Source organism: Prionailurus viverrinus, chromosome X (genome assembly GCF_022837055.1).
Source record: "Prionailurus viverrinus isolate Anna chromosome X, UM_Priviv_1.0, whole genome shotgun sequence".
Lineage (NCBI taxonomy): Eukaryota > Metazoa > Chordata > Mammalia > Carnivora > Felidae > Prionailurus > Prionailurus viverrinus.
Genome location: NC_062579.1, coordinates 46,784,205 through 46,856,293, shown reverse-complemented (window position 1 = coordinate 46,856,293; position 72,089 = coordinate 46,784,205). Strand labels below are relative to the sequence as shown.

The 72,089-nt window shown below is 39.1% G+C and overlaps 1 protein-coding gene across 1 annotated transcript; it reads left to right on the top strand.

Moving 5' to 3' along the window:
* The first annotated feature begins 18,248 nt into the window (after positions 1–18,248).
* Positions 18,249–60,891, top strand: ZC4H2 (zinc finger C4H2-type containing). Its single transcript, XM_047844920.1, has 6 exons — positions 18,249–18,266; positions 30,909–30,985; positions 52,673–52,844; positions 54,422–54,594; positions 55,456–55,618; positions 59,340–60,891. Exons 2-6 carry the CDS (start codon positions 30,933–30,935, stop codon positions 59,451–59,453), a joined length of 675 nt encoding a protein of 224 aa, XP_047700876.1. The 5' UTR covers positions 18,249–18,266; positions 30,909–30,932; the 3' UTR covers positions 59,454–60,891.
* The last annotated feature ends 11,198 nt before the right edge of the window (positions 60,892–72,089 follow it).

Below are 72,089 nucleotides of genomic sequence, written 5' to 3'. Positions count from 1 at the left end.
CAAAGCAGCTATATATATATATATATATATATATATTTTTTTTTTTTTTTTTTTTTTCAAATAAGCCTTCTGCTCCTTTTTCCTGCTCTTCTTCTTCAGGCTCTCCTATGATACAGATATTGTTACTTTTCATGGAAACACTTAGTTATCTAATTCTACCCTTGTGATATAATTGCTTTCCCACTTCTTTTCAGCTTCATTATTTTCCATAATTTTATTTTCTATTTCACGTATTCTCTCCTTTGCCTTTTCAGTCCTCATTGTGACTATCCAATTGGTTTCTCATCTCAGTTCTAGCATTTTTTTATTGCATACTGACTAGTTTTTAGGTCTTTGGTCTCTGCAGCAAAGGTTTTTCTGGTGTCTTTTTTCAAGCTCTGCTAGTAGTCTTATGACTATTTTTCTAAATTCCTTTTCAGATATATTGCATATATCTGTTTTGAGCAAGTCCCTGGCTGTGATTTCTTCTTCATCTTTCTTCTGGGGAGAATTCCTCAGTCCTGTCATTTTGGCTAAGTTTCTGTCTTTTGCATGTTTTAAAAGCTCTTGTTATGTTTCTTGCACCTGAGAGTACTGCTATATTAAAAAGAGATCATACACTCTCCAGAACCTGGCACTTTAGGAAGTGTTCCTGGTGTATTCTGCTGTTGTGTTTTGGTTGCTCTTTCCCACTGGTCAGTCCTGTATAGAGCTTCTCTGTTCTTGCAGTGGAGAGTGTTTGGATCTTTAAGTAGGTGTGCTTTGATTTGTGTGTTAAAATAAGGCTGGAAAAATGGGAGAAAACACTTATCCCATAAATAGAGAAAAGGAAAGAGAACAACAACAAAAAAAGAATATAGAGAATCAAAAAATATAAGGCTGATTCCAAAGATAAAGAAAGGAACAAATGAGGAAAAGAAAAATGAAGACAAAGAAAGAAATATAGAAACCTGATCCAAATAAAAAGACAAAAGGAAATGAAATAAACAAACAAGAAACTATGAACCTGATTCCAAAAGAAAAAAGAAAAAGAAAAAAAGTAAGCCTGGTCTTATTTACATGAGAACTGAAGGTGTCATTTTGACAAACTTGATATTCGGTACACTTGGTGCATGGGGGGTGTTGGCTGTGGTGTTGTCTCATAGTCAGTCTTGTCCCAGTAAATAAGAAGTTGCCAGGCACCTGGGGCGGGGTTAGGTGTAAGCTTGTCCCACCTCCACGGGGGGCCTCTGTGATGCTCTCTGAAGCTCCAAAGTCCCATCATGGTGGTATTGGGCGGAAGTGGTGCCACCCCCAATCTCTCATCCCTGGACAGTGGATCTCACACCCCCTATTGTTCAGGGAGCCCTTACAGAATAGCAAGGGCCATCAGCTCTCCCTGTATCATAACTCTCCTGCATTTTTTCATGGCTTATTGCTGGGATTCAAGACTGGAAGTCTTAAAGGACCCCATGAACCCTTCCCAATCCTCAGGTGTAGAGACTTTCCATGCTGTGTCTGAAGTCCTTTGTCCCTGAAAAATAGTCACACACCTGTGCAGTGCACAGAATCTATGGTGTAGCACTTCTAAAAGAAGCAAAGGTTATATTCCCTCTGGGTGTGTCTCTGTCTCCTGTTAATGAAAGGCCTTTTGCTGGAGACTGCAGGGTATGTTGTTCTTAGGGAGTACTCTTCCAAAAGTACTCTAGGAAGGGGAATGTTCTCTTCCAAAATGCCCCAGAGATCTCTAGTCAGGACAGGACTAAGCACTCCAGAGCCAGCTCCAACGTCCCTAGGAGTGCCAGCCACAGCCCCACTCTGGAAAAAGTCACGCACTTCCAAAATCTCAGAGTTTGAATTTCAAATGCTGTTTGTAAAACAAACAAACAAACAAACAAACAAACAAACAAACAATACTGCTACACTCAGTATTCCTCACTCCCCAGTGCATGGTCCAGAGAGATTTTCCTCTTGTGCAAACCTGATGCCACACTCTCTCAACCCCTCTCTCTTTCTCTTCCTTTTTTTGTCTCTCCAAAGAAAGGTTTCCCTCCCCTCCATGGCACCGCCATTTTTCTCTCCCCAATTCACTTTCACGCACCTACACCTGCCATGCTGTCTCCCTCCAACCATGGAGATACTTCTGCCAGTCTGCAAATCGATTTTCTGGGTGTTCCAAGTGATTTGACCTCAATACAGCTGTGTTAGAGGGAGTAAGAAAGCCCATGGTCCTCCTACTTCTCCACCATCTTAGTCTTCTGCTTTCCTTTTTCAAGATGCTTTGGATATTTGGGGTCTTTTGTGATTCAATACAAATTTTGGAATTGTTTTTCTCTAGCTTTGTGAAAAATGATGGTGGAATTTTGATAGAGATTGCATTAAATATGTAGATTGCTTTGGGTAGTATTGACATTTTAATAACATCTTCCAATCCATGAGCATGAAATCTACCCCCCCCCTTTTTTTTTGGTGTTGTCTTCAATTTCTGTCACAAGTGTTCTATTGTTTTCAGAGTACACATCTTTTACCTCTTTTGGTTAGGTTTCTTTCTGGGTATATGACTTTTGGTGAAATTATAAATGGGATTGAGTCCTTGATTTCTCTTTCTGCTGCTTAATTATTAGTATATAGAAATACAATAGATATCTATGCATTGATTTTGTATACTGTGACTTTCATGAGTTTGTGTATCTGTTCTAGCAGTTTTGGGTGGAGTCTTTCAGGTTTTCTGGATAGAATATCATGTCATCTGATAATAGTGAAAATTTGACTTTTTCCTTGTTGAATTGATCCATTTTATTTCATTTTGTTGTCTGATTGCTGAGGCTAGTATTTCCAGTACTATATAAAATAATAATGTTGAGTGTGGACATCCCTGCTTTGTTTCTGACCATAGAAGAAAATCTCTGAGTTTTTCCCCATTGAAGATAATATTAGGTTTGGTATGTTCCCTTTTTCTATACTTTGTTGAGGGCTTTTATCCAGAATGGATGAGGTACTTTGTCAAATGCTTTTTCTGCATCTGTTGTGAGGATCATATGGTGTTTTACCTTTCTTTCCTTAATTTATTTTATCATGTTGATTCATTTGTGAATATTGAACCACCCTTGTACCTGAAGCATAAATTCCACTTGATCATAGTGAATGATTTTGTGTGTATGTGTGTGTGTGTGTGTGAATTATTCTTTCAATGCACTGTTGGATTGGATTTGCTAGTATGTTCAGAAATTTTGCATTTGTGTTGATCAGGAATATGATATTGGTTATAGCATTTTTTTTTATTTTGGGTTGAGTACTTTTTATGTCTTTTATCTCTGTGGTAACAGACTCCCTGGTGTCTTCAATGCTTTTCTCAAGCCCAGCTAGTATGCTTATGATAATTGGTTTAAATTATGGATTAGGCCTATTATATCTGTTTCTATTAGATCCCTGGCTATTACCTTTTCTTGTTCTTTCTTTTGGAATGAATCCCTCCAATTTGGCATTTTTTTCTGTCATAGGAAACCCTGTTATGTTTCCTTGTCCTGAGAGTAATAGCTTTATGAAGAAGGGTCATATATTGTCCAGGGCCTGATGCTTCAGGAAGTGTTTCTGGTGTGTGCTTTGTAAAATCTGCTGCTGTGTTTTAGCTGCCATGTCCCTCGGGTCAGTCCTCTGCAGAGTTTCTCCTTGCCTGCAGTGAGGAATGTTTTGTCCTTGGCCAGAGTGTGGTGAGTTTTAACTAGGTGTGATCTGGCCTGCTTGTTACAAGAGGCCTGATGCTATTTCCACAAGAGCTAAAGCCTTGCAGCACTCTGGTCAGTAGATATGGTACTTGTTGGGGGTTTATGCTAGTCTTCTGAGGGAGGGGCGACTTCTCTGGTTCTCACCCACTTGCCCTAGTGAATTAGCACCATGCATAGAACTGAGTGAAGGACTTGGTATAATCAGTTTTGGCTGACATTATTGGCAATGTGCTGCTTACTAAAGTTAGTTTATGTTGAGAGGCAGGGAGGGAAGTGGCCCCAGCCCTCTCCCTCATCTTGCGTGAGGGTATTCCCCACCTGCAGCTGTCTAGGAATCCCTCACACATGAACAAACAAACTCCCCTTGTCTGTCCCACACATCCCACCAATCTGTGCCTTCACCCTGTGTCCAGGACATCTGCTCACCAGGGAGTGCAGCACACCTGTATTTTATCCCAGGCAGGCCAGCTGAGTTTTAAAACCAAAACTTTAGTGACATGGTATGGTGCTCTGGGAAGTGGGTCTCACTATGCTGGGGTGGGTGCCAGTTTGTTCAACAAGGGAAGTCGCACCAACTCCTAGGAGACTGTAGTTTTGAGTAAGGTGCAGCAAAAGGTCAGTGTCCGGGTTAGTCACCCTCAACAGATGCCTCAACAGATGGAGCAGGGGAGCATAATAGTGCCTGTAGGCTCTTTTGTCCCTGGAGAGACAATGCCACCTCTCCCAGATGCACTCCAAGTAGGGAGAACTGTCTCTCTCAATGTATCCTAGGGGATCCGTAGATTGCACCACCACTTCAGGGCTATCTGCCCTCCTACTCCACAAGAACACTGCAGTGCCCACTGGGACCCATACCTCCATGACCCTAAAACTCCAGGGTCTAAAACTCCAGTCTTTGAGCTCCCCTTGTTGTAAAAACCATGATAATCAGCCCCTTTAGTTTTCCCAATCAATGGCTTTGGGGAAGTGTTTTCCTTATGTTATCCCTTAACTGTCTGTCTGTCTGTCTGTCTCTCTCCAAGATCAGGGCTCCTGAACCTCTGTAGCACCCACGATCCTTTTATCCACCAAATCACATCTACATACCTGCTGCCTTCTACGATGTGGCCTCTTCTCTCCTTCTTAGTTGTGCAATTAGTTCTATCAGTCTTCAGATTGATTTCTTGGGTGTTCAGAATGAGTTGATATTTATCTAGCTGTGTTTGTGGGAAAAGACAATCCTAGGGTCCTTCTACTACTCTGCCATCTTAGTTCCCCCATCGTTTTATTTAAATTCCAGTTAGATAACATACAGTGTAATATTGATATCAGAAATAGAATTTAGTGATTCAACATTGACATACAACACCTGGTGCCAATGAGAACAACTGCACTCCTTAATCCTCATCACCTATTTAACCCATTCCCTGCACCCACTTCCTCTCTGGTAACCCATCAGTTTGTTCTCTATGGTTGACATTCTGTTTCTCAGTTTGCCTCTCTCTCTCTCTCTTTTCCCCCTTGCTCCTTTGTTTTCTTTCTTAATTTCACATGTGAGTGAAATAATATTATATTTGTCTTTTTCTGACTTATTTTGCTTTCCATAAGACTCTTTAGCTCCATCCACATCGTTGTAAATGGCAAGATTTCATTCTTTTTATGGGTGAGCAATATTCCATTGTAAACCACATTTTCTTTATCCATTCATAGGTTGATGGACATTGGGTTCTTTCTATAATTTGGCTATTGTAGATAACACTATAATTTTGTGTTCTTCGGGTAAATACCTAGTAGTGCAATTGTTGGATTGTAGGACAGTTCTATTTTTCTCTTTTTGAAGCACCTCCATACTGTTTTCCAGAGTGATTGCATCAGTTTGCGTTCCCACCAACAGTCCAAGATTGTTCCCCATTCTCTACATCCTCGTCAAGACATGTTGTTTCTTGTGTTGTTGATATCAGCCATTCTGACAGGTGTGAGGTGAGATCTAATTGTAGTTTTTATTTTTATTTCACTGATGATCAGTGATTTTGAGCATCTTCTCCTCTGTATGTTGGCCATCTGTATGTCTTCTTTGGAAAAATGTCTATGTATATATTCTGCCCATTTGTTAACTGGATTATTTTATTTTTTGGGTGTTGAGTTTTAGAAATTGTTTATATATTTTGGATACTAACCCTTGATGAGATATGTCATTTGCAAGTATCTTCTACCATTTCATAGGTAGGCTTTTTGTTGATTGTTCCTTTGCTGTGCAGAAGATTTTTAATTTTGATGAAGTCCCAATAGTTTATTTTTGCTTTTATTTCCCTTGCCTCAGGGGCAGATCTAGAAATAAGTTGTTTTGGCTGATGTCAAAGAGGTTACTGCCTGTGCTCTCCTGTATAATTTTTACGGTTCCAGGTTTCATATTAAATATTTAATCCATTTTGAATGTTTCTTGGGTATAGGGTAAGAAAGTGATGGGGTTTCATTCTTTTGTATGTTGCTGTCCAGTTTTCCAAATAGCAATTGTTGAAGAGACTGATTTTTCCCCCCATTGGATATGCTTTTCTGCATTTTGAATATTAATTGACCATATAGTTATGGGATCATTTCTGCATTTTCTATTCTGTTCTATTGATCTGTCTATCGCTGTGTCAGTACTAAACTGTTTTGATTACTACAGCTTTGTAATGTAATTTAAGTCCAGAATGTTGATGCTTCCAGCTTTCCTTTTCATTTTCCAGGTTGCTTTTCTTATTGGGATCTTCTATATTCCATACAAGTTTTAGGTTTGTTTATTCTAGCTCTGTGGAAAATGCTGTTGTTATTTTGATAGAAATTGCATTAAATGTGTAGATTGCTTTGGATAGTATAAACATTTTCACAATGTTTGTTCTTCCAATCGATGAGTATGGAATGTCTTTCTATTTCTTTGTATCATCTTCAATATCTTTTGTAAGTGTTTTATGGTTTTCAGAGTACAGGTCTTTCACCTCTTATTCCTAGGTATATTATGTGGTTTTTTTTTGTGCAATTGTAAATGGATTTGATTTCTTGAATTCTCTTTCTGATGTTTCATTATTGGTGTAGAGAAATGCAACAGATTTATGTATATTGTTATTTTCTCCTACAACACTACTGGATTTGTTTATCATTCCTAGCAATTTTTTGGTGGAGTCTTTTGGGTTTTCCATATATTGTACCATGTCATCTGCAAATAGTGAAAGTTATACTTTTTCCTTGATGATTTGGATGACTTATTTCTGATTGCTGTGGCTACTACATTGAGTACTATGTTAAATAAGTGGTGAGTGTGGACAGCCCTGTCTTGTTCCTGACCACAGAGGAAAAGCTCTGTTTTTCCCCATTGAGGACGATATTAGCTCTTGGTTTTTAGTCAATAGCCTTTATTATCTTGAGGTATGTTCCCTCTAATTCTACTTTGTTGAGAGTTTTCATCATGAATGGATATTGTACTTTGTCAAATGCTTTTACTGTATCTCTTGAGAGAATCATATGGTTCTTATCTTTTTTTATTTTTTTTTTTAAATTTTTTTTTCAACGTTTATTTATTTTTGGGACAGAGAGAGACAGAGCATGAACGGGGGAAGGGCAGAGAGAGAGGGAGACACAGAATCGGAAACAGGCTCCAGGCTCTGAGCCATCAGCCCAGAGCCCGACGCGGGGCTCGAACTCACGGACCGCGAGATCGTGACCTGGCTGAAGTCGGACGCTTAACCGACTGCGCCACCCAGGCGCCCCATCTTTTTTTATTTTTAATGTCGTGTGTCATGTTGATTGATTTGCAAATATTGAATCACCTTTGCAGCCTAGGAATAAATATTACTAGATCGTAGTGAATGATTCTTTTAATATATTGTTGGATTCATTTTGCTATTGTTTTATTGAGAATTTTTGCATCTATGGCTATCAATAATATTTGTAGTTCTCTTTTTCAGTGGAGTCTTTATCTGATTTTGGTATCATGTTAATGCTGGTCTGATAAAATAAGTTTGGAAGTTTTCCTTCCATTTCTATTTCTATTGGAATAGTTTTAGAAGTATAGATATTAACTCTTCTTTAAGTGTTTGGTAGAAGTCACCAGGTGAAACCACCTGGTCCTGGACTTTTGTTTATTGGGAGTTCTTGGCTGATTCAATTTCTTTGTTGGTTATTGGTCCATTCAAGTTTTCTATTTCTCCATGTTTCAGTTTTGGTAGTTTATATGTTTCTAGGAATTTATTTCTTCCATGTTTTACAATTAGTTGCCATATAATTTTTCATAATATTCCCTTAAAATTGTATATCTGTGTTGTTCATTGTTACTTCTCTTTCTTATTTGTGCCTTTAGTTATTTGGGCCCTTTCACTTGTCTTTTTGATAAGTCTGGCTAGGGGTTTATCAATTTTATTAATTTTTTCAAAGAACCAGCGCCTGGTTTCATTGATATGTTCTACTGATTTTTTGGTTTTTATATCATATATTTTTTAAACAATTTTTAATGTTCATTTATTTGAGAGGGAGAGAAACAGAGACAGAGACATAAACATAGACATAGAGAGAGAGAATGTGTGGGGAAGGGGCAGAGGGAGAGAGAGAGAAACCCAAGTAAACTCTTCACTGTCAGCATGGAGCCTGATGCCAAGCTCAAAGTCATGAACTTCAAGATCATGATCTCAGCTGAAATCAAGAGTTGGACACTTAACTGACTGCACCACCCAGGCATCCCTATATATCATTTATGTCTATTCCAATATTTATTACTTACTTCCTTCTGCTGGCTTTAGGCTTTATTTGACTTTCTTTTTCTATATTGTTTTTTGTAAGTTGAGGGTGCTTATTTGAGATTTTTCTTGCTTCTTTTATTTAATTTAATTTTTTTTAATTTTTTTAAAATTTACATCCAAATTAGTTAGCATATAGTAAAACAATGATTTCGGGAGTAGATTCCTTAATGTCCCTTACCAATTTAGCCCATCTCCCCTGCCACAACCCCTCCAGCAGCCCTCAGATTGTTCTCCATATTTATGAGTCTCTTCTGTTTTGTCCCCCTCCCTGTTTTTATATTATTTTTGTTTCCCTTCCCTTATGTTCATCGGTTTTGTCTCGTAAAGTCCTCATATGAGTGAAGTCATATGATTTTTGTCTTTCTCTGATTGACTAATTTCACTTAGCATAATACCCTCCAGTTTCATCCACGTAGTTGCAAAAGGCAAGATTTCACTCTTTTTGATTGCCAAGTAATACTCCATTGTATATATATACCACATATTCTTTATCCATTCATCCATCAAGGGACATTTGGGCTCTTTCCATACTTTGGCTATTGTGGATAGTGCTGCTATAACATGGGGGTGCATGTTCCCTTCGAAACAGCACACCTGTATCCCGTGGATAAATGCCTACTAGTGCAATTGCTGGGTTGTAGGGTAATTCTATTTTTAGTTTTTTGAGGAACCTCCATACTGTTTTACAGAGTGGCTGCACCAGCTTGCATAGCCACCAACAATGCAAAAGAGATCTTCTTTCTCCGCATCCTCACCAACATCTGTTGTTGCCTGAGTTGTTAATGTTAGCCATTCTGACAGGTGTGAGGTGGTATCTCATTGTGGTTTTGATTTGTATTTCCCTGATGATGAGTGATGTTGAGCATTTTTTCACGTGTCGGTGGGTCATCTGGATGTCTTCCTTGGAGAAATGTCTATTTATGTCTTTTGCCCATTTCTTCACTGGATTATTTTTTTTTGGGGGGGGTGTTGAGTTTGATAAGGTCTTTATAGATTTTGGATACTAACCCTTTATCTGATATGTCATTTGCAAATTTCTTCTCCCATTCTTTCAGTTGCGTTTTAGTTTTGCTGATTGTTTCCTTTGCTGTGCAGAAGCTTTTTATTTTGATGAGGTCCCAGTAGTTCATTTTTGTTTTTGTTTCCCTTGCCTCCGGAGACGTGTTGAGTAAGAAATTGCTGCGGGCAAGATCAAAGAGGTTTTTGCTTGCTTTTTCCTCAAGGATTTTGATGGCTTGCTATCTTACATTGAGTTCTTTCATCCATTTTGAGTTTATTTTTGTGTGTGGTGTAAGAAAGTGGTCCAGGTTCATTTTCTGCATGTCGCTGTCCAATTTTCCCAGCACCACTTGCTGAAGAGACTGTCTTTATTCCATTGGATATTCTTTCCTGCTTTATCAAAGATTAGTTGGCCATACGTTTGTGGGTCCATTTCTGGGTTCTCTATTCTTTTCCATTGATCTGAGTGTCTGTTCTTGTGCCAGTACCATACTGTCTTGATGATTACAGCTTTGTAGTATAGCTTGAAATCTAGGATTGTTGAGATTTTTCTTGCTTCTGGATGTATGCCTGTATTGCTCTGTACTTCTCTCTTAAGGTTAATTTTGCTACATCCCAAAAGTTTTGGACCACTGTGTTTTCTTTTTCATTTATTTCCATATACATATTTTAAGTTTCTTCTTTGATTTCTTGGTTGACCCATACATTGTTTAATAGCATGGTGTGTAACCTCCCTGTATTTGTGGGATTTCCAAATTTTTCCTTGTGGTTGATTTCCAGTTTCATAGCATTGTGGTCATAAAAGGTTGATGATATGATTTTAATCTTTTTGTACTTGATGAGGCCTGATTTGTGACACAGTATGTGATCTATTCTGGAGAATGTCCCATGAGCACTTGAAAAAAATGTGCATTCTACTGCTTTAGGGTGAAACATTCTGAATATATCTATTAAGTCCATCTGGTCCAGTTTGTCATTCAAAGCTATTTCCTTGTTTTTTTTTTCTTTAGATGGTCTGTCCATTGATGTAAATTGGGTGTTAAATCCCCTAGTATTATTGTATTATTATCAATAAATTCCTCCATGTTTGTTATTAATTGTTTTATATATTTGTGTTTTTCATGTTAGGGGTATAAATATTTACAAATGTTATATCTTCCTGTTGGATTGTCCCCTTTATTATGATATAGTGCTCTTCTTCATCTCTTGTTACAGTCTTTGTTTTAATGTCTAGTTTGTCTGATATAATTATTGCTACTCTAGCTTTCTTTTGACATCCAATTGTGTGATAAATGTTTCTCAACCCACCTAAAATCTGCAGGTGTCTTTAGGTCTAAAGTGAGTCTCTTACAGTCACCATATAGAGGAGTCTTGAGTTTTTATCCATTCTGACACTCTATGTCTTTTGTTTGGAGTGTTTAGTCCATTTACATTCAAAGTAATTATTGATAGATATGTACTAAGTGACATTTTATTACTTCTTTTATCCTTGTATCCAGAGATTTTTCTCTCAGCCTTTCTTGTCTTTGTCACTTTTGGTATCTGTTTTGCACCCAAAGAGCCCCCCTTAATATTTCTTGAAAGGCTGGTTTAGTGGTCATGAACTCATTTTTGTTGGTTTGTTTTTTTTTTCCCCTGGGAAATTCTTTATCTCTCCTATTCTGAATGATAGCCTTGCTATATAGGGTATTCTTTTTTTAATTTTTTAATGTTTATTTTTGAGAGAGAGACATAGCATGAGTGGGGGAGGGGCAGAGAGAGAGAATACAGAATCCAAAGCAGGCTCCAGGCTCTGAGCTGTCAGCACAGAGACCGACATGGGGCTCAAGCCCACAGAACATGAGGTCATGACTTGAGTCGAAGTTGGATGCCTAAACAACTGAGCCACCCAGGCGCCCCTAGATAGGGTATTCTTGACTGAAGATTTTTTCCCATTCAGCACGTTGAATATTCCTTCCAGTTCCTTCTGCTTTGCCAAGTTTCTGTTAGAACTCCCTAGCTAGTCTTATAGGTCTTTCCTTGTAAGTTAATTGCTTGTTTTGTCTTGCTGCTTTTAAGACTTTTTTTTCTTTATCACTATATTTTGCACTAAATTTAATTACAATATGTCATGGTGTTGGCTTGCTTTTGTTGAGTTTGATGGGATTCCTCTGTGCCTCCTTGATGTTGATGTCTATTGCCTTCCCCAGATTAGGGATGTTTTCAACTATTATTTCTTCAAATAAATTTTCTGCCTTTTTTTCTCTCTTCTTCTGTGACTCCTAATTCATTCCTCTGCTTTTTCCTTCCTGCTGTTCATTGCATTAATCTTATTTCCAATCTCGTTTATTGTATTCTTCATCTCTGATTGATTCATTTTTAACTCTTCTATTTCTGTAGTAAGGTCCTCAGTGATTTCTTCCCCTTCTTTATTCTAGCCCAGTGAGTATCTTTATAACTGTTGCTTTAAATTCTCCATCAGACATGTTATATCTGTTTCACTTAAATCTCTGGCTGTAGCCTTATCTTGTTCTTTTATTTTGGATAAATTTCTCCATCTTGGCATTTTGTCTGCCCTTGCTTTCTTGGGTTAGAAAATCTAATTATGCTCCTGAAAATAATCTTTATGAAGAAGAGACCATGTAGTTCCCAGGGCCTGGTGCTTCATGGAGTGTCTCTGGCGTGTGCTACGTGCACTCTACTGTTGTGGTTTGGCTGCTCTATCCTTTGGGCCAGTCATCTGCAGAGGTTCTCCTTGACTTCTGTGTGCACTGTTTGGTCCCTGGCCTGAATATGGCAAGTTTTTACTAGGTGTGCTCTCGTCTGCTTGTGAAATGAGACCTGTCATCACCTCCACCAAAACTAAGGTCTTACAGACATCTCTGGCTTTTTATAATTTCTATCTCTATATTCTCATAGTATTCATATATCACATTCCTTATCAATGCCTTTTGGTTCTTTATCCATTGTTCTGTTGAGTTATTTTGGCATATTTAAGGCAGTTGTCTTTTTAAAATTTTTAAATCTTTTTTTAATATGAAATTTATTGTCAAATTGGTTTCCATACAACACCCAGTGCTCATCCCAACAGGTGACCTCCTCAATGCCCATCACGCACCCTCTCCTCCCTCCCACCCCCTTCAACCTTCAGTTTATTCTCAGTTTTTAAGAGTCTCTTATGGTTTGCCTACATCCTTCTAACTTTTTTTTCCTTCCCCTCCCCCATGGTCTTCTGTTAAGTTTCTCAGGATCTACATAAGAGTGAAAACATATGGTACCTGTCTTTCTTTGTATGACTTGTTTCACTTAGCATAACACTCTCCAGTTCCATCCATGTTGCTATAAAAGGCCATATTTCATTCTTTCTCATTTAAGGCAGTTGTCTTAATGTCTTTTTTTGGTTAATTCAGTGTCTGGGCATGCTCTGAGATGGTTTATGTGAATTTATTTTTTTATGAAGAGGCACTTCTTCATGTGTTTTTTTTTGTATGCCTTGTGATTGTTGTTGTAAACAACATTTGAATATTATAATGCGATCACTCTGGAAATATGGTTATCATTCTTCCCCCAGATTTAATGTTACATTTTTTTAAAGCTGTAATAGTCTGTCTAGTGACTTTGATTAACTTGCAGAAACTGTATTTCTTATTGTGTGTGGTTCTTGAAGTTTTTGTTTCTTTTTTTTTTTTAATTTTTAACGTTTATTTATTTTTTGAGACAGAGAGAGACAGATCATGAATGGGGGAGGGTCAGAGAGAGGGAGACACAGAATCTGAAACAGGCTCCAGGCTCTGAGCTGTCAGCACACAGCCCGACGCGGGGCTTGAACTCACAGACAGTGAGATCATGACCTGAGCTGAAATCGGCCACTTAACCGACTGAGCCACCCAGGCGCCCTGAAGTTTTTGTTTCTTAGCTGGTGCCCCCCTTGTGTGAACATGTTTCTATAAATGTCAGGGCCTAAGGAAACAAACAAAACCCCACCTCTCCCTGTCTTTGCATATTGGTTGTGTGATGGGCCTTTCTTTGACACTTAGCTTGAACCTTACCTTTAAGCATCAAGCCTAAGAATCAGTCCAAAGTGAAAGCTTAAGGTCTTCATGGCCTTTTGTGAGGATGCATCTTGCCCTGTGTACATACAAGGCTTCCTAAATTCCTTCATATACACAGGTACTTTTGAATGCCCTAATTTCCCAAGGAAACTTTCCTCCAGCTTTTTCTCCCAGGCCTCAGGAGGAATACTGCATATGTAAACAGTAGTCCTTTGCCCCAGTAGTGTGTGGTTTGTCTGCTTTGCCTTACAATGTTTTCAAGCAACACCCACTAGTTTAATGGCCTGAGTATACTACAAGTTAGGAAAAACAGACATGAATGCCTTGCATCAGTCCTTAAGTTATCCCACAGATAGGTTAGAATAGACCTATGTAATAATTTGTAAGTGAGGTCTATTGTGCTTCTTATGGAAGCTGGTACCAAAGTCTCACTCTACAAATGCAATTGCCTTTTTCAAGACTGTCGCCAACCTGAGTAGACGGTGGGACAATGACAAATAAAAACACCACAAACTTTTGTACAATAATTTTCCACAAGAATTTATTGATTAAAATTGTCTTGATTGCTGTAAATATTTGCTTTCCACAATTCTAACAAAGTTGGTTCTAACAATATTTTTGCCCATTTTTCATTGTTTTGTTATTAGGATGGGAATGGAGCTGCCTGCTCCACCATTTTCCTGTTGTCACCTAGAATCTGTCTTTTACAGAAAAGGGAGTCCTGAGAAACTAATTTGCTTTTTTTCTCCAGTGAATCCTCTGGAAAGCATGATTAATTTTGTAATTTCATTCTGACCTTGGCTGCTAAGAAACTCAGAGATAGATTGTGGCTACCACTAGCAATTATGCAAGACTTTCTTTCTTGTCTTTACCTCTACCTTTATCTTATTTTATGTATTTATTTCCCATTTGTTCCTGTTTTCTTTTTCACTATATTTTTTTCTAATGTGTGTATCTCTGTAAACTGAATGAAATTCTTTTGATGGAAGGAGGTGAGATATAAAGAAAAGAATATGATTAAATTCCAATATTTTCACTTACTACCTGGCCACCTTATAACTGGGAAAGAATTCTTTGTAAATATGTGTTGAAATCTTGTTGCTTTAACACTATATCATTGATTCAGTGGGGGGAAAAAGCCAAGAATATCACAAAAAGCATATCACAACTAATAATTTATAATGGTGAAATGAGTTCCTGAACCTGCTTTTCAACTATGAAGTCTATAAACTGAAAAAGATGAGGTTTCTGCAACAACTCAGCAATACAAAATAGTACAAAGTTTCTAGACATTGACTAATATAAAGAAAAATTTGTTTTGGATCCCTAAGAACACTCTGATTTAATTAACACAGACATAATAAATCAAAATTTTCTTTATTTTATTCATATAGAGAATTGCATAGTGTTAAATACATGAGCTCTTCAGCCAGTTTCCCTAGGTTTTACCCTAGGCATGTCACTTATTAACTAAGTGACCTTGAGGTAGTTATATTACCTCTCTCTGACTCTGTTTCTGCAGCTTTAACACAAGAATAATGGCAATGCCTAATTCATAAAGTGCTTTTAAGAATAAATTAATTTATCCATGTAATGGCTTAACATAGTACCTAAAATATAGTTAAGTACTCAGTAAATGTTATTATTCAATGATGAAACATCATGAAAAATGTGACGTTGTGTTTCTATAACTGGCAAATGAAAAACTTGACTTAATTTTAAAATTAAAACAAAATTTAAACAATTCTTATATAAATGCTTTTTAATGGGAAATAATTATCTTAGAATCATGAAAATAAATATGAATAAGATCCTGGCTTTGCCATTTAGTAAGTGGCTTTTGGTAAATTTATTTCACCTATTTGCACCTGAGATTCCTCATCTATAAAATGGGTGTTGAAATAATAACTGCTTTGAGGATGAAATGAAAGTACCCAGCACAATGCTTGACACATAAGCAATCAAGTGGCTCTTATTATTCTGGATAAAGAATGGGCATATTTAAAATAGAGTTGAGGGACACCTGGATGGCTCAGTCAATTGAATGTCTGACTCGATTTTGTCTCAGGTCATGATCTCAGGGTCATGGGATTGAGCACTGCATCAGGGTCCTTGGTGAACATGGAGCCTGCTTAAGATTCTCTCTCTCTCACTCTGTCCCTCTCGCCCGCTCACACTCTCTCAAAAAAATATAAATATAAATATAAATAAATAAAATAAAATAGAGAAGAGAGGAGGCTTTAGGAGAGTGGTGAAGAAAAGAACCCATAACAATAACAAGGGCTGAGATTAAGAACTAAATAAATCAATCAGGCAGTACATGAATGGAGGAGGACGACACTAAGATAAGGAGCTTAAAGGGATGGGGTGACTAAGTTGATGCCAACTCCCATGGTGACAGAGTTGCCAAATAAAATGCAAGATGATCAGCTAAATTTGAATCTCAGTTAAACCACAAAAGTTAGTATGGCTGAGATATTGCATGAGACATACTAAAGAAATATTGTTTATCTGAAATTTAAATCTGACTGGGTATCCTGTACTTTATTTTCTAAATCTAGTAATCCTATCTGGAGGGTGGGATACAATGGCCCCATTTGCAGAGGTTAGCTAAGGACTGCACAGTTACATGCTCTAGAACCAACACCCAATTCTTGAAGTGGCAGCACTAAGTTAAGCCTTGTGGTGGGTGGATTAGACAGCCATGTATCCAGACTCTTGCAAAATACTCAGGAATCATCAGGGAGATAGAATCTGGGGTTCTAGAATAGTATATAGAACATAATCAGTGACTAGGAAGTGTGGGGGCCAGATCTGTCCCAAGTAAAGGTACTGGCAAGCAATAAAAGCAAGATGGAGAATGATAAACCATTGTAGTATTTTGTATCTGTGGGAAGAAAAGAGGGAGTGAAACTTGGCAATATCAACCACAGTAACCATCAACACCAAAATGGGAAAGTAGCAGAAACCTAGCTCTGCAGACTTGAGCACAAGTGGGGCAGAGCAAGCAAGTTTGAGAGTTAGGGAATGAAATCACTGACATGACCAGGCCTGGTCTCTGAGACCACTGAATCCTGAGTATGCCTGGAAGGAGGAAGGCTTGGGGAGTTCAGCTATTGTGAAGGGACACCCAACCTCAAACTTGAGAATGCAAGTAAATTCTAAACCCCACAAATCAGTGTGCAGAGTTATTATATGTCTTGCCAAGTGTTCAGACATGGGCAGATCTGAGCCTGAATAGTGGCATTAGTGGATTCAGCTACATTTTTAACACACATGTGGATGGTAATCGCAGCCTATCAAAAGGATGAGGTCAGGGAGTATGAGGGATGAGGAGACACATTTGGCCTGAAAGTCACATTCATGTTAGGTCTTAATTTGAGGCCTTGACATTACAGATGAGTTTAAATACTGTCACTGATATAAGACATTATTTAATATTTTCAGAGATATAGCCCATATAGCATAAATTTCACTCGTTTTAAAATGTACAGTTACTTTTTTAAATGTACAATTTGGTGGCTTTTATTACATTCAGAATGTTGTGGCACCCATTTCCACTGGCTAATTCTGAAATATTTTCATAACCACCAAAATAAAACCAATACCCATTAAGAAGTCACTCTATATAACTCACTGCCCCCCCCCCACACACACACACACTAACCCATCCCCTGGCAACAACAAAGCTACTTTCTATGGATTTCCCTATTCTGAATATTACATATAAATGGAATCATACAATATGTGGCCCTTCTATATGGTCTAATATTTTTAAGGTTCATCCATGTTTTAGCAGGTGATCAGCATTTCATTCTTTTATGGATAATATTTCATTGTAAGGATAAATTATATTTTGATTATCCATTTGTCAGTTGATGGACTTTGGGTGCTTATTTCTACCATTTTGTGTTTTATTAATAATGCTGCTATGACTATTCATGTACAAGTTTTTGTGTGGACATAGGTTTTCGTTTCTCTTGGGTATATACCTCATTGTGGAATTAATGGGTCACATGGTAACTTGTTGAGGACCTATCAACTTTTACTTTGTAATATTCCCAAGAACCTTCAAAATTGGAAATAATCTGAGATTCCTCACCACTGAGAAATCCTATCCTTAACCAGTATTGACTACTGGGATGATCTTCAAGGTCCAATGGAAAGGACTATCCCAATATAGTGCCACCCCCAAATGATGCCTTATGCAATAACTATTAAATGTGCCCTTCCCTTCTCCCCACCCTTTCTTATTTCTATTCAGTTTATGAAGATAGGGAGGTGAAAAATGTATCTTTATACGTCTTTCAGATACACTGTATTTTCCAGGTTACAAATCTTTTTTGACAGGAAAGCATTACTATTCCCATTTGGTACATGAGGAAACTGAGGCTCCAAGCGGTAATGTGACTTGTCAAATGTCCTGAAGTCAATGAGTTGCTGATCTTGCATTAGATGCTAAGGCTTTAGACACCTGGTCTAGGCTCCTTTTCACTGAAGTCTGTGCCCTATAACACCTCTGGAAAAAGTGGAAGATCACTGGTATGTTTGGGCTCATAAACTAAATCCAGATTGCCTCAACAATGTTGAAAGTTGATCTTTATGCCAAAGGGAAAAGAAATAAACATGGACAGAAGGTTACAAGGAATGCTGTTTTTTTTTTCCTGTGAAGGTAGCATGATTGGGAATGACTTATCTGAAGGGAGATATCCACTCCTCATCTGTAGAGTGTGAATCCTTTGAAGGCCTGGTCTATGCTAGGCCCTGAGATACAGAAGAGAAGGAGAAAGTCTGGCACTAAGGTAAGATGAGTGAGGTATTTGCCTTGGGAAGAATTTTAAGGGGATCCCCCCCAAAAAAACAGTAATCAAGATAAACAAAAGTTTTATTGATTTTTGTTTTCAGAAAATTGTAGATTCATATGCTGTTGCCAAAATAATACAGATAGATCCTGTGCACCCTTTACTGTGTTTCCCCAATGGTAATTCTTGCAAAAAATATAGTAAAATATCCCAAAGAGAATATTGACAATGATACAGTCAAGATACAGAACATTTTCACCACTGCAAGCCTCCCTCACATTGCTCTTTTATAGCTACACCTACTTCCCTCTTACCACCATCCTCTTTCTAAACCTTGACAGCCATTAATTTGTTCTCTACTTACACAGTTTTATAATTTCAAGAATGTTACATAATCATATAGTAACTTTTGGAGATTGGCTTTCATTAAGCATAATTATGTTTTCATTGCTGAGTAGTACTCCATGATATGAATGTGCCACAGCTTGTTCAAACATTCATGTATTGAAAACATCTGGTTTATTTCCAGTTCTTGGCTATTAAAAATAAAATGGCTATAAATATATGGATTTGGTATAAACATAAGTTTTATTTTTTGTAAGATTAATGCCTAAGAGTGCATTTACTGGGTTGTACGATAGTTACATGTTTCCTTTTTTAAAAAGAAACTTACAAACTGTTTGCCAGAGTGGCCATACCATTTTACATGCTTACCAACATGATCCAGTTTCTCTGAATCCTTGCCAGCATTTGGTGTTATCACAATTTTTTTTTTATGTTAGACTTTATGATCAGTAGGTAGCAATATCTTATTGTGGTCTTAATTTGTACTTCCCAAGTGGCTAATGATGTTGAATATCTTTTTGTGTACTTAATTGCCATCTGTATATCCTCTTCTATAACATGTTCCTTCATATCTTTTGCCCATTTTCTAATCAGATTGGGTGGTTTTTTTTCTGTTAAATTTTGAGGGTTCTTTATATATTCTAGATGCTAGTTCTTTGTTGACTATGTGGCTTTCAAATATTTTCTTACAGTTTATAGCTTGTTTTTTAATCTTCATTCAACAGAAGTTTTAAATCCTGATAAAGTCCAATTTATCAGTTTCTCCTTTTATGGATTATGCTTTTGTTGTAAATCTAAGAATTATTTGCCTGGCCCTAGATTCCAAGGATTTTCTCCTGTTTTCCTTTCGTAAAATTTTCTAGTTTTACATTTTACATTTAAGTCCATCATCAATTTTGAGTTAATTTTTGCATAAGATGTGAGGCTTAGGTCAAGATTATTTTTTTTTTCCAACAGATATCCACTTAGTCCAGCATCATTTATGGAAAAGACCATTCTTCTTCCACTGAAATGCTTTTGTACTTTTGCCAAAAATAAGTTTGGTATATTTGTTTGGGTCTATTTCTAGGCTTTCTATTCTATTCTATTCTATTCTATTCTATTCTATTCTATTGATTTCTATGTTTATCCCTCCACCAATCAGTGTTAATTACTGTAGCTATCTAATAAATATTGAAAGAGGTTAAAGTGATTTATTTCACTTTAGTATTCTCTTTCAAAATTACTTTTAGCTATTCCTGTTCCTTTGCTTTCCCATTCCAATTTTAGAATTATCTTGTCTCTACCCAATTTTTTTTTCTGTAGTTTGGTATCAACTACATTAAACTTATGAATCAATTTGGAAAGAATCAGTATTTTGTCCCAGTGTTCATCATTAGGCTCTTGTCTTGTTCTTTATGCTTAATTTGCTGTCCAGGTCACCAATCCCTCTACAACAGAGACTTGCTTTTATCTCACAGAAATGTCTGTATCTACCTTCCTCCATTGCTTCCATATCAGAGCTAACTGGAATCTGGTGGCTGGAGCTCTTGTCTCTATGGACACACCATCCTGGAGGTAGCTGTCTTCTGGGATCTTCCAAATATGCACTCTGTTGGAGACTTCTTGCTCTGCATCTCCTGCCTTTTGGGATACTCCTGTTAATTCATGTCACATTCCAACGAGCTCTCTGGTCTGTGGCTTGTCAGTTAATGTTACAAGTCCAGTTTTTTATGTAGGGCCTGAGTCTTCCCCAAACACCCATCTAACACCTTTGTGAATATGTGGTACCAGGTGAATGGGGAGAATTCTTGGTCCTGGTTTCTGGGCCCTTTCAGCCTTACCTGACCCTCCACTCCTAACAGGGCCACACTAGGCAGGGCTTGTAGCTTGGGACTGGAGGATTTATAGTCTAAAAAGGCCCTTTGGCAAAGCTGTTTTTGGCAAGTTAAAGATAAGCATGTTTATCTTAATAGCACTTTTTACTTGTTGCATTTCTTTGGTCTTCAGCCAGGTCCTGCTTACTCTGATCCTCAGTTTCCCTATGTTTAAAATAAGGACAAATAGGACTAAATGACTGTTTTTCAAAATCCAGTAATTTTTAAGCAACAGAGCACTATGTTGAAAAATCTCTTTCATGAAACCCCCAAAATGAAAACAATACTAGCTGAGCTCTAGTTTAACCAGGAGTGAAGTGGTTCCCCTTTACTCTAAATTTTAGGGCTCTCTCAAACCCAATTTGAAAACCATTGATCTAGCTGATTTCTGAGAGGCTTTTGGAGAACTAATATTCACTAGCCTTTGTGTATTTTTCTTTAATATGAAATTTATTGTCAAATTGGATTATTTGTTTTTTTGGGTGTGGAGTATGGTGAGTTCTTTGTAGATTTTGGATACTAGCCCTTTATCTGATATGCCATTTGCAAATATCTTTTCCCATTCTGTCAGTTGCCTTTTAGTTTTGTTGATTTTTTCCTTTGAAGTTCAGAAGCTTTTTGTCTTCGTGAGATCCCAATAGTTCATTTTTGCTTTTAATTCCCTTGCCTTTGGAGATGTGTCAAGTAAGAAATTACTGCAGCTGAGGTCAGAGAGATTTTTTCCTTTTTCCTCTAGGGTTTTGATGGCTTCCTGTCTCACATTCAGGTCCTACATCTATTTTGAGTTTATTTTGGGGTATAGTGTAAGAAAGCGGTCTAGTTTCATTTGTCTGCATGTTGCTGTCCAGTTTTCTGAGCACCATTGGTTAAAGAGAGTGTCTTTGTTCCACTGGATACTCTTTCCTCCTTTGTCGAAGATTAGTTGGCCATACATTTGTGGGTCCAATTCTGGAGTCTCTATTCTATTCCATTGGTCTATGTGTCTGTTTTTGTGCCAATACCATGCTGTCTTGATGATTAAAGAAGCCTTTGTGTGTTAAATAAACCAAGGGAATACAAGGATCAAGAGGGGTAGAAATGTTGAGTCATTCTTTATTCAAGATGTGCTGGTTTAGGGGCGCCTGGGTGGCGCAGTCGGTTAAGCGTCCGACTTCAGCCAGGTCACGATCTCGCGGTCCGTGAGTTCGAGCCCCGCATCAGGCTCTGGGCTGATGGCTCAGAGCCTGGAGCCTGTTTCCGATTCTGTGTCTCCCTCTCTCTCTGCCCCTCCCCCGTTCATGCTCTGTCTCTCTCTGTCTCAAAAATAAATGTTGGAAAAAAAAAAAGATGTGCTGGTTTAGAGGGGTATGGGTTCTAGGAACATGCATGTCTTTGCCTGCCAGAGGGATATTGATTCAAGCTTTCTACTGGTGCCTGAAAAAGACCCAGCTCTGATAATACTTGTCTGGGAAAACCCTCGTGATTCTCCCATTTGGAGTTCCTTAGTCCTTTCTATATGAACCCAGAGCATACTATCAAGTTCTCCCTTATAACACAAATAACAATGTATTACCATTGTTTGTTTACCAGCCCATCTCAAATTAGGCTATGAACTTCCTGAAAGTAGGAACTGCCTTATTTCTCTAGACCTCCAGCCCTTAGAATAACACCCAAAATGGAGAGGTTATTCAATAAACATTTGTTGAAGTGAAATGTTGGATCAAGAAAAAAAGTGTTTCTTGAATTATTTTGTTCCATCCTTGAATACCTTTCCCCCCTACGAAACCCAAATCATCCAAATCATTCTCCAGAAATTTTGTCTAAATTTAAAGAAAGCAAACCATATTAATTAGTCTTCCATAGAGTTAGAATATTGATTTTTAATCTGATTTATGATAAAGTTGAGATGCATTTTTGTGTGCCAATGTGCTATGTGTAGGGTTTATCTAACATTACTTGGTTAATACCAAATAATAGATCAATACCAAATAGCAGATCATATAATCAATGTGTATAGTATCTTAATGGCCATTTTATAAGACCAGGAACAAAATTGCCCTACTTTTTTTAAAAGCTTATTTAGTTTTGAGAGAAAAAGAGAGGGAGAGAGGGAGAGGCAGGGAGAGGGAGAGGGAGAGAGAAAATCCCAAGCAGGCTCCATACTGTCAGCACAGAGCCCATTGCAGGGCTCAATTTCACAAATTGTGAGGTCATGACCTGAGCCAAAATCAAGAGTCAGATGGTTAACTGACTGAGTCACCCAGGTGCCCCTATAATTTCCATATTTTAAAATAATCTCAGAAATTTAAATATTTTGTATCTTCAATTTTATGACAGATTGGTGACCACATCATTAATGTACTTATTTGGCATTTTCATTCCTAAGCAGATAGGCACAATTCTTCCTTTCAATACTTAGTATTTGGAGGATAATGGGAACCTGACTGGTGGGGGAGCTAGGTTGTCAATGGTGGTAAATAAAAAGGTGAAAAGTTCATTGAAAAATATCCATCTTAATATAATAGCAAATATTTCTATATTGCTTACTGGTTTTAAGCCAGTTCCAAATATTAACTCAAGTTAATTCTCATTGCAACTCTGAAAGGTAGTTATAATGACCATCATACCAGATGAGAAGAACAAAATTCAGATAAACTAAGTGATTTGTCCATAAGTCAAACAGCTAAACATATTGGAGCACAGACATGCAGCCTAACTGCAGAGTCTGGGTGACTCACCACCGTGCATACTACTACTGGGCTAAGAAAGGAAAGGATAAATGGGGCAGTCAGGTTGGGCAATTATATGGGGTCTATGCAGGGGGATTTTGAAAACTCAGGAAAAGATATTTGTCTTTTCACTTATCTCCCAAACTATTCACTTAAAGATGCCTGAGGTTTCATTTATTGAGATTCATTCCTTTCACTTAAGATTTGGTCTGCTGTTCATAATGCAACCAACCCCTGGGTGAGGTAACACTAAGAATTAGGAGTTATTTTTATTTTCCTAGTCTGTTTTTATTTGTATTTTATGCATATCACTTTGCATTATATAGCTTCAATCTTTATATAGTTAAATCTGTCCATATTTTCCTTTGGGGTTGTTTTTCTTGTCATGGTGGCTTTACAAGTTATCATCCTTCTGAGACTCTACTATAATTAAAGGTGGTGGTTTTTTTTGGCCCTATATTAAGGGGGAGAAAATAACTCTAACCTTCACATCATATGCTGCCCTGTCCATTTTGAGATCTCTAAATAAACCTCTATCATTGTTTTCTTATGCATAAATTAAGAAAAACTATTTATCATTTTTTATGCTCTGCTCCTATTTCTGTTCACTAAATTCTCTCCAAATTTGGGGAAACAAAGCAACTCTGAGAATTTGGAGAAGTGGAGAGGACAGTAAAAGGTATTAACAGGTACTGAATGCCTACTATATTTCAATCATTGTACAGGGTGCTTTTTCATACCTTATCTTTTTTCATTTAATCCTTAAACATCTGTATGAGGAGGAGGAGGAGCCTATGGGTGCTTGCAAGGTGCCCCAAACTGGGAAAAATGTGATTCAGCCCTTCTACAAGCCCAGCTCCATACTTGGTCCTTGAGATATAAAGCAGACACTTAGTAATGAGAGCCTGAAGGTCATTTGAGCTAGACATACAGTTTGGTCTTCCTCAAAGAGGTAAGAATTGAAGGAAGTGGGAGGGGTGTTATCAGTTCTCTGATGGAGAAAGCAGAAGAAAAAAAAAGAAATTTGATGTCAATACCTTGGGGATAGCTTCTATTTTGAAGTAAGGAGGAAGAAAAGAAGCAAAGGAGGAGAAATGCACTCAAAGAAAAAAGCAGTAAAAGCAGTGCTGTGGCTTGAAAGCCAAGGCAAGGAAGGCCATTGCAGTATATCACTCTGAGAACATGGCTCTGACCATCTCTCTGGGAAGCAACAACAAACAGATAGAGCCCAGCAACAAGCCTTCTGTTATGCTACCATAGAAGCTAAATGAACACTGGAACAGGTTCCAGCAAAAATGAAACATACAGATGAAAGCATTTAGTAGAATAGCAATTATATTAACACACAGGTGAACACACATCTTGGAAAGTCCTGACCATTATCAGTTTATGTGTTCAGGGGGATATCTAAGGAGTCAGAAAAGTTACAAATATAGTTATCCAGTTCTTTTTGTCTACCTATTAATCCTTAAAGATACTCAATTATAACATTGTAGAATCCCAGAGTAACTGACCTAGAATACCAGACACAAGGTCTAACCCCTTTGTGTTAAAAATGTTGGAATGGAAGCACAGAGAAGGAAACAGACCTGCATAGGTCACACCGAGAGTCAATGGCAAAGCTGGGCAGAGAAGCCAGGTCTCCTGCCTCCTTCTCTCATTTGTGTGGTTCTGAGTAAATGAGAAACTAATGAGGAAAGAATTGGTGGCAAATATTCCCAGTTAAATTGATGAATTTTTAAAAGTATATGTGGTAGAAAATAGAATCTCAGAACATCAGTACTAGAGCAGGCCCTGGAATTCCTCATCTAGTGTGATGATATTTTACAAATGAGGAAACTGAGACTCAGAAAGGGCTTGGATGGTAAGTGGTGCAGCCAGTCCCTCAACAAAGCTCCCCTGCTTCCTTAGCCTGCCTCTTCATGGAAGCTGATCCATACAGATTTAGAAAACCTGCATACATTACAAAAATAAATACAACAAAAGCAATTGTTCACATGATTTTTTGCCTCTCCTGGTCAGAATGCACATGCTGTGCGAACAAGTACATAAGAAGAAAGTTCAAGGAAATGAGAGAATGACTGCATCTTTTAGAACAGGATAAACAGGAAAGAGCAAGGGCAGATGGCTTAAATGACTCACATCTACTGGGAGTTGGCGGGATGGATAACACAGGGAAATAAACAAGAGAGGGCCCTAGGTTCACATCTTGTTGGGCTTAGAAAATGGGGCTTTTAAGCATCTATCCTCTGTTAGATATTTTCTTTTAAGTTCCTGGGTATATTAGTGCCATCTTATCATTTTACAGATGTGAAGACTGAGACCTAGTAGGGGAAAGGACTTTGAATCCAAAGTCGTAGACTCAGCAGTCAATGTACCTTCTCCCTTGAGTTCTGGAGGAAGCTGATGAATGTTTACTAAGCAAATTCAGTAGATGTACACTAGGCTACTTTTATAATAGGGTTTTTTCACAATATGGTTTATAGATTTGGAGTGGGCCTTCCCTACTCTGACAACATTTCTTTATACCCTGCACTTTCATTTGGGGGATTTAGGTCAGTGACATTGGGTAGGTGAGAAAGGGTAGAGGAGCAAGATAGTTTAATGACACAAAGCCATCAAAAATAGCAAGAATCAGGGCGCCTGGGTGGCTCAGTTGGTTAACGGTCCGACTTCATCTTAGGTCATGATCTCCCGGTTCATGGGTTCAAGCTCTGCATCTGGCTCTGTGCTGACAGCTTGGAGCTTGGAGCCTGCTTCATATTCTGCGTCTCCGTCTCTCTCTCTCTGCTGTTCCCCCATTTGTGCTTGCTCGCTCACTCTCTCTCTCTCAAAAATGAATAAACTAAACTTTTTAGTTAAAAAACTAAAAAAAAACTTTTTAGTTAAAAAAATAAAAAAAAAAATAGCAAGAATCTCAGATGAAACATGGCCTGAAAATACCTAGCATAATCCATGTAGGCAGATGCAAATTATATGCTAATCACCCACAGTTCCCATCTCCTAAGGGAATCTTGAATAAGTCTTCAATTTCTAACCCCACACACATTATAAGAATTATTAGGCCAGATTTATTGAAGAGATGAAGAATATAAAAATTTCTGGAAGACTGTGAAAATGGGACTGCTTATCTCTGCTCCCAAGTTACTGGTTGACCACAGGCAGGTGAATTACCATTTCTGATCTTCAGATTTTCCATATGCCACATGTAGGAGCCCTTCTAACTAACACCCTATAGTTCTCTTCCGTTCTTGGCACTACCCTATCATCCAGTCTAAAACTCCAGGAGTCATTTTAGATGCCCTATCTTTTCCTCCATACTTCTTTATCCAACCAGTGAGCAAATAATACCAGTTCTGGATCCAATAATATGTTTCCAGTCAGTCTGTTTTTCTTCATATCCACTGTTACTAACCCAATCCAAGCCACCATCATCTATTTCCTGGATAACCGCAATAGCCCTTCACTAGCTTCCTGCTTCTACTCTTGACCCAGTACAATCTGTTATTCTCATAGCAGTCAGAGTGATCTTTAAAAATTAGATCATGGTGCCAGGGTGGCTAGGTCAGTTAAGAGTCCAACTGGCTCAGGTCATGATCTCATGGTTCATGGGCTCAAGCCCTGTATCAGGCTTTGTGCTGACAGCTCAGAACCTGGAACCTGCTTCAGATTATGTCTCCCTCTCTCTGTGCCCCTCCCCTGCTCGCACTTTGTCTCTCTCTCTCTCTCTCTCTCTCTCTCTCTCAAAAATAAATAAACATTAAAATTTTTATTTAAAAAAACTAGATCATGTTACTCCATTACTTTAAACCCTCAATGGATGCCATTGTAATTAGAATAAAATCCAAATTTCTCACCAGGGTTTACAAGATATTGTCTCTGCCCATCTCCTCAATCTACTACTGTTCCCCTCAATCAGCCAGAATCCTACCTACTTTCTTTCATAGATCAAGAATGTTTCTGCCTCAGGACCATTACACTGGCTGTTCCCTCTTCCTGGAATACTCTTTCTCCAAATCATTGCATGACTGATTCCTTTTCAGGTCTCTACTCCAATGTAGAGACTTCCCTGGCCACCCTATCTAAAATATCCTCCCTTCTACCACTACTGTAATTCTATTACCCTCTTTTAGTTTGTTTATTGGCTTTATCTTCACCTAAAATTATCATATTTATTTGTTTTTTTCTTTTCCATGATTATTGTCTGGCTCCTCTTACTATAACGCAAATTTCATGGGGCCAGGAATCTTAGGAAAGTAACAGAACATAGTGGTTAGGGGCATGGCCTCCAGAGACAGACAATCTAAATTTGGATCTCAGTTCTGCCACTTATTAGTTGAGTGACTCTGGTAAAATTATCTAACTTCTCTATGCCTTCTAGCTTCCTTTTCTATAAAATGGGGATAATAACAGAAATACTTCTTTGAGTTGTTGCAAAAATTAATCTGAATTAATACATTCAAAGCACTATATCCCCAGTACCTAGAAGAGTGTCTAGCATATAGTAGGTGCCCAAGAAATATTTGAAGGCTGATTACATGAATTAATCCTTGATGCCTCCTGTTCCTTCCCTCCTTTTCTGCTTAGTTTCCTTTGGGAAGGTTTTCTTTGACTATAACCTTGCCCTCTGCCCAGGACTAAGTTTACTTTCCTGTTATGTGTATTCACAGAACCCAGACTTCTTCCAATCCTTAATTGCTGGGTATAGCTATATATTTGTGTATGATCTTTGTAATGTAACTGGTCAAATAAACTGCAAGCTTGCTGAGGGCAGAGCTTATTTTATCTACTATGGGATCTCTGCTGCAGAACATAGTGCCTGACATAATAGGTACACAATAAATAGTTTTTAGCTGAGTGACCCAAGAACTTTGGCTAATTTTTCTCTTAGGAATGCTAATTAAGAAACATGGTTTGAGAAATTTAATAAGTACTTTGCAGCACATTTTGAAAGGCAATTGCATCTCTGCCTCCTCTCTTAGTGTTCAGTTCACTATTGAAATACAGGGAAAGATACACAAATTCAAACAGTTTGGCCTCTACTCTTTAAATCTTGATCTATTTCATGAAAGTATCATGCCCACAAGCAACTGGCTGGCTTCTTCTTTACTAATTCCTTGTGTTTTAATGGTATTCACCCCAACATTCCTTGCCCTCCTTACCTGTTTCATAGCAATGAGGACAATGCTGGTCCTGATAGGACTAAGATTTTTTTCCCACCGCTTCAAAGCAATCAGCTTTTCTAATAAAATAATGCATTAGAACTCACTGCTAGCACAGCTCCTAAATATTCTCTCATCCATTACAAACTTCTAACCAATTGAGAGTTATTGAACACTTACTATAAGAAGACTACCAGGGGGCGCCTGGGTAGCGCAGTCGGTTAAGCGTCCGACTTCAGCCAGGTCACGATCTCGCGGTCCGTGAGTTCAAGCCCCGCGTCGGGCTCTGGGCTGATGGCTCAGAGCCTGGGGCCTGTTTCCGATTCTGTGTCTCCCTCTCTCTCTGCTCCTCCCCCGTTCATGCTCTGTCTCTCTCTGTCCCAAAAATGAATAAACGTTGAAAAAAAATTTAAAAAAAAAAAAAAAAAGAAGAAGACTACCAGTTTGGCTTGAATATTGTTTTAAGTACTGCTTCAGGAAAAGGGGCAGAAGGCTATAATTTCTATTTCCCTTTGTTTATCTATAACATTTTCCTTCCTCTCCTAACTACCCTGGTTTCTTACAACTCAGTAAAGAGCAGGCGAGATACCTGTTATTGAAGAGGTCAAGAAGCCAAGATAAACTCACAGAAGCTAAGAGTTGCTGGCCTTGGGCCACTGGGCCAAGCCACTTTCCCTATATGAGTCTGTTCTTTTCCTGGTAAAAGGAGATGAACCTACTTACCACCTTCATAGTGGTTGTGAGGATGAAATGAGGGACTGTACATGCAGCTTTCAGCACAGTAGCTGATATGTGCCAGGCACTTACACAGACTTGTACCCTTTGCCCTCCTCTTACAGGACACAGCTTGGCCCAATTCTTGCCTCTGGACTCTATGGTAGGGTAGCTCAGACCCATAGTCTTTGTGACAAGTTAACTCAATAGTCTTCAAATGCTTACTAGTGGAACTATATGACAGGGATCTTAAAGACCATCAAGAAAGTATTGGGCTAGACACCATGGAAAATTTCCTGGTTGTGAAAGGTATTTCTGGGATCCAAAGAAGAGAGGGGCTTCGTTTTTCCTTATAGAACCTCTAAAAAATCAATGTGGACATCCACAATGTCCTGAGATATATATTCTACTAACTTTTCTCTAGCACCTAAAAATTACCAAGCCCTGTATTCAGTACCATTGGGATGATCTCACTGAATACTTATAACAAGCCTTTGAAGTGGGGCTAAATAAGTTCATTTTTCAAATAAGGAAACTGAGGCCCAGAAAAAGAAAGGGAAAGCTCATTCAGAGAGACACTGATTCACCTTTAGTTGGGAGAGAGCCAAAGTCTTCTTTTTGTAAAGTCCAGCTCTCTGGCCCAGTCTGTGCTTTGGAAGTAACTATTTCTTACAAGCTCTCATCTCCTCCAAATCATTTTCCACTTGGCCTCTAGAGTTACCTCCCTAAGATATCCCTCCAATCTTATCACTCCCATGCTTTGAAACATAAAATAATTTGGTATTATTTGGCACATAGTAAGCACTTAATAAATGTAAATTGAATAAATGTGTGCCTATATGATTAAGTCTAAACTTTTTAGTGTGACATTCAAGGTCTTTCATATTCTGGCTCCAACCCAGCTTTCTACATACTTTTCCCACTTCTCTTTCCCATCTCCACAGCCCATATATGAACCTTATACTTCAGACACCGTGGTCCACTTGTCCTTTCCTTTATATATGTGTTGTGCCTTCTCCTGGAAAGTCTATCTTCCCCAATGGTCTGGCAAATTCTCCGTCACCTTTTGAGACCTATTTACATCTTTTCTGCTCAGGTTACACCTTATCCATTCCTGTATTATGATGGAACACTGCACTGTAATTAATGGGTCACCTTACAGGCTCTCCTGCTCCTCAAAGCCAAGGACCTGTTTTTATTCATTTTTGCCTCCTTCATTGACTGGCACAATCTGAGCTCAGAATGGATTGAAGGCTGGAAGGAACTAGGTCACTCCCCCAGCTTTAGCAGCTACTCCCTCCTCCCCTGCCTCTTCTCCAACCCCGCCCTCCCGCATCTCCATCTGAATGCCAAAACCACTAATTCCCCTAGCTGCCACCCGAACACTCAACATCCCAAAAGAGAATTCTGCAGGGTTTCTCTCCAGCCCCAAAGCGCCCACTAATTAGCGACTGACTCCTGGTTACCTTTTGGGGCGTAAGGGCCCCTGGAGGGGTGTGAGTGAGTACGTCTTTTATCTCTCCAGTTGCCTTCCGGTGTACTTTTTTCCCATTTTTTCCGCAGGGGCTAGAGGAACATCCCCGTTCACTAGAATACCTCATAACCTTTGACATAATTATCTGTGACAAATTGATTTAAAATGTGGCTGCAGGAAGCGAAATAGGCATGTCTCGCTAGACCTTCTGGGAGTTGTAGTGTCGCTGGTCCTTGCGCTGCCTGGCTTCTCTTGGAGCTAAGAACTACAGCTCCCAGGCCTGCTCAGAATCCCTACCGCACAGGCTCAGATCCCCTGCCCGGAGGAGGTGGTTACGTTGTGTCTATTGTATCGCTGGACTTGTGTGTTTGTACATTTCTCAGGACGAGAAATTGAGAGTGAAAAGCATGGCAGATGAACAAGAAATCATGTGCAAATTGGAAAGCATTAAAGAGATCAGGTAAGTGGAACGTTGCAGCGCCTCCCAGACCCCCTCGAAGCCCCCAAAATCCCCCGCTGCGGGAGGGAGCTGAGTTACCTAGGGAAAGTATCTATTGTTAAGCTACTTGTGGAGAGGGGCTGGAAAGGAACCCACGCACGGAATTCAAGGATGGCAGGGAGGCTGGAAAGTGTCGGAACTGAGACTAGCAGAGAGAATGACCAACTGAGACGTCTCTCTTGCCATTGTCCTAGAAAAGCCAGATGGAGACACAGGGGGGTTGGGGGGGTTGTTGGTTCCAAGACAGCGTTTTTCATCTTGGGATGGGAGTTGGGGGACAGCATTCTTAAATCCATTATTTTTTTAGTGTTTGTTGGCTCCAGGGTGTATTTGGCTCCTTGCTTTTTAATAGTCAAGATGTTTGTTTGTTTGTTTGTTTTGTTTTGTTTTGTTTTCAGTCTTCTGATCAACTTCAGGACCTGGAACTCAGGCTAGCCTTTTGAGAACAAAGTCCAGTGCATTGGGGCTGGTGGTGGCTGCCAGGGACTGAGAGTTGGGGGTGCAGCGGTATCCAGCAGGCTGGGACTGGGAGGATGGCAAGCACTCAAGCACTCCAGAGTGTGTCATTTTTGCATTCACACACTCACCATCTTCTTCCTCTCCTACCCGGTGCTCCATAAGGAGGATGGGATCAATGGAGACTGGGGAAGTGGTGGCTGTGCCAGAAAGTGGGAGCTCAACTGCAGTTCTAAGACTCCAGAGGTGTAAGGTAGGCAAGCAAAGTTGGAGTTGCCTGTGTCCTGACCCTTTCCCTCCAGGAGCAGCATTAGCAAGGCAATGATGTTGTCCTTGCTCAGAACACAGTATCATCTGGCAAGTGGACTTCTTGGGCTTTCCTGCACCTACTATGCTTTGCCAGACCACACCCCTTCGCCCACTCCAGCTTGGCCTGGGTTGGGCAGTCTCCCTTGAGTGTTTTCACAGAACCTGGGGAAAAGCAGGAGTGGGGGAGAGTGGATAGCAAGTATGTCTCTTTAAGAAATAAGACTTTGGACCAAAAGATTTAATCCTTGGAGTGAATGCCTTAGGTGAGACTCACACATATAGGCAGTGTAGGGAAGCATTTGAGCTTTTTTTCTCCTTTGGATGGTCTGCATCTCTTCCACAGGGGTTTAAAGGGAAGGGAACTATTATTTATTGAGCACCTGGTGTGCCAAGCTCACTGACCCACTATTGCTTATTTCAGCAAGAGTCCGGAGAGCTTCCTACATCTCTTTTACAACTGGGAAAATGGAAGCTCGGAACATTTAAGTAGCTTTCCCAGAGCCAAACAGCTTGAAAATGCCAGATTTTTATAGGAACCCAGTCAATTTGTATGCAGAGGCTCTAGTTTTCCCACTGTATCCCATGGAGGGTCCATGGGAAAGGCTGGAGAGGGGCGTTATGTTGCAATATTTTTCTGAAAAATTATAAGAAGATAGGGAGTGAGATACTTTGGTGTGTCAGAAGGCCAGCTATCATAATAACAATAAGCTAATAAGCTAATAACAGGTAATAAGAAGCTTAGGCCTGAAAGTGGGAGACCTAGACTTTTACTCTTAATGGACTTTAAAGAAACCTCTGCCCAACTCCAAAAGAAGGTACAATTGAGAGCAAGGGAAGTAACTCCTACCAGTGGAGAATACATGGGGAACCTCTGCCCTTACCAGTATAAACCAGGCATTCCTACCACTAGCTGGGATGGGTACATCAGAGGCCTACAGAAAGGGCTGAAGTCTCACCAGCAACCAGCAGTAGCAAGGAGCCCCTTGCAAACCTGGCAGTCAACCAGGGGCCCAGTGGAGAACCTGGACTTATACTGATCACTTCCTACAAAACAAAACAAAACAAAACACATGTCAGGTCTGCAAAAACCAAAAGATTTAAAAGAGATCTATTGTCCAAATTTAATTTTTAGATAAATCACTTGCCATACCAAGATTATCAACTTAAATGACAAGAGAAAGTAAACACATGCCAACATTGAGATGACACAGATGTTAGAATTATCTTGCAAGGATTTTTTTAAATATAATTTGTTGTCAAATTGGCTTCCATACAATACCCAGTGCTCATCCCAACAAGGATTTTATTTTTTTTTAATTTTTTTTCAACGTTTATTTATTTTTGGGACAGAGAGAGACAGAGCATGAACGGGGGAGGGGCAGAGAGAGAGGGAGACACAGAATCGGAAACAGGCTCCAGGCTCTGAGCCATCAGCCCAGAGCCTGACGCGGGGCTCGAACTCACAGACCGCGAGATGGTGACCTGGCTGAAGTCGGACGCTTAACCGACTGCGCCACCCAGGCGCCCCAACCAACAAGAATTTTAAAGCAGCTATCATAAAAATGATACACTAAGCGATTGCACCACACTTAAATGATGAAATTGAATATCTCAGCATATAGATAGAAAGTCTCAGCAAGGATATATAAAACATAAAGGAGAACTAAACAGAAATTTATGAACTGAAAATTATTATGTATGTGTACACACACACACACACATATATATACACACACACACACATGCACACATACCACATACATACATACATATTGGGGGCATACATGTCTAGAATTGTTATATTTTCTTGGTGGCCTCACCTCTCTTATTATGTAATATCCTACTCTGTTCCTTTGCTCTGAAATCTGCTTTATCTGATATTAACATAGTCACTCCTGGATTCTTTTAATTCAAGTTTCCATGTTATCATTTCTTTTTATTCTCATCCTACCTATATCATTATATTTGAAGTACATTTTTAATACACAGCACATGGTTTGATCATTTTTTAAAATCCACTTTAAATTGTATACATATATACAAATACACACACACACACACACACACACACTTACACACACTGAGTGGATGGGCTCCACAGCAAGATGGGGAAGACAGAGGAACAAATCAGACAATTTAAACATCAAACTATAGGAATAAAAATCCAAACAAAGGAAAATTAGATTCCAAAAAAATAAGATAAAAGAAAGACTTAAGCACAGCCTCCAGACCTGTGGGACTATAAAAAAGATCTAACATCTATGTCAACAGAATTTCAGGAATTGAGGAGAAATGAGGACTATGAAAGTACTTGAAGAAATACTGGCTAAAACTTCCCAAATTGAGCAAAGGACTTGAACCTCCAGAATCATCAAGCTAAGCAAACACCATCAGGATAAATGTGAAGAAATTCACACCAAGATACATTATAATCAACCTTCTGAAAGCAAAAGGCAAAGAAAAGGTCTAGGAAGCAACCAAAGACAAACAACACCTTACCTATACATTCAGGGGGAAAAATTAGAAGACAACAGATTTCTCATCAGACATTGACCAGACCCTAGCAGGAACTGGTACAACATTTTCCAAGTGCTGAAGGAAGAGAATCATGAACCCTGAAAGAAATCCTGAATGAAACCCAAAATCTTATGTCCAGTGATAATATCCTACATGAATAAAAGGATTAATTAAGTAAGACATTCTAAAATGAATTGAAGCAGGGAATTTATCAGTAGGAAGTCTACCTTATAAGAATGACTAATGACTAAAGTAGGTTCTGTGAACACAAAATAAACAGTAAAAGGACTCTTGCAAGGAAGAACACAGTGAGCTAAAACATGAGTAAATACAAGAAAAGTTTTTTTTTTTCTCTTGAGTTGTCTGAATTATGTTTGATGATTGGATTGAAATTTATCTCCCTGTCTCATGTAGTTCTCCGTGTACATAGAGGAAATGTTTAAGACATTCATGTCACAAATAGGGGAGTGTAAAGGGATGTAAAAGTGGGATGATGTTTGTATATTTCACTTCAGCTGATAACAATGATGACATCAGATGACTGAGATAAATTATGCATACATACTGTAATAATGAGAGGAAACACTAAAAAAGCTATACAAAGAGATGCACTCAAAAACATTATAGATAAATCAAATGGAATTAAAAAAAAAATGTTCAAGGGGCTCCTGGGTGAATCAGTTGGTTAAGCAGCTGACTTCAGCTCAGGTCATGGTCTCACAGTTCATGGGTTCAAGCCCTGCGTTGTTGACTTCAGCTCAGGTCATGGTTTTGCAGTTTGTGGGTTTAAATCCCATGTTGTTCTCTGTGGTGACAGTTCAGAGCCTGGAGCCTGCTTCAGATTCTCTATCTCCCTCTCTCTGCCCCTACCCTGCTTGCACTCTCTCTCTCTCTCGCTCTCAAAAATAAACATTAAAAAAATGTGCAAGTCACCCATAGGAAAGCAGGACAAAGAAGAAAAAACAAAAACTAAAACCAGAGAGAACAAACAGATAGCACAAAATAAAATGGCAGGCTGCGGCTTAACATACCAATAATCATGTGCATATAAGTGGTCTAAACACACCAGTTAAAAATGGATTTAAAAAATGATACAAGCATATGCTATCTATAAAAAATGCACTTCAGATATAATAATATACATATGCTGACAGTAAAAGGAGGGGAAAAGATACCATGGAAACTTGAATTAAAAGAAACCAGGCATGGCTGTGTTAATGTCAGATAAAGCAGATTTCAGAGTAAAGACAAATCCCAGGAACAGAGTGGGATATTACATAATAAGAAAGGGCCAAGCCACCAAGAAGATATAATAATTCTAGGTGTGTCTGTCCCCCAAATCATTTAAATTAGCTTGCTTTTGACAACTTTACAGTAATATACAAAGGTTACATCACTTGGTTTAAGAATTTAAAGTGGGGAGAGTACTACAAATATTTGATGTTCACACATAGACAGGTAAACATGTATGGGAGATGAAGAGAAGGAGGGAACAAAGGAAAGGGTAGAAAGAACTGGAGAAAGGAGGTAGCATATCTGTTGATCACCTAATTTCAAAGCTCTTGGGTCATTTAATATTCAATCTTTCTAATGGAAATCTGGTAGGAATTATTTTCCCCATTTTACAGTAAGGATATTGAGGCTCGGAGAGGTTAGGTAACATATCTATGGTCATACAGCTAACAAAGGGAGAGAATATATCCTATTCACATGGCATATGCATTTCAAAAAATGCTGCTAATCTGATTAACCATTATGCAGTTCTTCAACTACTCTTCTCAAATCCCTTGAAGGTATGAGCAGAGCAGCCTATTTTGATTAAAAACTAACAATAATGTTGTTTCTAAGCTGAAGTAGCAGTGATGATGGCAAGCAACATCAACAAAAGACCTGATTAAGACAAGCTGGAAGCTAGACAGACTCCCCAGGTGGAGGCCCAGAAAGAAGTACATTCATACTCAGCGTTCATGTATACCAACAGCAGAATTTGAAATAGGAAATGCCTCAGGAATAGATTCTTCCACCACAGACCATTTCTCACTCGTGACTCTGACCAGCCTTGTCTTTCCTCACAATCCCAACCACACAGCAACACTGTGCTCCAGATCACAGGCCCCAAATCTCACACTGGTCTATTTTGCTCACCCATTCATTAGGCTTTCAAGTGGTGGTGAAAGAGCACACAGATATGTAGAAAGGGGAAGAGGAGAATAGAACAAAAAAGGGAGATGGAGGGGCGCCTGGGTGGCGCAGTCGGTTAAGCGTCCGACTTCAGCCAGGTCACGATCTCGCGGTCCGGGAGTTCGAGCCCCGCGTCAGGCTCTGGGCTGATGGCTCAGAGCCTGGAGCCTGTTTCCGATTCTGTGTCTCCCTCTCTCCCTGCCCCTCCCCCGTTCATGCTCTGTCTCTCTCTGTCCCAAAAATAAATAAACGTTGAAAAAAAAATTAAAAAAAAAAGGGAGATGGAAAAGGGAATAAAAGAAGTTATGAGGCAGAGAAAGTGAATGCAGCCACCACTAGATGAACCAGAGCATACTAGTACCTCTTTGACATGCCCATTCCATTCATGCACACACATTATACTCACCCATGCACACGTATCTATACACAATGAGCTTTCCCCACTTAAAAAGGGAAAACACATTTTGAGCTTTCCCCACTTAAAAAGGGAAAACACATTTTGGAAGTATATACACGTATACCTCATTTTATTGTGCTTTGCAGATAGTGCATTTTTTTTTACAAATTGAAGGTTTGTATCACCCCTGCATCAAGCAAGATTTTGGGTGCCATTATTCCCACATCATTTGCTCACTTCATGTTCCCATGTCATATTTTGGTAATTCTTGTAACATTTCAAAATTTTCACTATTATTATATGTCTTATGGTGATCTGTGGTCAGTGATCTGTGATGTATTATTGTAATTGTTTCAGGGAGCCATGAACTGCAGCCATATAAAATGGTGGACTTAATGAGTAAATGGTGTCCATTCTGACTTCTCCACCGCCCAGATGTTTTGCCATCTCTCCCCATATCCTTGAGCTTCCCTATACAATGAGATACATCAATATTGACATTAGACTAATTAATACACCTACAATGATCTCTAAGTGTTCAACTGAAAGAAACACATTTCTCACTTTAAATCAAAAGCTAGAAATTATTAAGCTTATTGAGGAAGGTAAGTCAAAAGATGAGACAGGCCAAAAGCTAGGCTTGTGCCAGTTAGCTAAGTTGTGAATGCAAAGGAAAATTTCCTGATGGAAGTTGAAAGTGTTGTTCCAATAAACACGTGAGCAATAAGAAAGGAAAACAGCTTTGTTGCTTATATTGGGAAAGTTTTAGTGGTCTGGATAGAAGATAAAACAAGCCACAACATTCCCTTAAGCCAAAGCCTAATCCAAAGCAAGACCCAAAAACTTTTAATTATTTGAAGACTGAGAGAAGTGAGTAAGCTGCAGAAGAAATGTTTGAAACTAGCAGAAGTTGGTTCATGAGGTTTAAGGAAAGAAGCATTCTCCATAACACAGAAGTACAAGGTGAAGCAATAAGTGCTGATGTAAAAGCTGCAGCAAGTTATCCAGAAATGTCACTAAGATCATTAATGAGGGTGGCTACCCTAAACAGTAGATTTGCAATGTTGATGTAACAGCCTTATACTGGAAATAGATGCCATCTAGAACTTTCATAGCTAGAGAGGAGAAGTCAATTCCTAGTTTCAAAGCTTCAAAGGACAGGCTAACTCTCTTGTTAGGGGCTAATGTAGGTTGAAGCCAGGGCTCATTTACCATTCTGAAAATCCTAGTGCCCTTAAGAATTATCCTAAAGCCACTCTGCTTATGCTCTATAAACAGAACAACAAAGCCTGGATGAAAGCACATCTGTTTACAGTATGGTTTACTGAATATTTTAAGCCTACCATTGAGGCTACTGTTGAGAAAAAAAAGTCCTTTCAAAATATTACTGCTCACTGACAATGCACCTGGTCACCCAAGAGATCTGATAGAAATGAACAACTAGATTAATGTTGTTTCTGTACTTGCTAACACAGCATCCATCTGTAGCCCATGGATCAAGGAGTAATTTCACCCTTAAGAAACACATTTTGTGGGGCACCTGAGTGGCTCAGTCAGTTAAGCATCCAATTTCAGCTCAGGTCATGATCTCACAGTTTGCGAGTTCAAGCCCCACGTTGGGCTCTGTGCTGATAGAGCCTGGAGCCTGCTTCAGATTCTGTGTCTCCCTCTCTCTCTCTGCCCCTCCCCCATTCATGCTCTGTCTCTGTCTCTCAAAAATAATACATAAATGTCAAAAAAAATTTTTTTTAAGAAATACATTTTGTAAGGCTATAGCTGTCATAGATAGTGATTCCTCTGATGTATCTGGGTAAAGCAAATTGAAAACCTTCTGGAAAAGGTTAACCACTCTAGATGTCATTAAGAACACTCATGGTTCATGGGAAGTGATCAAAATATCAAAAGTGACAGGAGTTTAGAAGAAATAATTGCACCCTTATGGATGACTTTAAAGGATTTAAAACTTCATTGGAGGAACTAACTACAGATGTGGTGCAAATAGCAAGAAAACTGGAATTAGAAGTGGAACCTGAAGATGTGACTGGATTGCTGCAATCTCATGATAAAACTTTAACAGATGAGGAGTTGCTTCCTATGGATGAGCAAAGAAAGTGGTTTCTTGGGATGGAATATACTCCTGGTGAAGAGGCCATGAAGATTGTTGAAATGAAGAGGCCATAAAGATTGAAGAGGCCATGAAGATTGTTGAAATATTTAGGATATTACATAAATATTAGTTGATAAAGCAGCAATGTTTGAGAGGATTAACTGCAATTTTAAAAGAACTTCTGGGATAAAATGTCACCAAACAGCATCACATGCTACAGAGATATCGTTCATGTAAAGAGTCAATTAATATAGCAGACTTCATTGTCTTGTTTTAAGAAATTGCCACAGCAACCCCACACTTCACCAACCATCACCCTGATCAGTCAGCAGACATCAACATCAAGGCAAGACCCTCCACTAGCAAAAAGATTATCATTCATTGAAATGTCACATGATGTTTAGCTGTTTTTAGCAATAAAATATTTTTAACGTATGTACATCTTTTTTAGACATAATGTTATTGCATACTTAATAGACTATAGTACAGTGTAAACATAGCTTTTTATGTATTAGGAAACAAAAAATATTTGGCTTTTATTATTGTAATATTCATTGTATTGCAGTGGTCTGAATCAGAACCCATAATATGTCAGAATCATGCCTGTTTTGTGGTGTGAAGGAGATTCTCTTAAGTATAAGTTTCTGCTCTGGGTCCTCTTTTTTTCTTTCTTTCATCCAACTATACTCCTATGGCTTCAAATATTACTTTCAAATCCCCAGTCTCTACCCCCTAGCATCCTTCCAAGCTTCAGCCCAATACATCCCACAGCCTCCTGGACTTGTCCACCTGGTTGTTCCACTATGATGCTTACATTGGCCAAATCTTATGACTTTGTTTCCCCCTACCCCAGTCCAGGTACTTCCCCTAAACTTCTGGTTTAGTGCCATTATTCTCTGAATAGTTACCTCAGATTGAAACCTAAATGTCAGTGTTGCTTACATTTTTTTAATAACTCACATCTGATGTCTTAGTAAGTCCTATTGTTTCTACATTTGCCATATGGCTCAAATTCCTGCCCCATTCTCCATTTCCACACTTACTGCCCCATTATGCCTTCATCATGACTGTCCTGCGTTTTTGTAATGTTTTATCCATTTGTACCTACAGAATTACTTTCCTGTCTTCATTCTCCTTCCCTGTCTTCAGTGCCATCCACATTGCTCTAAGAACTGCCTTCCTAAAATGCTGGTGTTACTATGTTATCCTTCAAACACATTTACTGACTTCCCATTGCCTATAGCAATTTTTTTTTTTCAAAACACAGGTCATGAGCCATATGTTTCATGAAACAAATTAGTCAGTTTCCAGTAACATTTATAAAACCTTTTTTAAAATAAAATAAAGGGGGGCCTGGTTGGCTCAGTAGGTTAAGCGTCTGTCTTCATCTCAGGTCATCATCTCGCACTTGTGAGTTCGAGCCCCGCGTCGGGCTCTGTGCTGGCAGCTCAGAGCCTGGAGCCTGCTTTGGATTCTGTGTCTCCCTCTCTCTGCCCCTTCCCCAGCTCACACTCTGTCTCTCTCTCTCTCTCTCAAAAATAAATACACTTTAAAAAATTAAAAAAATAATAAAATAAGATAGAAAATATAAGCATACATTGCATAAGAAATGGTAGGTGTTCTTCTCACAAACTTTTGTTTTCAAGTTTTTATCTGTCTATGTGTGTATTGAGTCACAATATGAAAATCATTTCTTGCTGTAGGTCATTTCTTACTGTATGTCTACTGGACCGCTATTTACCTACAATTGTTATATTCATGCCCCCCCCCCCCAAGGCTGGCCCAGGCCCACCTTTCCAATCTTATCTGCTACTACTCCTTTTCATTCAACCTATCCTTTATCTACCTGAATGTTCCTTGCTCTCTCACAAATTTTCATTCCTGTAGGCCTTTTCCAGTGTCAGTCCCTCATTCTTGAATTCCCTTCCCTCATTCTAAGCCTGTAAGTCCTACTCTTTTTTTTTTTCAGGGAAGACCCAGAACAAACCCTGCCTCTTATTCAAAACCTTCCACATTCCCCAGTTCAAATGGATCACTAACTTTTTGGGCTCCCACAAGGAAACTTACGGAAATTTATTATTCCACTCAAGTTATTCTGCCTTTTGATAAAGTTTTGAATTGACATCTCCTTTCCTTACTTCATTCAGTCATTGCTGTGGCAGCTTCAGCAGGTTCTTCTGTCACCTGGCTTGAGAACTGACACATCCCCAGTGCTCACTCAACAGTTCATCATAGGAGATCTGGTACCTCTGTGATTTAGGAATGGGCAAGTCAAGCCAAACAATGCCCATCACAGGAGGGAGAATGGAGAGGAGTTGACATTTGATAGCTGTAATGAAGTCTTCAAACTGAACTGTTCTAAGATACCTGCTTTTCTGACAGTAGCTGTTTTCCCAGATTAGCAAATAAATATAAAATGGAAGAACACTCAGTATTTATGGAGTGTTCTAGCTAGACTAGAGTAGGCCAGAAAAGCTGGCTCCTTTTTCTTCATTAAGTGACATTTACCAACCGCCTGATCTGTGCTATACACCAGGCTGGGATATTCTGTGGGAACCATTAAGATAAATTAGACCTTCTCTCAACGATCTTAGAATCAAGATGAATAGCTCTGATCTGTCTCCTGAGTTCCAGACTCACATATCCAACTTCCCACTTAACCAACCCCACTGAATGTGCCACTGGCATCTCAAACAGGCCCCAACAGAATTTCAATTCCACCCCCATCCCAAATATTCCCCTTTCCTAGTCTTCCCCATCAGTAAATGTCACCCCAACCCAAAATCTGGAATCATTCTTTATTCCTCCCTCTCCGACTCCCTACATCTGAAGCATTAATTCAGTGACTATTAAACATTAGCATACTGGTTATGCATCAGGCTCTACCTGCTGGACCCTTGAAACAGATTGCTGGGTCCTGTCTCCAGAGTCTGATTAAGTAGATCTGGGGTGGAGCCTGAGCATTTGCATTTCTAACAAGTTCCCAGGCAATATTGTTACTGCTGGTCCAGGGATCACACTTTAAAAATCACTGCATTAGTAAGACCTGGTGGGCTATACGTATATAATATATTCTGGATCTATTTTTCACCATTTCCTTATTAACAAATCTGTGCAGTTTTTTTTTTATCCATCTTCACTAGCCAATATCTTTACTTGATATGCCCATCCTCAAGTCCTACAGGTCCCAGATGTCCTACCCTGCTTGTTGTGTGAGTGTTGAGGCTAAGCAACCTCCAAAGTTGGATGAGCCTGTCACATCTGGTCCAAGAATGGATGTTCCATTGCCCTAGAACCTCTCATTCTTTCTACCCTTCTTCTTCCACATTAGCCAGCAAAAAGCCTTTGGAAAGAAGTCAGCCAGCTGAATGTTTTTATTTTGACTTGGGATTCTGTCTGGATAGGCTATGGCCTATGGAGGTCAGGTGTCCTTGTTTAACAGTTAAGTAGCACTGTGCCCCAGTGACTGTGAGAAACCCTAAGGAAGTATCCGGTGGTTTTCTTGCATTTCTGTGGCCATACCAGCTGCACTTTAGCCTCTTGGGAGGATTTCATTAGTAATTTTTCTACATAAAATAACACATTTAATGACTTGAATGCTTTCCTCACTTGTTGAGCCAAACGTGACACAGATTCTACTTCATAGAGTCATCCAAGACCTCTGTGAAGTCTACACTGAATTCTACTTCTCAGGTAGAATTTCCATGGTTCCAGGAGGTTCCAGGATATGCCCTATTTCACCCTGAAACTCGGTGACTGCAGTAGGACAAGAATTCACCCCCATTGGCTTGTTTTCTGTCACTTGAAATATATCATATGAGGAAAGTTCCTTGGTATGGTGCAAAGGTTGATTAGGCTCAGCACAATGAATTCTCTGTCTCCTGGTTTGTGAGCTTTGACAAGCCACTTTACTTCTCTCAGCCTCAGATTTTTCAAAAATGAAGCTAAACACACCTATTCATATGCTGGTGATAATGATTAAATTAGATGACATATAAAACAGCTAACAATTGCAGAAACATACTAGACACACACACACACACAAATAACTGTTATTAAACAGAACCTTTCTGGGGGCATTTGGGTGGTTCAGTCAGTTAAGTGTCTGACTCATGATTTTGGCTCAGGTCATAATCTTACGGTCATGAGATTGAGCCCCATGTCAGGTGCCATGCTGGGTGTGGATCCTGCTTAAGATTCTCTCTCTCCTTTTCCCTATGGCCTTCCCCCACTCTTGTGCGCATGCACTTTCTCTCAAAAATAAAGAAATGAATTAAAATATAAAAAATAAAGAGAACCTTGTGAATACCCAGTTTCTTCTTCCCAGTTCCTGGCACTTATGAATTCTTAACAAATGTTGACTGAATTAATCAAATCCTCCCCACCCGTGGTAATGTTTTTCTTTCTCTTAGGCTACTGAAATTACATTCAATACCCTAAACTTACTACATATTTGCATTCATTTTGTCACTCCAAATGTAATTTCTGAGCCCTGCTTATGGTGAAAGCAGTGTTATAGATGATGTGGGATTTACAGAGAGAACTATGGAATTGTGCCAGTCTCTAGAAGTATCTTGTATGTATATTATCTGGATTTTAAATTGCTTCATATGTAAGTCTGTACACATAGAGGACCCAGAGGACCATAGCTGTGTGGTCTTGGGCTAGTTCTGTTCCCGGTCTGGACATTTGTTTCTTCATCTCTGAAATGAAGAGGATGGATTTGATTGGTAGCTTTGAAATAATGTTCTGAGGAGCCCTGGGAGTTCCAGAAAGGTATATCAAGGGTCACTCTAATACAGTCAGGCAGAGTTGGATTTGAAGAAAGAATAAGGACTCTGGGGGTCCCACTTCCACTTCAACCATAACAGTTACATTTTGTTCTATTTTCTGTATTGGATCACAATTATTTTATTTGAAGTAAGGGATCTTCTCCTCAGTCACCCACAGGATCCAGCACACTGTTGGAGTAAGTGGTATTTACTTAATAAACTTTCTTTGTCCACTTTATTGATAGAAAATTTAAAGAGAAGGAGCTAGCATGATGCTCACTCTAGATTTGAGAAAGGGAGGACATTTTACTTAAATTTGATCTTAAGCTCAAACTACCCAGTTACTAGACAGAGCATGGAAGGTTGGTCACTAGATACTAAGCCCGAAGAGCATAGTAAAGGCAGTTGACCACAAGGGTAATGTCTCCATTTTGGTTTTCATCATTAACCCCCTCCCTAGTCTTCCTGGGTACTTCAGTTGACCAACTTCATTAAAAATCTAAGAGACTCTTAAAAACAGAACAAACTGAGGGTTGATGGGGGTGGGAGGGAGGGGAGGGTGGGTGATGGGTATTGAGGAGAGCACCTGTTGGGATGAGCACTGGATGTTGTATGGAAACCAATTTGACAATAAATTTCATATTTAAAAAAAGAAAAAAATCTATTTTCCTACACACAAGCCTTTTGACGATTCATTTATTTTCCAAGAGAAACAGGGACAGAGGAATAGAAAGACCTTAGAATTTCAGTTCTGACAGTGTTGTAAGTTTAGATTTAATTCTAGGTGTGGTAAGAATCCATTGGAGGATATATGTTCAACAGCTCTATTGAGTTGTAATTTATATACTGTAGAAAACATCCATTATAAGTGAACAATTCATTAGCTTTTAGTAAATTTGCAATTATACAACTATCATCACAATACAATTTTAGAACATTTCCATCACCCCATAAAGAACCCTTATGCCCAATTTCAGTTGACTTCCATTCCCACCCACAGCCCCAGGCAACCAGGAATGTACTTCCTGTCTTTATAGATTTGCATTTTCAGGACATTGCATAAGTCTTAGCATATTGTTTCTGAGGTTCACACACACTGTATCATATGCTACTGTTTCCTTTTTTATTGACAAATGGTTTTTCATTGTATGGATACACCACATTTTGTTTATTCACTGACATATTAATAAACATTTTGGTTGTGTCCACCTTTCAGTTTCTAGGAATAATGTTTCTCTGAACAGGATCATATAAGTCTTTACATGGAAATATGTTTTGTTTTTAAATTTTTATTCAAATTCCAGTCAGTAAAGTATATAACATTAATTTTAGGTGTACAATATTCAGCACTTCATACAATATTCAGCACTTGATATAACCAGTGCTCATCACAAGTGCATTCTTTATCCCCATCACTTATTGAACCCCCCCCCCCACCTGCCTCCCCTCTGGTAACCATCAGGTTGACCTCTATGGTTGAGTCTATTTATATATATATATTTTGTAGTTTCAAGTTTTTATTAAACTTCCAATTACTTCACATATACTCTAATATTAGTCTCAGGTGTAGGATTTAGAGATTCATCACTTACATACAACACTCATTGCTCATCACAACTGCCCTCCTTAATACCCATCACACATTTAACACATCCTCCATCCACTTCATCTCCAGCAACCCTCAGATTGTTCTTTATAGTTAAGAGTAGTAGGTTTTACAGATTTCCTCTCTTTCCCCCTATATTCATGTTTCCTGTGTTGTTAGTTTTAGCCATTCTGACAATGTGAAGTGATATCTCATTGCAGTTTTGATTCATGTTTCCCTGATGATGAGTGATGTTCAGCATCTTTTCATATGTCTATTGGACATCTGAATGTCTTCATGGGAAAAATGTCTCTTCATGTCTTCTGCCCATTTGTTAACTGGGTTATTTGTTTTGTGTGTTTAGTTTGATAAGTTTGTTATAGATTTTGGATAGTAACCCTTTATCAGATATGCCATTTGAAAGTACCTTTTCCCATTCAGAAGGTTGCCTTTTAGTTTTTTTATTGTTTTCTTCACTGTGCATTTTTTTATGTTTTATTATTTTTATTTCAATTAAAAAAAATCCTAGTTAAAATATATGGTAAAATTGGTTTCAGGTGTAGATTTAGTGGTTCACAGCCAACATATCAGCCAGTACTCATCACAATAAGTGCCCTCCTTAATGCCCATCACCCACTTAGCCTATCTTCCACCCACTTCTCTCCATAAACCCGCAGTTTGTTCTCTATATTTAAAAGTCTCTTATAATTTCCTTCCCTTTCTTTTTTCCCCTTCCCCCATGTTCATCTGTTTTGTTTCTTAAATTCCGCATGTGAGGGAAATAATATGGTATTTGTCTTTCTCTGGCTGGCTTATTTTGCATAGCATAATATGCTCATTATTACATAATTACATAAACACATAATTAGCATAATGAAGCTAGAGCTTCATCCATGTCCTTGCTAATGGCAAAATTTCATTTCTTTTTTATGGCTGAGTAATAGTCTAGTGTGTGTGTGTGTGTGTGTGTGTGTGTGTGTATACATACACACCACTCTTCTTTATCCATTCATCACTCAATGGACATTTGGGCTCTTTCCATAGGTTGGGTATTGTTGATAATTCTGCTATAAACATTGGGTGTGCATGTGTCCCTTAAAATCTGTGTTTTTTTATCCTTTGGGTCAATATAAAAATTTCTGGGTCATAGGGTAGTTCTATTTTTAACTTTTTAAGGAACCTTCGTATTGTTTTCCAGAGTGGCTTCACCACTTTGCATTCAGACCAAGAGTATAAGAGTGTTCCCCTTTCTCCTTATCCTCACCAATATCTGTTGCTTCCTGTGTTGTTAATTTTATCATTCTGAAAGGTGTGAAGTGATATCTCATTGTGGTTTTGATATGTATTTCCCTGATGATGAGTGATATCGAGCATCTTTTCATTTATCTGTAAGCTGTTTGTATGTCTTCTTGGGAAAAATGCCTATTTATGTCTTCTGCCCATTTCTTTGTAAAAAATGTTTATTTTTTTACTTATTTTGAAGGGGGAGGGGCAGAGAGAGAAGTAGAGTGAAAGTATCTCAAGCAGACTCTGTACTGACTGCACAGAGCCTGGCACGAAGCTCGATCCCATGAACCTTGAGATCATGACTTCAGCCGAAATCAAAAGTCACATGCTTATCCAACTAACACTCCCAGGCACCCTGTGTTCTGCCCATTTCTTTACTGGATTACTTGTTTTTTTGGGTATGGACTTTGATAAGATTTTTTTATGCTTTTGGATATTAACTCTTTATCAGACATGTCATTTGCACATATTTTCTCCCATTCCATAAATCATCTTTTAGTTTCATTGATTGTTTCCTTCCCTGAGCAGAAGCTTTTTATCTTGATGAAGTCCCAATAGTTCATTTTTACTTTTGTTCCCCTTGCCTTTGGAGATGTGTCTAGTAAAAAGTTGCTGCAGCCAAAATCAAAGAGGCTGCTGTCTATGTTTTCCTCTAGGATTTTGATTGTTTCCTGTCTCACATTTAGGTCTTTCATCCATTTTGAATTTATTTTTATGTTTGGTATAAGAAAGTAGTCCAGTTTCATTCTTCTGCATGTGGCTGTCCAGTTTTCCCAAAATTTATTGAAGAAACTGTTTTCCCCCCATTGGATGTTCTTTCCTGCTTTTTCAAAGATTAGTTGACCGTTTGGTTGTGTGTCCATTTCTGGGTTTTCTATTCTGTTCATTGATCTATGTGTCTTTTTTTTTTGTGCCAGTACCGTATTGTCTTGATGACTACAACTTTGCAATATAGCTTCAGATCCTTAATTATGATGTCTAAAGCTTTGTTTTCCTTCCTTTTCAGGATCACTTTTGCTCTTTGAGGTCTTTCGTGGTTACATACAAATTTAGGGTTGTTTGTTCTAGCTCTGTGAAAAATGCTGGTGGTATTTTGGTAGGGATTGCATTAAATGTGTAGATTGCTTCGGGTAGTATAGACATTTTAACAGTGTTTCTTCCTCTAGTTCATAAACATGAATATTTTTCCAAATATTTGTGCCCTTTTCAATTTCTTTCATAAGTGTTCTAAAGATTCAGAGTAGAGATCTTTTACCTCTTTGGTTATGTTTACTCCTAGGTATTTTATGGATTTTGGTGCAATTGTAAATGGAATCAGTTCCTTGATTTCTTTTTCTACTGTTTCATTATTGATGTATAGAAATTCAATAGATTTTTGTTTGTTTATTTTGCACCCTGCAACTTTACTGAATTCGTGTATCAGTTCTAACACTTTTCTGGTGGAGTCTTTCAGCTTTTCTACATATATTATCATGTTACCTGCAAATATTGAAAGTTTGACTTCTTCCTTGCCAACATGGATGCCTTTCATGTCTTTCTGTTGTCTGATGCTGAAGCTAGGACTTCCAGTGCTAAGTTAAATCACAATGGTGAGAATGGGCATCCCTGTCTTATCCTGACTGTAGAGGAGAGGTTCACAGTTTTTACCCATTGAGGATGATATCACCTGTGGATATTTCATATATGGCCTTTATGATGTTCATTTATGTTCCCTCTATCCCTACTTTGTTGAGGGTTTTTATTAAAAAAAAATGGATACTGACTTTGTCAAATGCATTTTCTGCATCTGTTGAGAAAATCGTATGGTTATTTAAAATTTTTCTTTTATTTTAGAGATAAAGGGAAAGAAAGAGCACACAAGCAGGAGACAGGGGCAGGGGAGGGAGAGAGAGAGAGAGAGAGAAAGACAGAGACAGAAAGAGACAGAAAGAGACAGAGAGAGAGAGAAAGAATCCCAAGTAGGCTCCATGCTTAGTGTGGAGCCCAACATGGTGCTTGATCCCATGATCCTGAGATCACGACCTGAGCTGAAATCAAGATTCAGACACTCAATGCACTGAGCCACCCGGGTTCCCCAAGAATCATATGGTTCTTATCCTTTATTTTATTAATGTGGTGTATCAGATTCCTTGATTTGCAAATACTGAACCACCATTGCAGCCCAGGAATAAATCCTGCTTTATTGTCGTGAATAATTCTTGATTGTGGTGTTTTGTTTGATTTCCTATTATCTTGTTGAGAATTTTTACATTCACCTTCATGAAGAATATTAGCATATAGTTCTCCATTTTAGTGGAGTATTTGCTTTTGGAATCAAGGCAATGTTGCCTTCATAGAATAAGTTTGGAAGATTGCATTCCATTTTTATTTTTGGAACAGTTTGAGAAGAATAGGTAGTAACTCTTCTTCAAATGTGTTGGAGAATTCCCCTGTGACGCCATCTGGCCCTGGAATTTTGTTTGTTGGGAGTTTTTTGATTACTCATTCAATTTTCTTGCTGGTTATAGGCCTGTTCAAGTTTTATATTTCTTCCTGTTTCAGTGTTGGTACTTTATATGTTTCAAGTATTTTATCCATTTCTTCCACATTGTCCAATTTGTTAGAACACGTTTTTTGCATAGTGTTCTTTTATAATTGTTTGTATTTCTGTGGTATTGTCAACTCTCCTCTCTCATTCATGATTTTATTTATTTGGGTCCTTTCTCTTTTCTTTTTCATAGGTCTGACTGGGTATTTATCAATTTTATTATTTTTTTTAAAGAACCAACTCCTGATTGTATTGTTGTGTTATGTTTTTTTCTTTTTTCTATATTATTAATTTCTGTCTAATCTTTATTATTTCCCTTCTGCTGGCTTCATGTTTCATTTGTTGTTCTTCTTTTAGCTCCTTTTGGTATAAGTTCAGGTTGTGTAATTGACATTTTTCTTTACTTATTGAGATAGGCCTGTATTGCTATATACTTTCCTCTTATGATTGCTTTTGCTGCATCCCAAAGATGTGGATCATCATGTTTTCATTATCATTTGTTTCCATGTATTTTTTTTATTTCTTCTTTAATTTTCTGGTTGACCCATTTAATTGACATTTATTTGTTTTCTTTCCACATGTGTGTGTATGTGGGGGGGTTAAGTTTCATAGTGTTGTGGTCTGAAAATATGTAATGGTATGATCTCGATCTTTTTGTACTTGTTGAGGCCTGATTTGTGACCTAGTATGTGATCTATACTGAGAAGTGCACCCATGTGCACTTCACAAGAAAGTGTATTCTGCTGCTAAGTCCATCTGGTTCAATGTGTCATTCATAGCTTCCTTGCTGATTTTCTGCTTATATGATCTGTCCATTGATGTAAGTGGGATGTCAAAATGCCCTACTATGATTGTATTATTATCATTGGGTTCCATTATGTTTGCTATTAATTATTTTATATATTTGGGTTCCTCAAAGTTGGGGACATACCTGTTTACAATCTTTTAGATTTTCTTGTTAGACCCCTTCATTATGATATAGTGTCCTTCTTCATCTCTTACAGTCTTTTGTTTAAAAAGTAGTTTGTCTAATATAAGTATGGGTATTCAGCTTTCTTTTGATGTCCATTAGCATGATAAATATTTCTCCATCCCCTCACTTTCAATCTGCAGACATTTTTAGGTTTAAAATGAATCTCCTGTAGGCAGCATGTAGATAGATCTTTCTCTTTTTTTATTCATTCTGACACCCATTCATATATATATATATATATATATATATATATATAATTTATTGTCAAATTAGCTAACATACAGTGTATATGGTGTCCTCTTAATTTTGGGGTAGATTCCCATGAATCAACATTTACATACAACACCCAGTGCTCATCCCAACAAGTGTCCTCAATACCCATCACCTATTCTTGTTTATTCATGTTTATTTTTGAGAGAGAGAGAGAGAGAGAGAGAGAGAGAGAGAACATTGGAAGGATGGGGGGGGACAGAGGATCCAAAGCATGCTCTAAGCTGATAGCAGTGAGCCCAATGTGGGGCTCGAACTTATGAACCATGTGATTATGTCCTTAGCCAAAGTTGGACACTCAATGAACTGAGGCACCCAGGCACCCCAACACCCATTCTTTTGAATGGACTATTTAGTACATTTATATTCTGAGTAAATGTTGATAGTTATGAATTTAGTGCCATCTTATTGCTTGTTGTCTTTATTTCCAGAGATTTTCTCATTTCCTTTCTAGTCTTTTTCCCAAAGAGTCCCGTTTAATATTCCTTGTAGGGTTGTTTTAATGGTCAAAGTCCTTCAGGTTTTGTTTGTCTGGGAAACTCTTTGCCTCTCTTTCTATTCTGAATGATAGGCTTGCTAGATAGGGTATTCTTGGATGTAAGTTTTTTCTACTCAGCATATTGAGTATATCATTCCACTTCATTCTGCCCTGCCATTTCTGTGGAGAGATCTGGTGATGCTAATCGTATTTGTCTTCCCTTGTAAGTTAGGATTTTTTTTTCTCTTGATGCTTTTAGGATTTTTTTCTTTATCTGTATATTTGGCAAATTTAAGTACAATATCCCTGGTGTTTCCCTGCTTTTCTTGATTTTGGTGGGAGTTCTGTGAGCTTCCTGGTTTTGGTAGTCTGTTTCCTCCCTCAGATTAGAAAATTTTTCAGCTATAACTTCCTCAAATAAACCTTCTGCTCTCTTTTCCCTCTCTTCTTCTTCTGGGACTCCTATGACACAAATGCTATTATATTTCATGGAGTCACTGATTTCCCAAGTATACTTTCATGATCCAAGAGTTTTCTTTCCCTCTTTTGATCAGCTTCATTATTTTCCATTATTCTATCTTCTCTTTCACTTATTTTTCCTCTACTTCTTCCATCCTTGTGTTCATTGCATCAGTCCATTTTGCATCTCAGCTATTGTATTTTTCACTTTGGCCTGAATGATTTTAAGCTCTTTTGTCTCTGAGATAAGGGACTCCTTCATGTCTTCTGTGCTTTTTTCAAGCCCAGCTAGTGATGGATAACAGCTAGGAAGTACCTCAGAACCAGAGAGTAGAGAGCCAGGGGGAGGACAAAAGTGTGCTGCAGTGGGGCCTCCTTCCATTTTGTGCATGTATATTTTGAAAAATGCAATCTGAGTGCATATACATTTTATTGAGTATCATATCTTCAGTACTTTTCATGTCACAAGTCTTCATAATGATTCATTTTAATGGCTTCTAAATATTACAATTTTGCCCATAGTCCATAATGAACAGTCTTGTGTATTAACCTTTTGTTTTCCTTATTTCCTTAGAATAAATTCACAAGGGTGGGATTACTTAACCAGAGAGTATACAATTGGGATTTAACAACCAATAACAGGTTTTATTTTTTTAGGAAAAGAAATGAGCTATAGTTCTTCTAGTCCTCTTCCTCTTCTGGAACTGAGTAGTTGACCCTGTAGAGCTGTGCTGTCCAATTAGCCACATGTGTGGTTTAAATTAAAGATAAATTAATCAAAATTAAATAAAATTCAAAATTCAGTTCCTCAATTGCACTACCAACATTTCAAGTACCCAGTAGCTACACATGCCTGGTGGCTAGTGTATTGGAAAGCATAGAGACAGAACATTTCCATCATTGTACAAAAGTTAATGGACAGTGCTCCTTTAAGAATGTCTCAAAAGGTCATGGGTGGCATTTTGAGTGGGAATTATTTGTGGTATGGGACTTTACTGTGCTTTGAGAGGCTGTTTAGCATCTTTGGCCCATGTTCACTACATGCCAGTAGTGTTCTCTCTTGGATCAGTCTAATAACAAAAAGTCTTCCACATTTACAAATGTCCCACAATAGAATAAAACTATCCCCTTTGAGACCCACGGAGCTTCTATCTTAGAATAGAGAATCTCCTAACTTTTTGTCGCTGGCTTTAGGTTGGCTATGCCTGGAGAAAGAAAAGCTTAGAAAGGTGGCTTAGAAAAATAACCCTGGTTCAGGGCCTAACTGCACTCTATTCCCATTTTCCTCCCTTCTCCTACTGGTCTGTTTCTTGCTTTTTGGTAATTGCAGGAACAAGACACTGCAGATGGAGAAGATCAAGGCACGTTTGAAGGCTGAGTTTGAGGCCCTTGAATCAGAGGAGAGGCACCTGAAAGAATACAAGCAAGAGATGGACCTGTTGCTACAGGAGAAGATGGCCCATGTGGAGGAACTCCGACTGATCCATGCTGATATCAATGTGGTATGTAGCTGATGGCCAGAAGCCTACCTCTAGGCCCTCTGAGAAATAGACAGTAGTGAGTACCATGGCCTCTTGTGATGTGGCTTTGGCCAACCAACTTGGGAGAGTAGGCATCAGGCTGTAGTGGAATGGAAGAATCCAGGAGTTCTGAGATCTATTCTTGGCTCTGTCACTGATTGACTGTATATCACTGGACAAATCCCTTTTTCTGCTAGGCCCTATTTTCCTTCTCTTTACTATGACAGGGAGTCAGTCACCTCTAAAGTCTTTTTCAGCACTGATGTGCTCTCATTCTGGGAGTTGAGAGTTAGCCTTAGGGTAAAGCAGAGCAGACAACTGCCTCTTGGGTCTAGCTCAAAGGGCTCCAAAGCTTCCAAGTAGGCTAAACAAATAATATCTGCCAGCCTACTAAAGTGAGGCTCCCTCATTAGAGTCTCTCTTTTGGAGATACTTGGAACATGGAGAATAAACTGCCAGCTAAGGTGATAAGTTTCCCATTTTTTGGAGTTATTCAAATATGGTCTGAATGATCACCTGTCTGAGCTGCGGTATTGATATTCCTGCACCAGGAGGAAAATTGGAGGTGCTTACTTATAATGTCCTTTCTAATCCTTAGAGCTTATGACAATAAAAAGTATTTTTTTAATTACATTTGAAGGAGTTGAGTTTTTATTCTTGGGAAACTCATTTTTATGACAATACTTATTTCCTGGTATTGCCAAGCCAAGGACCTTAAAGGAAATATAGATGTGACTTAGACAGTAGTAATGGTATTTTCTGTGTCACAGGATCACAGGATTCCAGGGTCTCATGAGGAGTTTGCATTTCTGCTGCCAGCTAACCAAGGATACAAAGTCAATTCAGTTAAGAAAATATTAGCTGGGGCTGAGAATCTAACCCAGTGGATCTCAAACTTAAACATACATCAAAGTCACATGGAAGAGGCTCTTAAAACATAGATTATTGGACTCCACACCAGAATTTCTGATTTTATATGTCTGGGGTGGTGTCTGAGAATTTGAATTCCTAATGAGTTCTCAGGTGGTGCTAATGCTACTGATCTAGTGACCACATTTTGAAAACCACTGATCTGAGAGAAAAGCCACTAGCCTGGGAAGCAGAAGTCCTGAATTTTTGTCTAGGTTTTGCCCCTGAGAAGTATTTCTCTGAGGAAGTTTTTTTTTTTCTTCTTGAGTCTCAATTATCTGATATCTAAAATGTTGGTGGGGCAGACTAAATGAGCTCTAAGGTCCATTCTAGCTTTAAGGTGCTATATTTGAATAATAACTACCATTAATTGACCCTTTACTCTGTGGTAGTCCCTGTACTTAAAGCTTATATGCACTCAATCACTGAATTTTCCTAAGATTATATGAGGTAGGAACTATTATTATCACCATTATACAGATGAAAAAAACTGAGGCTTGAAGAGAGTCATATAGACTACAGGGTGAATTAAGGACATGACTATAGATTGGCCTGGCTCTGGAGCCTGTGCTATTTTATCCACTCAGCTATAGACCCTTGTGGAGAATGTTGGTGTCTTTTCTTGGTACCTACCTCACTCTATGTTTCAGATGGAAAACACCATCAAACAGTCTGAGAATGACCTAAACAAGCTGCTAGAGTCTACACGGCGGCTGCATGATGAGTATAAGCCACTGAAGGAACATGTGGATGCCCTGCGCATGACTCTAGGCCTGCAGAGGCTCCCTGACCTATGTGAAGAGGAGGAGAAGCTGTCCTTGGAGTAAGCTGCTTGCTCCCTGTCCTTGCAACATACACACACACAACACATACATACTTACACACACATGTAGCGACACATATACAAACATAAAATCTGGTTTAAAAGTCATGGTACCCAGTCCTAGCCCCAGGACTGTCAGTGGTTGACTCATTGTATGACCTTGGGCAAGTCTCTGTGCACCAAAACAAGGACAGTTAGACTAGTATTTCTAGGTGGCTTTTAAAATTCTTTGTGCAATTTTGGTAACACGTGACTGTGTCTGTGACTCTTTGTGTGTGTGTGTGTGTGTGTGTGTCTGTGACTCTTACAAGTTTACTTCCCAAGTCAAGGTCCAGAAGGGATGTCTAGAAACCTTTGAAAATATAGAAGGCTGGGCTTTCATGGTCTCTAGCGGCTAGCCTTGGAACTTCTGTTTAAGACCCAGAATTAAGAACTACACTCACCTTACAGAGACAGTTCAATTCAGTAGAAGGAAGCAGACTTCCATAAGGCAGAGCAGGCTGCCTGTGGATGTTGTGAGCTTCTTACTCTGAAAAGCATGTCAGCATAGGCCTGAGGATACTTGATGGGAATATTGCAAAGGTACATGGGATAAAAAATAGGAAAATACCCTTTAAGGACTTTGCTAGCCCTGGGATTCTTGATTTTCTGGGTCTATCAGAGCCAGAGAGCAGAAGGATTACCCTTACCAGCAGACAATGAGCCAGGTACCCAAGGGGAACCTTGTGCTGGGGAGGGTGTAGGAACTTTCTATACTGAGCCACAGCCCAACCCCTTTGGTTCTGTGGCATGGAGTCTCTAAGAGGGGCAAGGTTCTCCTTGCTTTCAGAATGATCCAGCTAATGTCTTTCATCTCCAAAGTTACTTTGAGAAGCAGAAAGCAGAGTGGCAGACGGAGCCTCAGGAGCCCCCCATCCCTGAGTCCCTGGCCGCTGCAGCCGCTGCTGCCCAACAACTCCAGGTGGCTAGAAAGCAGGACACTCGGCAGACAGCCACCTTCAGGCAACAGCCTCCACCTATGAAAGTAAGTGAGCTGGGTAGGGGTTGTGGAGGAAGGAAGGTGTCTTCAAGCAACCTCATGGAAGGCTGGGATGGGGGCTTTGGAATTGCCTATTTGGTGCCTTCCTAAAACAGCCTTTGCTTAGGACACAGAAGAAGGGGTGTTTTATATGTGCTGTAGCAGACCAGCTGTTTTTTTTTTCTTTCAAGATTTTATTTAAATGTAAGTTAGTTAACATATAATGTAGTATTTGTTTTAGGAGTAGAATTTAGTGATTCATCACGTGCATGTAACTCCCAGTCCTGATCATAACAAGAGCCCTCCTTAATTCCCCTCACTCATTTAGCCCATTGCCCACCCACCTCCCTTCCAGCAACCTTCAGTTTGTTCTCTGTATTTAAGAATCTCTTATGGTTTGTATCCTTCCCTCTCTGGTTTTATCTTATTTTATTTCATTCCTTTCCCCTATGTTTATCTGTTTTGTTTCTTAAATTCCACATATGAGTGAACTCATACGGTATTTGTCTTTCTCTCACTGACCTATATTGCTTAGCATAACACACTTGTTCCATCCATGTTGTTGCAAATGGCAAGATTTCATACTTAGTGATGACTGAGTAATATTCCATTGTATATATATACTACATCTTCTTTATCCATTCATCAGTCGATGGACATTTTGCTCTTTCCACAATTTGCCTATTGTTGATAATGCTGCTACAAAACATTGCAGTGCATGCACCCCTTCGAATCAGTATTTTTGTAATCTTGGGGTAAATACCTAGTAGTGCAATTGCTGGATCATCAGGTAGCTTATCCCTGATGAATATGGATGCAAAAATTCTCAGTAAGATACTAGCAAATCAAATTCAACAGCATATAAAAAGAATTATTCACCATGATCAAGTGGGATTCATTCCTGGGCTGCGGGGCTGGTTCAACATTCACAAATCAATCAGTGTGATACATCACATTAATAAAAGAAAAGATAAGAACCAAATGATCCTGTCAATTGATGCAGAAAAAGCCTTTGACAAAATTCAGCATTCTTTCTTAATAAAAACCCTCGAGAAACTCGGGATAGAAGGAACATACTTAAACATCATAAAAGCCATTTATGAAAAGCACACAGCTAATATCATCCTCAATGGGAAAAAACTGAGAGTTTTCCCCCTGAGATCAGGAACACAACAGGGATGTCCACTCTCACTGCTGTTGTTTCACATGGTGTTGCAAGTTCTAGCATCAGCAATCAGACAACAAAAGGAAATCAAAGTCATCAAAATTGGCAAAGATGAAGTCAAGCTTTCACTTTTTGCAGATGACATGATATTATACATGGAAAACCCAATAGGCTCCACCAGAAATCTGCTAGAACTGATACATGAATTCAGCAAAGTCGCAGAATACAAAATTAATGTACAGAAATCAGTTGCATTCTTATACACTAATAATGAAGCAACAGAAAAATAAAGAAACTGATCCCATTCACAATTGCACCAAGAATCATAAAATACCTAGGAATAAACCTAACCAAAGATGTAAAAGATCTGTATGCTGAAAACTATGGAAAGTTTGTGAAGGAAATTGAAGAAGATACAAAGAAATGGAAAAACATGCCGTGCTTGTGGATTGGAAGAATAAATATTGTTAAAATGTCAATACTACGCAAAGCAATCTACACATTCAATGCAATCCCAATCAAAATTGCACCAGCATTCTTCTCAAAGCTATAACAAGCAATCCTAAAATTTGTATGGAACCGCTAAAGACCCTGAATAGCCTAAGTAATATTGATGAAGAAGACCAAAGTGGGAGGCATCACAATCCCAGACTTTAGCCTCTACTACAAAGCTGTAATCATTAAGACAGCATGGTATTGGCACAAAAACAGACACATAGACCAATGGAATAGAATAGAGACTCCAGAACTGGACCCACAAAAGTATGGCCAACTATTTTTAACTTTTTTTAATTCAAATTAGTTAACATACAGTGTAGTCTTGGCTTCAGGAGTAGAACCCAGTGATTCATCTCTTACATATGACACCCAGTGTTTATCCCAACAAGTGACCTCCTTAATCCCTATCATCCATTTAACCCATCCCACCACCCACCTCACCTGCAGCAACCCTCAGTTTGTGCTCTGTATTTAACAATCTCTTATTGTTTGCCTCCCTCTCTGTTTTTATCTTATTTTTCCTTCCTTTCTCCTATGTTCATCTGTTGAGTTTCTCAAATTCCACCTATGAGTTAAATCATATGATATTTGTCTTTCTCTGACTGACTCATTTCACTTAGCTTACTACCCTTTACTTCCATCCACATTATTGCAAGTGACAAGATTTCATTCTTTTTCATTGTCAAGTAGTATTCCCATATATATAAACACACACACACCATATCTTTATCCATTCATCAGTCAATGGACATTTGGGCTCTTTCCATAATTTGCCTATTGTTGATAGTGCTGCTATAAACATTGGGGTCCATGCACCCCTTTGAATCTGCATTTTTGTATCCTTTGGATAAATTCCTAGTAGTGTAATTGCTGAGTCATAGGGTAGTTCTGTTTTTCATTTTTTTTTAGGAAGCCCATACTGTTTTCCAGAGTGGCTGCACCAGTTTCCATTCACATCAACAGTGCAAAAATGGTTGCCCTTTCTCTGCATCCTTGTCAACATCTGTGGTTTCCTGAGTTGTTAATTTTAGCCATTCTGACAGGTGTGATGCAATATCTTATTGTGGTTTTGATTTGTATTTCTCTGAAGATGATTAGTGTTGAGCATTTGTTCATGTGGCATACCAGCTGATTTTATAGCCTCACATTCCCAGAGGGGCTACAATGCAGGGAGATTGACAGGATCTGCCAAAGCATAATTTTTAAAAAGTTAGAAACAAAACTTGTGCAAATATATAGTGAGCATGTGTTGTTAATGAGGAATTCAACAGGATTACAAAGCTGGTTCAAAAAGCATTTAAGAAACACACATATATAGTAAGGGAATGAAAGGAATGCTGAAATAAGTTTGGAAAATTAAATACAGAACTGGTTGATGAACTATAACCTTTAATTATCTTTCCTTTGGAACAGAAATAATCTGCATCTCTACTGGGCAAAAACCATTTGTTGCTTATTAGCATAAATCACAGAGTTGGGCCCTGATCAATAGTAAATAATCAAATAAAGGAACATTCTCCTAGAGCAGGGGTCAGCAAACTAGAACCCACAGGCCAAGTCTGATTTGCTCCCAGTTTTTGTAAATAAAGTTTTACTGGCGCACATGTATGCTTGTTTGTTTATGTATTCTCTGTAGCTTCTTTCACGTATAACAGTTATAGTTGAGTAGTTTTAACTACCACCATGTGACCTAAAAAGTCTAAAATATTTATTCTCTTGGAGTTTGTAGAGAAAGTTTACTAATATGTATCCTAGAGAATTGAATAATCCTTGACACAGCCTGTTGGTCCATGCTTTAACATAATATTAAATGGATATATAACTCTCATTTTGTGTTATTTCCCAACTTTGGATATTTTTCCTCAGTACCCTTTTTTGACCCTCATTCCTTTATAGCCCTTACATCTGTTACATCTGGCACTGATCTCTCTACTTGAGTCTCAGTCATTGATTACTACTCCTTTCTGTTGGAAAATCACAACTGCCTTCTGGGGATCAGAAGCCTGAACTATAGGCTAAAAGAATCTGATTACTAACTTTCTTTGTCCTGTGTCCTTTCACTAGGCCTGCTTGTCATGTCATCAGCAAATTCATCGGAATGCACCTATATGTCCTCTGTGCAAAGCCAAGAGTCGGTCCCGGAACCCCAAAAAGCCAAAACGGAAGCAGGATGAATGAAGAGATGGAGAATACATAGAGCTCTGCTGCTCATAACACTTCCCCTTGGCCAGAGTGATTAATGTCCTGATTTGAGACCACCCTCCCCTACCTCTGGCAAGTTTCCTATTTAATGTGATGGAAGCACAACCCCTCTCACTTTGCTCTTATTTCTTTTTTCTCTTGGAGTTTCTGATTTAAGAAGGTGCTAATGACAGTGTGTCTGATGATCCCTTCTCTCCCATCCACATTTCAACCCTTGCCCTTGTTTGAAGTTGAGGGAAGGACAGAAAGCCCAGATGTGATTCTCTGCCTCTTATGTCTGAGGCCTGGGGCCTAAGGGCTGAGGGTTGGAGGAGGCCCTTACTTCAGGTAAAGGCTCCAGTGTGACCTCTCCTTGTACTTTTGCCTTAGGCTCTGAAGGGACAATAGTCTTCTTGCAGGACTTTCCAGTAGCCTTGGTGTATATTTATCCCCCACTGCCACACTCATCTCATCTCATCTAATCAAAGTCCAGAAGTAACTTGGACAAGGCCTCCTTTGGAGTTCACTCTCACCCTAGTCTCCCAGATATACTAAAGTTCTCAGGTACCAGGCTGTGTGTCTAGAGATTCTGAGACTTACGGGTTTTTCTCCCATAACCTTAGCTTTTCAAATCAATGGCAGAAGTTCCCCACGGTGAAATTAGGGAGCCACACCCACTCCACAAGTCCTTTATAACTTGCTGCCTAAATCATTGGGCTCTAATGTAGGAGCTGCCTTATGTTGAGAGGGACCCTATGCTGACATCTGTGTTGCCAAATGTTCAAAAACATTTTGAACAAAACCATTTTTGTTCAGAACTATTATTCTGGCACTTACATAGTGATATATATGATAATCAAGTGAGTGATAACCATTTTACACAGGCAAGAGGGTGGGACTTTCCTTCTATCCATCCATCCCTCTCTTGGGTCTGCCCTCTTCTGTAAGGAGGCCTCAGCTCAGGTCAGCTGCTGGCCACCCCCTTTCCTATAGATTCTCCAGGTGGCCTTCCCTTATAGAAGAAAAGGCACTAGGCTCCTCAGGCCCTGTATCTCTCCTCTCTACCAAAATCAGATGTCTAGTCAAGTTACTCTTATACTTAAAGACAGATGGGAGTTGGCTGAGTGAGAAAGTTTTAACTCCAATCTCAGTCCCTGGCTGGGGAAAGGGGGATATTTTCTTCCTTCTTTAACTGTAGTTTCAAGTTGCTGGTGTTCATGTGTTCATAATATAAAAAGTTCCTCTGCTCTTTGAAAGGAGAGTGTTATGTCCGTACGAATTCTTTTAAATAAACATTTTTTCATTGGAGTGAATGCTGACTGAATGCTTCTAAGTACCAAGTAATATAAAAGACATAGTGCCTTTTCCCCTTCTGGGTAGCTCTTCTTCCCTTTCATTCCCTCCACCCTATAAATGAGGAAACTGAATAAACCACTGCACAATAATTTACCCTATTATTATAATTTCCATTTATTCTCTACCCACTCTGTCCCAGGTCTCTATGCAAGATGCTGTATGTACATGATTGTATTTAATTTTCAAAACAATCTTTCTAATTTTAATATTTTTGAGAGAGAGAGAGAGAGAGAGAAGGAGGAAGTGGGGGAGGGGTAGAAGGAAAGGGAGAGAGAGAATCTTAAGCAGGCTCCACACCCAGTGCACAGAGCCTAATGCAGTGCTCTATCTCACAACCCTGAGATAATGAGCTGAGCTGAAATCAAGAGTCAGATGCTTAACTCACTGAGCCATCCAGGTGCCCAAAAATGTTTCAAGCTAAGTACTTTTATTACCATTTTCCAAAAAATAAACCAAAGTTCAGACAAGTTAAATAACTTGTCCTGAGTTAAACAGCTGGTAAGAGAAATTTTAAGATGTGAACCCAGATTTGGTTCTAGAGCCTGTTTTTCCCTACTTTTTCTCTATAATTATTATTTTTTTTAAAGCCTTTCTCCCTTTGGGGATGGTTTGATGATAGGAGTAGTTGAAATAACTCTAAACTAGAAAATAAGGTCTAGGAATCCAGTGACTGATACAGGAATACAAAGGCCTCCTTCCATACAGGGATACAATAGGGAACAACAGTGAAAAACCATCTAGTGGACTAAGGTTTCCATTAACACTGTGTTGCAGTTAGGGGTGCCTGGGTGGTGCAGTTAAGTGTCTGACTCTTGATCTTGCCTTGGCTCAGATCATGATCTCACTGTTTGTGAGTTTAAACCCCACATCGGGCTATGTGCTGATGGATGCAGAACCTGCTTAGGATTATGTCTCTCCTTCCCTCTGACCCTCCCTTGCTTGTGCTCTCTTTCTCTCTCAAAATAAACAAATAAACTTAAAAAATAAATAAAAGACTTTCAGCTCAACAGCTCCCTCTGTTCAACACTGCTTCCTCTAATGCTTCTCTTCTACAAGTGTTGATCCCAAGGGTTCCATAATTAACATCTTGTACATTAAACTGTCCTAGTGTTTCCCAGTAACCCAGTAGCTGACAAAAATTTCTCTGTGCCTCAGTGTCCTCACCTGGAAAATGGGGAAAATAATAGTACCCACTTCCAGGACTATTGTAAACAATGCTATGTACATAGTAAGCACTCAATACGTGTTAATTTCCTTCAGGTAATTGAATGACTAGTCAAAAGAAATACTGTTTGTCAAAACTAACATTACTTCCTTGGGGCGCCTGAGTGGCGCAGTCGGTTAAGCGTCCGACTTCAGCCAGGTCACGATCTCGAGGTCCGGGAGTTCGAGCCCTGTGTCAAGCTCTGGGCTGATGGCACAGAGCCTGGAGCCTGTTTCTGATTCTGTGTCTCCCTCTCTCTCTGCCCCTCCCCCGTTCATGCTCTGTCTCTCTCTGTGCCAAAAATAAATAAACGTTGAAAAAAAAATTAAAAAAAAAAACACTAACATTACTTCCTTACCCAAGATTTTTTTCATCTACAGGACTGCTTTTGAGGTGTCCCAGGCTCATTGTGGGCAAAAAGAGCACACTGAGCTATGTGACTTTGAGTATAACCTGTATAGGCCTCAGTAGGTCCCTGGAAGTATATGAGGAGTGGTTATTGCTCTGCATCCTTGACACACTGGAGTTCATATTTGTCAATTATAAAATTCAGTTGTAGCACCACTAGGTCAGTCATTTCCCAGGGACACTTCTGAATGGGAAGGGAACAGTCACGTGTTGAGCACCTACATCTGCTAGCCACTGGTTGGGGTGCTACTACCTCATTTAGTTTTTCTGGTTTATTTATCTATTGTGAAACGAATTGCCTCAAAACTTAGTGGCTTAAAACAACCATTACTCATTATCTTCAATTTGAACAAGACTTTCAGGGAATAGCTTATTTCTATTCCATGTGGTGTTGACTCAAACAGCTTGAGTCAGGCTGGAGGGCTTGGCTAGGGCTGGAGGATCCAAGATGTCGGCACTCTTGATCTGGCACCTCAGCTGGGGTGGCTGGAAGAGCTATGGGCTGTCTGGGCCTCCCAACTCCTTTGTTGGCATTTTATCCTCTATGGCCTCTCTTCCAAGTTGAGTAGTCAGACATTTTTAACCTGGCAGCAGCTTCCAAAAAGGTAAAAAACAGAGCTTCAAGGCCTTTTGTGGCATAAGACCAGAAATGATACAGCAACACTGCTGCTGTACTCTACTGGTCTAAGCAAGCCCAGCTGGGCTAACACAGGAAGCCCAGGTTTAAAGAGTGAGGAAAAGGGACTCCATACCCTGATGGGAAGGACTGCATGCATGTCAGAGATAGGAGGAATTATTGGCCATATTTACACACAATCTACCACATCTTCCAGCAACAACCTTTCAAGGAAGGTGTGATGTCTGTCCACTTTATAGATGATAAAACTGTGGCTCAAAATGGTAAAGTAATTGCCCAACAACTAGGAAAAAGGCAGAACCAGAGGTCAGACCTAGGTCCATCTGCCTCTGAAGCCTGTGTTCCTTCTGCCTAAGTGCAGTGCTGCAAGTCCAAGACCTGCTTAAAGGAGAATGAATAAGGGAAGAGAAGGAATAAAAATACAGTGAAAGAAGAAGATAATGGAGATTAAAGAGAGAGAAAAGATGGAGGAGAATAAAGGAAGTTAATTGTTATATTGGTAAAATCCTTTACAATGAAAGCACCTGTTTCAACATTCTCATCTTATGCTAATGCTAATAACCCTGTACTGTTAGTAGAGAATATATTATCATTCACATTTTATAAATGAGGCCCAGAGAGGGAAACTTGCTTACGCAAAGTCATATAGCAAGTTAAGAGGAACTAAAGGCACAACTAGAACTCAGGCCTTCCAATCTTGGAATAACCCAATCTGGGGACCTCTTTACATGTTTGACACAGTGGGAATGAATTTTTTGCATGCTTTGTGCCAGAGGTTGCTTTTATGCCGAGAATAGGAGCTCACTCTACAGAAGGCCAGGCAATTTTAGCAAATCTCTCAAAGTCCAGTTCCCTATTACTACTGTGCCATCAGCTATGAGCATATTTGGAATGATCAACATGTCTCAAGATAAATTCTGGGAAGTCTGTTAACTCAGGTCCAGGTTCCCCTAGCTTAGTTACTAACCCTCTATTGGCCTCCATTTTCTCAAATGTGGGGCAGGAGCAGTGGTAGACCTCTCTTCATAGCATTGTTAAGACTAAATGTGCTAATACATGTAAAGTGCCTAGAATAGCATCTGAGAAGCATTCAGTAAATGGTAGCTATGAGGAAGAAAATAATGATTATGAGGGACTTCCTGAGAGGACAAAGATGGGGAGGAAAAATAGGAAGGAGGAAGGTAATGAGGAAGAAAGAGGAAGGAGGAAGGTAATGAGGAAGAAGAGTAAAAGAGTGATGAAGGGATTAGGGAAGAAGTGGGAGAGGATGGGGAAAGGGAAGGGTACAATAGGGAAGAGATTACATCATGTAGGGCATCCCAAATAGGGAAAAGGTGATAGCCGAAAGCCATGGTTCCTTTCCTGGAGCTTGATGAGACTCAGGCTCTTCTGCCACCTGTCACTGAGTCTGTTTAACAGTTGTAAAAGACACAGCGCCCTCTTGGGAAGTAGGCAGAAGCCCCTATTTCTAACACATTCTTTTCTGCTTGTGGATAGGGATGTAAGAGTATCCTTAAACAAGAATCCCTAATATGTGGTATAGGCTCATGTGCACTTCAATGTTTTTTGAACTGTACATCATATAGACATGACATTGACTCAGGAACCAGTTGTTTCTGGTTTCAAATCCATTGTTTTTATTTATTAGCAGTGCATCTTTGAGCAAGTCACCAAACTTGCTGACCTCCAGTTTCCTCATTTGTACACTGGAAATAATAATTGCTGTGTGGGGTTGCAGTGAAAACTTTCAAAATGAAGAAGGGAAGGATCACCATTACTGAATGCCCGTAATTTAGTGGGTACTGTGTTGAGTGTTTTCATATACTTTATCACATACAGAAGATAGCATAGTGTAGTGGCTAAGAGAATTAATAGTAAAGAAATTCTTAGCAACTCTCAGCAATGACATTTGCTGTGTGACCTTCAGTAAGCTCATTAACTTCTTGAAAGCTTATGTTTGCAATGGGGGTAATAATAGAATTTACCTGATTGAATTGTTAGGATAAAATGAGCTAACATTTATAAAATGCACAAAGAAAGCATTGAGTGAGAAAGCAAATAAATCAAATCTTCCTAGCAACACTTGGTGTCACCAACTTAGAGATGAGAAAATTGAGGCTGATAGAAGTCAAGTATCTTTAAATTTAGGTCTGACTCCACTAAACCACAAAAATGTTTAGAGTGTACTGATGCCTGCAATTTATTATGAAATACATCAACTCTTAGGTGGATTGATGGATTGATAGAAGGATAGGTGATCAAAGAAGTTCAGTAAAATGCTAATTGTAGGATCTAGGTGAGGGCATGTGGGTGTTACCTATAAAATTTGCTGTATGTATAAATTTTTCATAAGAAAATATTGAGGAGGTAAAACATCTATCTGGTAATATTGCTCCTTTGCCTACAAGCCTCAGATTGTTAACTAGTATTATCACTTTATAATTTGACCTCTTGTATGATCAGCATAGCTTTTGTTAAGCCCAATGGAGTTGGCAGAGCACCAGGGAGGACAGATGATAATGGAGACAGGGTGATAGATTTGTGTTCCCACATAGGGTGACATTCTTGTCCCAGTCCTCCCAGGACTGTTCTGATTTTAAAACAGAAAGTCATACATTTTGGGAAATCCCTCAGTCCTAGGCAAACTGGAATGGTTGGTCACTTTACTGCACCTTTGGTCCCAGCTTTACTGTGAGCCTTCTTTTTCTTTGGTGGTAAGGGCAGCTTTTACTGTTTTTAATTTATGTCATAGGATGCTTAGGGTCTCTGGGCAAATACTTTGAGATCTGGCCCTGACTCATTCACTCTGCCAACTGGGCAGATGCTGCACCCTGCTGGTGATGGGGTGCATGTATTACAGAACTTCCCCCACATTGTTGTGCACACCCAGTGCAGAAGCAGTTATGCCTGCTCCTTTCTCCTGTATACATCACCACAGTCCTAGCCATTCAAGTTTGAAATCCCATAACCCTGACATCTCCAAGGGCACAGAGACATGGCCCTTGATATTTGGGTCCCACTGCCAACACTGAATCCAGACATTCTTCCACATTCTGACCAAGTAACCACACTGCTTACAAGGAGGTGTCCGGGTTCCATCCAGAAAGCAGAAGGGATGCCTCCACAGCAAGCAGGTGCCTGTATTTGTCCAAAAGGGGTAAGGAACAGATGCTCATATATATGGCAGCACCTGGAAAAAGTGAAGAACTAACCTAGCAATCCCCAAAGATACAATGTCTGTTTTTAAGTGTTCCCAAGAGAAAAGCCTACAGAGAAGTACACTTCTTCTGTCTAATATTACTCTCGCAAGTCACGATAGGCCTTAAAAAACTATGGCTTACCAGGATTTTATATGGTTTGCTTGATGCCTTATAATATACAACAGTCTGTGACACATGCATTGGGGTGAGGAAAGATCTGAAAGAGCCAAAGTATAATAATTTCTCTTTACTGAGTGAGCATTTTATATGATTTATCTTTCTTTTTCAAACTAGAATTAAATTCTAGTTAGTTAACATATAGTGTAATAATTCCATGAGTAAAATGTAGTGATTCATCATACATCTCATAAGAAATGCCCTCCTTAATACTCATCACCCATTTATACTTCTGTCCATCAACCCTCAGTTTATACTCTATCATTAAGAGTATCTTATGGTTTGTTTCCCTTTTTCCTCCTTCCCATATGTTCCCTGTGTGATCCCATTCAAATTCTTTTAATAACTTCTCAGACATTAGAGCCCATTCCTGGCATAGTTTATCTCTATTTAGATTTGAATCTAGTAATTTAGAGCTGGAAAGGTGCTGAGAGTCATTTAGTCTAACTCATCCTTGTACTAATGGAAACAAATCCAGAGAGGGGAAGGGACTGGCACAGGTCACAAATCACAGAGGTAGAGCTAGAACCAAGGTCTTCTCCTGAATCCCAGCCTATTCCAGGTTCCTGATGCCAACTTTGTCCTAATTCATCTAAACACCTAGATGTCTTTACACTGGATCTCCTCTTTGCTAGGGTATCTTTGGTCCTGTTCCTAACATGACCAAAGGAGGTCTCTGGCCATTGTTGCAGTAGCCAGTGAGCTGTGATGGGGGAATTTGACATAAAAGAGCTCAGTCCCATGGGACAATGTTTTGGGGGAAAATCCAGTCCTGTATACCATCTAGAAAGACTGACCTGAACTCTTTCCATTAACAAGATGGTCTTTACTGCCTAAAGCTCATCTCTTAAGAGAAGGCATTAATTCCTTCCAGTTCTAGATCAAAGCCTATTGGACCTTCATGTATGCTCCACCTCAGCTCCTGATTCCCAGATTTTTCCACTTCCAAAAGGGCTCAGACTCTTAAAAATTATGGCTTCAGATCCCCCTTTCTGCCCCTCAGCCCCCTCTCATATTTCCAAGTCTCCTTCCTCTTTCTCTAAGTTCCTCCAGTCCACCTACTCCTGGACCTCAGAGGCTTCAGGCCTGGGACACTTTCCTGGTCCACCAACTCCATCCTGCCTTCCTACTCCAGCCTAGACCTTCTGGTCAATTGTTTTAGTATTTCACTTGCCAATGCCTTCAGGCTGTCTTCATTCCCATCCTTTCTAAATGCTACTTGGAGAACTCAAATCAAGGACAGTTGCTGCTATTGTTCTGGGCAGCTAAGTGTTGCAGGGAACACCCTCTAATCCTGTGTAGTCTGGACCTGCTTAGCATTCATAGACCCTAACTTTATCTGCGTCTTTAGCGCTATGCAGTTAGTTCCTGGTCACCATACCGTTGGTCCCTGGTCATCTTCCTTTCCTTATTCCTTCAGTGAAGAAGAGTGAGAGCTGTCACCTAGAGGTCATATGGGTGCTCAAAATTGCATATGTTAAGTCAGCATAGGTAGAGGAGAAGGGCAGTCTATAGTTAGGGTCATCTGAGTTTAAACCTTGTGTCTTCAAGTTATTGGTTTTTTGACCTTGGGCAGGTCCATAATCTCCCTTAAACCTTATTTTCTTCTTCTATAAGGTGTGGAAAATTTACAAAAGCACTTTATCATCCATTGTGCCATTTGATCTTCCCCAAAATGTTAAAAGAAAAGTAAGATATATCAAGGAAATGCAATCTCTAGATCTTGGATTGGATCTCAATTCAGAAACTAAGTGTAAAATATGAGGAAAAAACAGGGAAATTTGAGCACTAATTGAGTATTTAATAACATTAAAGAACTGTTAACTTCTTAAGTTGTGATAATGATAATGTGGTAATGTTGTAAAGCAGAATTCTTATATTTTAAATGTACATACTGCAGTATTTTAACATGAAATAAGACCATGTTTGCATTTTTTTAAAGTAACCCAGTGAAAAGTTGAGAGAATAAAGGGGGCTATAAAGTGGCCATGTTAAAATTGGAAGATGTGGCGGGGGGACACCTGTGTGGCTCAGTCAGTTAAGCGTCCAACTTCAGCTCAGGTCAGGATCTAGCAGTTTGTGAGTTGGAGCCCTGGGTCGAGCTCTGTGCTGACAGCTCAGAGCCTGGAACCTGATTCAGATTCTGTGTCTCCCTCTCTCTCTGCCTCTCCCCTCCTCACACTTTGTCTCTCTCTGTTTCTCAATAATAAATAAATGTTAAAAATTTTTTAAAAATTGGAAGATGGGGGGTTGAAGATAAGATGGCAGAAGAGTATGGTGGCTCTAAGCAGGGTGCCTCCTCCCTTGAACACAGGTAGATAAATATCAAATCATTCTGAACACCAAGAGATCAACTGGTAGTCTTAGAGAACCAAGCTGCATGTCTATAAACCAGAAAAACAACGCATGGAAGGTAGGAACTGTATTTAAGAGTTTGTGGAAGAAAAGAACCATGGGTGCTCCCCCAGGGGAGGAAGTAGTAACTGTGGTGGGAGTAGAAGAGAGAAGGAGGAGAAAGAAAAAGCTCGGGGGGGAAAAAGAGTGAAAATACATGCAAGTAATTACACAAGAAAACGACTTCCCAACACATTTGATGGGGAAAAAGGAGAAGATTGCAGTTTTCTGTAAAGAGTGGAGTGCAGATTCCAGTTTCTGAGGTCTGGACATTGCCAGGTTTGTGCCTGGGGCACTTACTTAGCAGTGCTCTGGTGGGAAAGCAGAGCTGAACACCAGCAGCAGCAGCCTGAAGATTCCCAGGGTTCTATACGGAGAAGTGGTTCCCCTGCTTTGAGTGCATTTGGTAAAGGTGATACAGCCTCTCTGTAGGCAAAGGACTCTGCAGGTACCATCAAGCTGTCCTGCTCACCAGTATAGGAACAAAGACTCCAGCTGAGGTTAGGAATCCCTGGCTCTGGTTGTATGTTGCAATTTACCATGAACTCTTAGCAAGGACACTGTCACATTGCTGTCTTCTGTAACCAGCCCGCAAATTCCACAATGCAGGAAAACACTTTCCCAGAAGACCAGTGCAGGTCCCAGCTGGTGGGGTCTCTGAAATGTGGGGTTTTGAAACATAGCCATGCCTGAGATAAAACATAGGAGTGCTACACTGTTTGGCAGGCAAATATCTTGGACACAGAGAAGGTGAAGGCAGGATGGAAACCAGGGACCCAGGCGAGGTCAATGTTTATGCATATGTGAGGGCTTACTGAAGAGGGGTGGTGTGCATTTCCTGCTGCTTAGATGAATGAATGGGGGAGGCCATTTTCTCCCTGTACTCAGCAGCTTGATCAACTTCAATGAGCTAAATAGCACCACCGATGGAGAATAGACCTGCAGCACCAAGCCCTTCCCGCCTAGGCCCTGTAGGCACATCTCCACTAGGGCAAATGCACCTGAGAATCAGAGCAGCAGACCCCATCCCCAAAGACTAGCAGAAACCCCTCTCCCACACCAACTCTACTGATCATAGGGTGTTACTGCAAAGCTTTGGCTCTGGGGAAAAAAAAGATCTAGTGTAATTTGGGTTTTTGCTTATTTCTTTTTTTATTTTTGTGTCTTTGTTTCTTTCTTTTTTAGATACAAAAAGAGCAATTAATTAATTTAATTTTTAAAAATTATTCAAAATATTTAACTTCAAATTTTTAATTTTTTCTTCTTTGCTTTTTATTTTTTTTTCCTAGCAAGCTTCTTGTGACAGACGAATCCTTTGTAATCTTACTTTATTTTTATTTTGTTATCAATTTTTTATTTATCTTTTTGTGTTTTTTTGTGTCCAAAATGACAAGACGGAGGATTTCACCCCCAAAGGGAACAGGAAGAAATTATGGCCACAGATTTACTCAAGGGAGATATAAGATGTCTGAACTAGACTTAAAACAACAATTATAAAGATATTAGCAAGGCTTGAAAAAAGCAATAGAAGACACTGGAGAATCTCTTACTGCAGAGATAAAAGAACTAAAATATAGTCAGATCAAAATTAAAAATGCTATAACTGATATGCAATCCCAAATGGAGGCCATAAAAATGAGGATGGATGCAGCAGAGGAACGAATCTGTGCTACAGAAGACAAAATGGAAAATAATGAAGCTGAAAAGAAGAGGAAAAGAAAGGTCATGGAACAGGAAGGCAGACTTGGGGAACTCAGCAACTTATTAAAATGTAACATTTGTATTATAAGAGTCTCAGAAGATGAAGAGAGAAAAAGAAGGGCAGAAGGTTTATTTGAATAAATTAGCTGAAAAATTCCCTAATCTGGAGGAGGACACAGGCATTAAAATCCAAGCACAGGGAGCTCCCATTAAATTCAACAAAAGCCAATCATTGTCAAGGCATATAATAGACAAATTCACAAAATAAACACACAAAGAAAAAATCTTGAAAGTGGCAAGGGAAAAAAAACTTAATCTACAAGGGAAGTCAGATCAGGTTTGCAGCAGATCTGTCCACAGAAACATGGAAGGCCAGAAAACAGTGGCAGGAAATATTCAATGTGCCGTATGGGAAAAATATGCATCCAAGAAGTCTTTATCCAGCAAGACTGTCATTCAGAATAGAAGGAGAGATACAAGCTTTCCCAGACAAACAAAAACTAAAAGGGTTCATGACCACTAAAGCAGCCCTACAAGAAATTTTAAAGGGTACTCTTTGAGTGGAGAAAAAACAAACAAAAAATCAATCAAACAACAGACCAAATGCAACAAAGACCAGAAAGGACCAGAGAACATCACCAGAAACACCAACACTATAGGCAACACAATGGCACTAAATTAATTTCTTTCAATACTCACTCTGAATGTAAATGGACTAAGTGCTCCAATCAAAAGACATAGGGTAACAAAATGGATTAAAAAAATCCATCTATATACTGCCTACAGGAGACTCATTTTAGACCTGGGGACACCTTCAGATTGAAAGTGAGGGGATGGAGAACCATCTGTCGTGCTAATGGAGATCAAAAGAAAGCTTGTGTAGTCATACTTATATCAGACAAACTAGACTTTAAAACAAAGACTGTAACAATAGATGAAGAAGGGCATTATATCATAATCAAGGGGTCTATCCATCAAGAAGATCTAACAATTGTAAATATTTATGCCCCCAACTTGAACAACCCAAATATTTCAATCAATTAATAACAAACATAAAGTACCTCACTGATAATAACACAATAATAGTATGGGATGTTAAAACCCCACTTACATTAATGGACAGATTATCTAAGCAGAAAATCAACAAGGAAACAATGGCTTTGAGTGACACACTGGACTGGATAGACTCAACAGATATATTTCATCCTAAAACAGAATACACATTCTTCTCGAGTGCACATGGAACATTCTCCAGTATAGGTCACATACTGGGTCACAAATCAGCCCTTAAGAAATAAAAAAAAATCAAGATCATACAATACCTTTTTTCAGATAACAATGCTATGAAACTTACATTCAACCAAAATAAAAAAATTTGGAAACCCCTCAAATACATGGAGGTTAAAAAACATCGTACTAAAGATTGAATGTGTTAACCAGGATATTACAGAAGAAATTGAAATAAAACATGGAAGCCAATGAAAATGAAAACACAATAATCCAAAACCTTTGGAATGCATCAAAGGAAGTCCTAAGAGGAAAGTATATTGCCATTC

What these genes read in the sequence shown, in the direction of transcription:
- ZC4H2 (XM_047844920.1), top strand. Translation starts at nt 30,933, where the DNA reads ATGGCAGATGAACAAGAAATCATGTGCAAATTGGAAAGCATTAAAGAG. An exon ending in GAAAGCATTAAAGAGATCAG is followed by an intron (nt 30,986 to 52,672) that starts GTAAGTGGAACG and finishes TGGTAATTGCAG; the next exon opens with GAACAAGACACTGCAGATGG. An exon ending in AACAGCCTCCACCTATGAAA is followed by an intron (nt 55,619 to 59,339) that starts GTAAGTGAGCTG and finishes TCCTTTCACTAG; the next exon opens with GCCTGCTTGTCATGTCATCA.